The 72,089-nt window shown below is 36.0% G+C and overlaps 6 protein-coding genes across 6 annotated transcripts in view; 5 read left to right on the top strand and 1 right to left on the bottom strand.

Moving 5' to 3' along the window:
- The window catches only part of LOC130230257 (serine/threonine-protein kinase pim-2-like), a 2,534-nt gene extending 935 nt beyond the window's left edge, over nt 1–1,599 (top strand). Inside the window, exons 4-6 of the mRNA XM_056459211.1 lie at nt 612–993; nt 1,077–1,253; nt 1,466–1,599. Of these exons, the coding sequence (XP_056315186.1) occupies nt 612–993; nt 1,077–1,253; nt 1,466–1,599 (693 nt within the window). The remainder of the gene's footprint in view (nt 1–611; nt 994–1,076; nt 1,254–1,465) is intronic.
- A 15,616-nt stretch (nt 1,600–17,215) lies between these two features.
- LOC130230202 (serine/threonine-protein kinase pim-2-like) lies at nt 17,216–19,756 on the top strand. Its single transcript, XM_056459152.1, has 6 exons — nt 17,216–17,621; nt 17,822–17,919; nt 18,020–18,070; nt 18,774–19,155; nt 19,239–19,415; nt 19,628–19,756. Exons 1-6 carry the CDS (start codon nt 17,216–17,218, stop codon nt 19,654–19,656), a joined length of 1,143 nt encoding a protein of 380 aa, XP_056315127.1. The 3' UTR covers nt 19,657–19,756.
- A 13,572-nt stretch (nt 19,757–33,328) lies between these two features.
- On the top strand, nt 33,329–37,362 carry LOC130230201 (serine/threonine-protein kinase pim-2-like). The gene is made up of 6 exons (XM_056459150.1): nt 33,329–33,716; nt 33,917–34,014; nt 34,115–34,165; nt 34,869–35,250; nt 36,840–37,016; nt 37,229–37,362. Exons 1-6 carry the CDS (start codon nt 33,329–33,331, stop codon nt 37,360–37,362), a joined length of 1,230 nt encoding a protein of 409 aa, XP_056315125.1.
- Nucleotides 37,363–45,829: 8,467 nt separating this feature from the next.
- Nucleotides 45,830–49,420, top strand: rplp2 (ribosomal protein, large P2). The gene is made up of 5 exons (XM_056460482.1): nt 45,830–45,934; nt 47,032–47,155; nt 47,600–47,648; nt 47,728–47,826; nt 49,287–49,420. The coding sequence occupies exons 2-5, from the start codon at nt 47,033–47,035 to the stop codon at nt 49,361–49,363; spliced, it is 348 nt and encodes a 115-aa protein (XP_056316457.1). The 5' UTR covers nt 45,830–45,934; nt 47,032; the 3' UTR covers nt 49,364–49,420.
- An 89-nt stretch (nt 49,421–49,509) lies between these two features.
- On the top strand, nt 49,510–61,493 carry LOC130231085 (uncharacterized). Its single transcript, XM_056460483.1, has 7 exons — nt 49,510–51,110; nt 51,529–51,757; nt 52,189–52,193; nt 53,338–53,465; nt 53,574–53,696; nt 56,146–56,248; nt 61,014–61,493. Exons 2-7 carry the CDS (start codon nt 51,556–51,558, stop codon nt 61,107–61,109), a joined length of 657 nt encoding a protein of 218 aa, XP_056316458.1. The 5' UTR covers nt 49,510–51,110; nt 51,529–51,555; the 3' UTR covers nt 61,110–61,493.
- On the bottom strand, nt 58,670–67,653 carry LOC130231083 (uncharacterized). Its single transcript, XM_056460480.1, has 5 exons — nt 67,557–67,653; nt 65,242–66,055; nt 63,401–63,541; nt 61,953–62,023; nt 58,670–60,315 (listed from the first exon to the last, which is right to left on the bottom strand). The coding sequence occupies exons 2-5, from the start codon at nt 66,044–66,046 to the stop codon at nt 59,995–59,997; spliced, it is 1,338 nt and encodes a 445-aa protein (XP_056316455.1). The 5' UTR covers nt 66,047–66,055; nt 67,557–67,653; the 3' UTR covers nt 58,670–59,994.
- Nucleotides 67,654–72,089: the final 4,436 nt, after the last annotated feature.

Raw genomic sequence — 72,089 nt, 5'->3', positions numbered from 1 at the left:
ACTCAAAAGCAGATATGTGGGAAACAAGTAGCCACTGACTTCCACTGTAGAAAAAGAAAACGCTAATGAAGTCAATGCTTACTGGTTTTCAACATTCTTCAAAATGTCTTCTTTTGAGTTCAGCAGAAGAAATAAACCCAGAGAGAAGTTTTGAACACATGAATGTAGGGCTGTGGAATTAATTCAAATTCATTTAACATTAATGGAGATAAAGATGATCATTGCGTCATATCCCGGACCCTTGTAAAGAAGTCTGCATTCATTTCTACACACAGCTCAGTTTCACGTGGAAATCAGTGAAATCATGTAGCGTGACTTTTGCAGCACGGGATGTGCTTGATTTATTAGAGTGTATATGATTGATTCATTGATGTCTTCAATAGTGCTAAAGAGAGCTTGTGCTGTTGTGTGCATGTGCTCAGCCTCAGAGACGGACAGAACACACATGTAGAGTCCTCTTTTAGCTTAAACTGCATGACTAAATGCTCAAATACAAGCAAAAAGGTGTCAAAACATGGAGCTTAGTGATTATTTACTTCATGACAAGTTTTTGTTACTGTACTTTGTGTCATTCTGCTTTGGTAATATCTTTGAAATCTGTTTTTTTCTAGGATGGTCATTCCACACCTGTGCTTGCGGAAGTGGCAATGATGCTTAGGCTGATGAATGCCCCAACTTGTCCCAGCATCATCACATTACACCACTGGATTGAGAATGAGGACGACTTCGTTCTCATTCTGGAGTACCCACAGTCATGCCAGAACTTGGCTCATTACGTCAGACGTACATTGGACATTGATGAAAACCAAGCACGCCGGTTAATGCGTCAGCTGGTACAAGCTGTCAAGTTCTGCGCTGAACATGGAGTTTTCCATGGTGATATACACCCGGGGAACATCCTGGTGACTCAACCCCGATTAGAGCTCAAATTGATTGACTTTGGTTGTGCTCGGCCAATTACCAGCGAGCCTTTCAAAAGCAGCGATTATCGAGGTGAGTTGGCATTTTGTGTTAGTTTCTTTGGTCACAGTATTGTCTTATGAAATGACTGAATTCTGAACCCGTCTCTCTTACAGGAGCCATATTTTACAGACCACCTGAGGTTTTAAGGGATCCCACATTCTTTCCTAACCCGGCATACGTCTGGACATTAGGCATCATCCTGTATGAAATATTGCATGGACAATTGGCCTTTCGCACCACACATTCGATAATCATTGGAGACCTTGAGACAGACCTCACCTTATCGTCAGGTAAGCAGACACCTCTAAACAATCTCAGCCTCAGTGACAGAATAAAGTATGTCAGTCACAAGTAAAAAGGATTAAATATAATGGTTACAGGCACTGTAGATATTAAAGTCATTGAATTGTGGATGTTTTGTAATTTGATGTAGTAAGATTTAAACACCTTCATGAATCTTGAGTATGCAGACATGTTTCACACTCTCTGTGACACTTTTCAGAATGCCTGGACCTGATTTCCCAGTGTTTGATTCGTAATCCAGAGAAGCGACTACAGTTACATCAGGTTGAAGAGCACCGGTGGTTCAATCCAACGAGCCCAAATCCTGTGCAGCAGCTAGACAAGAGGAGGTAGAGGAACACACCGAGCACAACACTACATCTTCATTCTTTCTTTGCTTCATGCTATTCCTGTTGTTTTCTCTTCTGCTCTTTTTAGAGCTACAAGTCTTATTTGACAGCCCTTCATATTCTGCTTTAATAACTTTGTGTTATTTCTGATTGTTTTTCTTCATTTTAGAAAAAACTAAAGAAGCGAGGAAGAGGAGAGCACCATTTGCAGAAATGTCATTAAAGGGACACTTTACCCAGAAATTCAGTTATTAGTTACTCTGTAATTCCAAACCCCCAAGACCTTACTTTCCTTCAGTGTCAGTTCATGACGTGTGTTGATGAGAGCTCTGTCCTGTAAACACGACACACATACAGTGCAGTCCAGTACTTCTGAAGTCATTAGTTTTGTTTGATTATTTTTGTGTTTTTCTTTCTGCATAAAAGAAGTTTCAGTTCAGCTGTAGCTCCAAACCCCTGACACCTTTCTTCATCTTCAGAAAACAAATGAAAATATTTGAGATGAAATCAAATCATGAGAGCTCTGTCCTGCACTGTATGTGTGTCCACTGCTGACGTTTACCTCAGGTGTGCCCACGTTTTGTTTAAATCAGAGGAAGTCGCGCAGACCTCTGGGTTAAACGTCAGCAGTGCGACACATACAGTGCACTGGGCTCTTATGAATGTGTGGTTTGAGGGTCAGAGAGCTCTCAGATTTCATCTAAAATGTTTTAATTTCTCAATATGAACTGAACATGAATATGAACTAAGGACATGAGGTGAGCAATTAATGACAATAATGGTAATTAAATACTGCAGCTCTGCACATGAAGTTTGGTCATAGTAGAAATGGTCGTGCCCAACTGAGCCTGGTTTCTCTCGAGGTTTTTTCCTTCACTTTTGTCAATTGGTGAAGTTTTTGTTGTGCTTGGTTTGGGACTTGTGGAGATGCGCATCAATGGGTTTGAACTGAACTGAACTTCAACTCTGAAAACTGGACTGACACAGTTTCAATGTTCTTCGATGTTAAGCTGCTTTGACACAATCCACATTGTAAAAGCGCTATAGAAATGAAGATGAATTGAACTGAATTAATGATAAAACTCCATTAGGAAATCCTTGTGTTGTCACAGTTGTCTCCTCTAAAGTGTCATCAAAGATCTGCTCAACTATTTTCTACCTCATAAATGAATCTGGTGTTCTGTCATAAGAGAGACTGATTGTTTTATCATTAAGTGTTCATAATTGTTTTGTAATGAATTGTTCTTTGAATTGTTTTGTAATGAATTGCTTTTCTATATTGTTGGCTAATAATTCAAATAAAATCATGTGAATCAAACTGAAGCTCTGATCATCATTTCTGTGAGTTTTCTAAATGACTCCTTACTCAATTAAATAGATAGTTCTCCCTAAACTATTTACTCCAAACCTGCTTATGAGTGTCTTTCTTCTGTTGAACACTAAAGAAGATACTTTAAAGAAATCTGAAAATCTGTACCCATTGATGTCCATAGTAGGAAAACAAATACAATGGAAGTCAATAGTTACAGGTTTCCAGCATTTTTCAAAATCTCTTCTTTTGTGTATAACAGAAGAAACTCATAGTAAGGGCTGAGGAAAAGATGACAGAATATTCATTATTGGGTGAAGAAATGTTTTTAACAAACCAGTAGTGCCATATACTATGTTTAACACAGATTTGTGGAGTCTGTTTAGCCAAATGGAACCACAGAGTAGGTTTTACTATTAGACAATATGTTGTTTTATATTACAATATATACAACAAAGAGTGTACTGGGATAATCTCTGATTTAAAGGGCACATAGGTATTTCTATTTCATAATTAATATAAGTCTTTTGTGTCCCCTGAATGTGTCTGTAAAGTTTCAGCTCAAAACACCCATCAGATTATTTATTATAGCTGTTTGAAGTGTCTATATTATAGCTGAAAAAAAGTTGTTGCTGTTTTTTTGTACTGGCTAGTCCTGGCTAGTCCTCCCCGCCTACCGTTCCCACGTGCCTGTCAGCAATCGCTGCCCTCGGCTGCCTCAGGAAGCAAATCTCTCATGTGTGTGAGAAATACTACAGTAAGAACTTTAACAATCAGTATTTGATGTATTTTTTTGTGGCGTTGCAACAATGAGTTACACACAATGTCCTTACAAAGTTCACACACACACATAGCGCAGACACATACACAAACACACAGTGTAGACACACACACACACACACACACACACACATAGAGAGAGACAGCGCGTTAAGCTTTTGCACGTATATGTGACAGGATACAGGTTAATATCCACTGCTGTATGGATATCTGTTATATTAATGTACAAAATAAACCTGATTTAACATCTACAAACCTGGATTGAAGCGTCTTTCATAATCGTTCTGACATGCGGCTGTGCTGATGAAGTGAATCTGGAGTGAATCGCTGTAATTCATTACACACATGCTCTGTTTTAAAACATTTTTAACTTGTAAAACTCACTCTTGATCACGTTTGATGATGATTGATGATCCTAGCGAACTGAACAGACCTTTTATTCCCGGCTGCTTTGCGCTCGTCCTCTCTTGTTGATATGATTATACACATGACTACCAGGACATGTTAATACCCAGCTGTCAATCAATATTGGTGGGCGGGGGGACCGCACTCCTACATAAAGTTGCTGTCGATCTGAAAACCGCTCCAATTGGTCCATCGTTTTTATGTTGTTAAATTTGAAAAAAAAGGACTGGGTGTGTTTATTTCACCCTAATATGACAGTTTATACACTATACTTACACACATTTCTGTCCAAACAGCTTGTAAAGTAGATTTTTCACCATAGGTGCCCTTTAAACAGCAGAGTTTCACATTGGTTAAACTGTACACTGTTAACCCTTACTGTAGATTATGCAGTAAATAACTGTAAAATAGCCAGTGTTTTGCTGTAATAAAAGGAAGCAATATTTTACTGTAAAATGAACAGGATTTCTATGAAACTGTGTAGTGCGAAGAATAAATTATAGTCATCTACTTTTATGTAGCCATTACAGGTAGTAACTGTGATAATAAATGGTAAATTACTGTTCAACTGTTACTGAGCCATCTACTCTGATGCTTTTAATGTTCTTTATATAGAAAAGTGCGTTTATCTTAATGCAGAAAACAATGATTTAGACATTGACACAAACACATACACAGGATGTCTGTCTTATTCTAAACACAAAACTGTGACAAAACTTTTCAGAATATGTTGGCCCTTTAAGGGAGCCAGGTGTTTGATTTGTTTACTTGTGAGTGCTCCATTCTCTGTTTAGCACTTTAGATGCAGAGTCTGATGTTTTAAGCTGTGGTGTAAAGTAACTCATTACAAATGCTCAAGTTACTCTAATTGAGTAGTTTTTCTCAGAAATTGTAATTTACTAAGTAGTTTTAAAAATGTGTACTTTTACTCTCCATCGAGTACATTTTTAGTGCAGTATTGGTACTTTTACTCCACTACTTTCCTTCAACCTGCAGTCACTACTTTATTTTTTCCTGTCTATGTGGATTAGAAAAATCAGTCCTGTGATTCCTGTCCAATCAGATAAATCACATCACAATGAACTACCTCAAGACATGGGTGATTTATAATTGCAGAAAACTGTTTGGAAGCATTAAAAGTGTCCAAGTAGATGTCTGAAATTTTTACACACATTGACCTAGACTGTTTAGTTGCATGTCACTGATGAGAAGATGATGGATGTTTACTGTATGATGACAGGTAAAAGGTTTGACTCCTGTTGCACCTGTGCAACGTTGTGGGGACGTTGCATTTTGTTTGGAAATGAAAATTGGGTTGACGTCAGAAGTCAACATCAGGGCGACACCAATGTCCACCGTCCAACCTAAAATCAACCAAATATCAATGTCTAATAATGATGTTACAGCTTGACGTTGTGTGGACGTTACCACTATGACGTCTATTAGATGTTGGATTTTGGTTGCCATGCCTGACGAATAAATATCAGTATTTGTCGTCAATATGACGTTGGTTTAAGATGTTGGCTTGACATTGGATTTTGGTGACTTTCTAACACAACCTAAAATCAACGAAATATCAACGTCATTTGACGTCGTTATTTTTACATCAGAATGACGTTTTGTCCTTAGACGCTGGCTAGACTTTGAATTTTGGTCACCTGACGTCACGACCTAAATCTAACCCAATATGAACAGTGTGTGCCTGCTGGGCAATAACTAAATGCACAACAGAATGTTACGTTTACATGCATCCACAAATTACATGTAAATGCATCAGCTTTTTACAACGTAATACTCACTACTCATGAGTACTTTAACAGGGCTACTTTTTACTCATACTTTAAATAATATTTACAACAGATACTTTTACTCTACTTACACTACATTTTTGGGCAAGTGATGGTACTTTTACCTAAGTATGATTTTTCAATACTCTTTCCAGCACTGATTTTAAGCCATAAATAAGAATCTACAACAAGTAAAATGTATTCAAATGTGTTTGAGGGTCTCTAAAGTAAGTCTGTGTATTACGTTATGTTGTTGTATTGAACTGTATTTGAAGGCTACATTGTTAGCTAGTTAGCCTCTCCTCATATAACTTCTCACATTACTTTCAGTATATTTATTCATTGGATATTGCCTATTTCTATAATGTACAGATGCTAACAGTGTCATGTGTCTTTTTGGCAAATGAGCAGATTTTATACACATAAAAACCATTCAATTCCAATCTCCTCAGTTAGGTAGTTAACGTGCACAGGAATCATCACAGGGATTCGCAAACCTCTACTGTCAGGTCCCAGGTTGTGAATTTGTTGCTAAGTATTTCAGAGCTGTGTTTCCAACTATGAATTCATAAGGACAATAGAAACATTTGTTTTCTTGAACTTTTTAATGTAAATAATAATAAGATTGCATTTGGATGCTTTGGATTCTCTGTGATGCCGACTTTATTTATTTATTTATGTTTTATTTTTATAAATATTTTAAACTTTTTTATTGAGAATTGATGTGTGCGGCTGTTTTTTGACAAACATGTTTTTAACCATATCTAGAGTAAGTATGTGTGTGTTCTTTTGATATGCTGTTTTTTTTAATTATTTGAAACTTTTAAAAAAATGTATTAAGTGTTTTTTTTTCTTTTGGTTCTTTTTATGTTTTTAACCTTACATTATTTTAACCTTGTATATCAGGAGTCAAGTAATGCCACATTAGAGTTATTCAAAGGTAAATTAAATTAAGGTCAAATTAAAAAATCTCTCTCTTAAACAGCACTTCCATACATTTTTTGCAGAGGCTCAATGAAGTGGACTGGAAAACCTCAAATGAAGTAAGTAAAAGTGGTATTTGAAGAATAAAGGATTTCTTAAATAAATGCATAAATCAGGTTATTTGTTTTGTTTTTTATTGCTAAAGGTTTGAAACATGAAAATGATTTTTTATTTTTTGCTTTGGATGAAGTTTGTTAATTAATTAATTTACATTATTTTTTATTGGAGATATGATTGTGATAAATGTTGGCAGTTGCTTAAATGTTGTCAAATGTTGTTCCTGGAGGGTTGCAGCCAACAAAGTTTAGTTCCCACCCTGCTTCAACATTACCTGTAGCTTTCTAATGGCTCGTTTCCACTGACTGGTACGGTACGGTTCGGTTTGGTACGGGTCACCTTTATCAGGCTTGCGTTTCCACTAACAAGGGTACCCTTTTGGTGGGCGTGGTGTATGACAGAAAGTTTCAGTCGACGTCATTCTCGCTCGAGGAAATGTCTACAATAAAGCTGTACGGGTCACTTACATATCATTCAGGTTCCTGGGCACCACCATCTCTCAGGATCTGAAGTGGGACATTCATATAGACTCTATTGTGAAGAAAGCCCAGCAGAGACTGTACTTCCTTCGTCAGCTGAGGAAGTTCAACCTGCCACAGGAGCTACTCGTACAGTTCTACTCAGCTGTCATCCAATCCATCCTCTGCACTTCAATCACCGTCTGGTTCGGCTCAGCTGCCAAAACCGACCTCCGTAGACTACAGCGAATAGTCCGGACTGCTGAACGAATCACTGGCACAACCCTTCCTACACTTCAAGAACTGTACTCTTCCAGAGTGAGTAAAAGGGCTCGCAAAATCACTCTGGACCCCTCACACCCAGCACACTACCTGTTCGAACTGTTACCGTCTGGTCGGCGCTTCAGAGCACCAAACACAAAAACAGCCAGACACAGGAGAAGTTTCTTTCCTCAGGCTGTCTACCTCATGAACAGTTAAATATTCCCCTACTGTCCAATAAATATGTGCAATACTTTCTCATACGCACTTGTACACAGCACCTTATATCAATATACAATGCAATACTCTCTACATTCGCACTTGTACACAGCACCTTATAACCTGTATATTTATAACAATCTGTACATACAACTCAACATCCAGGTTTCTTCACTAACCGCATCTGTTTAATGTTCTTCATTTTTTATTATTATTTTATTTTATTTTTTTTTGTTTTGTTATTATTTTGTGTTGTCACTTGTCACTTTATGTACACTGGAAGCTTCCGTAACCAAAACAAATTCCTTGTGTGTGTGAAGCACACTTGGCAATAAAACTGATTCTGATTCTGATTCTGATTCTGATTCTGATATGAGAAGGACTTCTCACAAAACAGATGCTTCATAAACATCAATACTTGTGTAGAAATGTTTATTACTAACTTTTCTATGAACATGAGTTGATTATAACTGCAGAACAATGACAGTGCGAAACAGCCTACTGTAACGTCTGTAATTATATTAAATAACTAAATAAATGAACATATATAAACACATACAGCCCCTTACAGTCTCCGATATGTTACCAACTACAGAAGAACTACACACAGCAGACATTTCGTCCGTATTTAGGTTCAAAACAACACAAAACATAGCCTACAGTCAGTGAAAACCTCTCATCTGTGTCTGTAATCTTCAGCAGCACATGTAGCCTCTGTTAGAGAGTAATTCCGTCATTCCCGGTTCATATTAGTCCAAAAGGTGAAGATAATAAGTTAGTTATACATGGAATTTTGTTCGCGTTTGTTAAAAAAAATAATGTGCTCCTATTTTCCGGCTTCTCCTTTGTTTCTTCACGCTTCACTCTTGCGTTTGTCAGTGTCTGACAGGATCAGGTTTCAAAAGCACGTCAATAATCAAGCGCAGGTTATTATCATCAGCTCAAGAAGTTTGTTATTTCAGATATAATGTTAGATGCACGCGAGCGCTAGCAGGAAAGCGAAACCACTCGCGCCTCAGACTGGCTCGTAAAAAACTACGGGGCACAGGGTAAATCTGCTCTTCTTCTTGGCTTTGTGGCTGTTTATCAAGACGACGACAAGGTTTGTTTGAGCCCAGATCGACCATGGCTCGTTACTATATGTATTTATAATTCCGCTATAATCTCTCGCTGTGTTTTTCAAACATGGCAGGTTTTTTGTTTTCATTCTGGCTTGTTGTGTAAGCAAATGACGTATCTCTGTAAACCAATAGCGTTTTGGTACCCTTTCTCGTGTTTGGTACCCTTTCGAAAGAGTGCCGAAAAAGTGATACGGTACAGTTCGGTTCGGTACGCTTTTTGACAGTGGATACGGCCATAAAAGCGTACCAAACCGAACTGTACCGTACCACTCAGTGGAAACGGGCCATAATGAGCCTTAATTAGTTTGATCAGGTGTGTTTAATTAAACGCTAAACTGTGCAGATCTGTGGCCCTCTGTTATATGTTCAATTCAATTCAACTCACCTTTATTTGTATAGCGCTTATACAATGTAGATTGTGTCAAAGCAGCTTCACATAAAAGGTCACAGTAAATAGGAACAGTGTAGTTCAGTTTGTAGTGTTTAAGTTCAGTTCAGTTTAGCTCAGTTCAGTGTGGTTTAATAATCACTACTGAGAGTCCAAATACTGAAGAGCAAATCCAACAATGCACAGCTCTATAGATCCCGAAACATGCAAGCCAGTGGCGACATTGGAGAGGGAAAAAAAACTTCACTAAAGGCGGAAGTGAAGATAAAAAACCTTGAGAGAAACCAGGCTCAGTTGGGCATGACCATTTTAATTTCTCCGCTGGCCAAACGTCTTGTGCAGAGCTGCAGTCTCAGCGGCAGAGGCTGGAAGCTGGCCTCAGCGAAGACTCGTCTGTCTCTGGAGCGTCACAGGAATCAGTCCCATGTTCTCCACTCCTCCATGACCATCACAGAAGCTGCTCAGGATTCGGCCAGGTCCAGGATATAAAAAACCTTGGGATCATATCGTCGTTGGTCTTGGATCGAATCAGTGACTCTGCATAGTCTGAGGGCCTCGGGAAGAGTATCCCCAGGTGGAAATGGAGAATAAAGAAAATAATTAGCGTAGCTGATGTTCACAGTGTATATCAACAAGATGCATAACCTGTGTGGAAGCCCCCTACGTGGTGCACTAAGTGTATGCTTTACTGAACAGATAGGTCTTTAATCTAGTTTTGAATTAGGAGAGTGTGTCTGAGCCTCGGACGTTATCAGGAAGGCTATTCCAGAGTTTAGGAGCTATAAATGAGAAGGCTCGACCTCCTTTACTCGGCTTTGCTATTCTAGGTACTACCAGAAGCCCTGAGTTTTGAGACCTTAAAGAGCGAGTTGGATTGTAGCGAGACAGAAGATTGGTTAGATAAACAGGAGCTAGATTATTTAAAGCTTTATATGTAAGAAGCAATATTTTAAATTCAATACGAAACTTAACAGGCAGCCAGTGTAAGGAGGATAAAATTGGGGTGATGTGATCAAATTTTCTAGACCTGGTAAGAACTCTGGCAGCTGCATTTTGTACTAGCTGAAGTTTGTTAATAGAGGATGCTGGGCAGCCAGCAAATAGAGCATTACAGTAGTCCAGCCTAGAAGTCATAAAAGCATGGACTAGCTTTTCTGCATCTGAGATGGATAGCATACTTCGTAACTTAGCGATATTTCTCAGATGAAAGAAAGCAGTTTTTGTGACATGGGATATATGATTTTTAAAAGTTAAATTACTGTCTAATATGACACCCAGATCTTTTATAGTAGAGCTAACGCTAACTTTGTATCCCTCTAATTGTAGGTCGAGTTGTGAGATCTGCTGTGTACAGGATTTAGGCCCAATAAGTAATAATTCTGTTTTGTCTGAGTTTAAGAGAAGATAATTGTTGGTCATCCAGTCTTTAACATCTTTAATACACTCAGTTAGCTTGGACAGATTAGACGTCTCGTCAGGTTTAGTTGAAATATATAATTGAGTATCATCTGCATAGCAGTGAAAGCTGATCCCATGTCTTCTAATAATGTCTCCCAGGGGGTAGCATGTATATTGTAAACAGCAAAGGGCCTAAAACTGATCCTTGAGGCACCCCGTATTTTACTGGGCTGATTTGTGAAGGCTGTCCATTAATATTCACAAACTGGTAACGGTCAGATAAGTATGACTTAAACCATTGTAGGGCATGTCCCTGGACACCTGTAGACTTTAAGCGATTAATAAGGTTACCATGGTCAATGGTGTCAAATGCCGCACTAAGATCGAGTAGAACTAATAGCGAGATGCACCCTTGGTCAGCAGCTAAGAGTAAATCGTTGGTTATTTTCACTAATGCAGTTTCTGTACTGTGATGAGCTCTGAAACCTGACTGAAACACTTCAAAAACATTGTTGGTCTGCAGAAAGGAGCATAATTGAGCAGAAACAACTTTTTCTAGTATTTTAGATATAAATGGAAGGTTTGAAATAGGCCTATAATTAGTTGCTGGGGTCCAGTTGTGGTTTCTTAATAATAGGTTTAATAACAGCTAACTTGTAAGGATTTGGAACATGGCCTAAAGATAAAGAAGAGTTGATAATGTTAAGAAGAGGTTTTCCTATAACAGGTAGCAATTCTTTCAGTAACTTTGTTGGAATTGGGTCCAATATACACGTAGCTGATTTAGAGCTATTTATAATTTTGTCTAGCTCTTCATATGTCAGCTCTCATATGTCAGATGAGATTTAAATGTTTGACACCTGTGCTATATACACTCAGTGGTGGAAAGAGTACTGGAAATCATACTTAAGTAAAAGTACCATTACTTGCCTAAAAATTTAGTGCAAGTAGATTAAAAGTATCTGTTGTAAATATTACTCAAAGTATTATGAGTAAAAAGTAGCCCTTTTAAAGTACTCAAGTGTAGTGAGTATTACACTGTAAAAAGCTGACGCATTTACATCTAATTTGTACATGTGTGTGTACACGTAACACTGTAGTTCATCAAGTTATTGCCCAGGAGGCACACATCATCATAAGACGTTAATATTTGCTTAGATTTATGTTGTGATGTCAGGTGACCCACATGCTGTATGCCAGTGCCGTATGAATGCCTGCTGTGCCAGCTTTATGCCAAATCTGGGCCAGAATTCTTTACTACCTGGGCTAATATGCTTTAACTATAAATTTGTTTGTTTGGTTAATGGTGATATTTGCCCTAACCCTAAATACAACACAGTATAATATAGTTTGACGACTGGCTTCATTTTGCTTGTGTATCGCGCCATCTGCTGGACCAAATGAGATTGTAGTCTTTGCTCAACGATAAATCACGTGCTGTCAAATACATTCCAAGAGAAATGTCAGTAACAACAACAAATTGATTTATTGACCCTTTTTATTGACACACCCACGATTAGTTAGCCTACCACATAGCAAAATATATCTGGCCCACACAATCAGCTTTTGCTTGGCCCACACGCCACAGTGAATTACGGTATATGACTGGACCAAGTCTGGCTTCCATACAAGGGCCAAACATCTGGGCCAAGTCTCAGCCAAGTTAATAACCCATAATTGGGCCAGATATGTTGGTGTGACACGAATACAATGAATTTGATAAACCCATGAAACAAACCAATTATTAGAATTTTTCTTTACTCAAAAATAATTTAAAAGGTATTTTTAAAGAGGGTCAAGATAGGCCAAACTAACATGGCCCACATATACATTTTTAACATCTGGGTCAAATACTACATTTGATCTGGCCCATATAATGAGGTCACATTTGGGCCAAGTCCATTTGCTATGTGGGATGCAGGACCGGCCCAGTACATTTGGGGGCCCTAAGCAGAATAATTTTGGGGCCCTACCTATCAATGAAACAGAAAAGTAAAGCCTGATTTCTTCTACCGAACTGTCTGAATGGTTTGTACATTTTAAAACAGCTCTTTTTGTGTCAACTAACAGCTTGAAAAATGAAGAATTAAACAATATTTAATAAAGGAACCAGTGATTCCTACTTTGCGACCTTCTAAAACACATTCCATTAATTTAGCAAACAGATTGAAGATTCTATAATAAGATCGTAGGTAGATTTATTTAATTTTTTTATAAATCCCAAAAGCAAAAACTCTGCAATGAAGCAACACTAAACAATAATTTATTAAATGCAGTATAAAATATACATCCTGAACTCATTAAAAACTCAAAAACAATCACAACAACAACAAAACAATTAACATTAATTCAAAATTGATCCATAATTAATCTATATATCTATATTTATATATTCATTAATTTTCTTTTCAGCTTAGTCCCTTTATTAATCCGGGGTCGTCACAGTGGAATGAACTGCCTATGTATCCACCACATATTTTACGCAGCGGATGCCCTTATAGCTGCAACCCATCCCTGGGAAACATCCATACACACTAATTCACACTCATACACTACGGACAATTTAGCCTACCCAATTCACCTCTACCACATGTCTTTGGACTGTGGGGGAAACCGGAGCAACCAGAGGAAACCCACACGAACGCAGGGAGAACATGCAAACTACACACAGAAACGCAAACTAACCCAGCTGAGGCTCGAACCAGCGACCTACCTACTGCGCCACTGCGTCGCCCATATATATCCTTTTTTACCTGCAGTTTATTTCTCAAAAATGCTAGGGCCCTGAATCTGAAGTGGCTTGAAGCTAAAATATAAATCACACACAACAAACACTTTCACTGGTCACTTTTTTCACTCTTTCAATTGAGACTTGCAGTTTTTATTGAGCAACTCTGTAGTTTTCCATCATTATAATTGTTTTGATATAAACATATATCAAAATCTATTTTTAATAAATCTTTTTTGTTACATGTTAACTTCTATGATTTTTTCATATTAGTCAAACATCGTACAGCAATATACAGTGACAAACCAATGACAAACAAATGACAAATTAAAAACACTCACCTCCTCTTTCTCTACCTATGTGGGACGTGGACAATCTCCTCCAACCTGCAATAAAACAAGAAAACACAGATCAAATATGAAAATAAATTTAAAACAAAGTAAATAAATAAAAGTAAATAAATAAATTAAAATAAATAAATTAAAAAATAAAAGGAAAAATTAGAACAAAACAAAGTGAAAATGAAAAAAGTACAACAAAACAAATGAAATAATCAGAAAACAAGAACGCAAATAAAGACTGATTAAAGAAATTGTGCTCTTTAAAATTAGTCTTTTCTCAGAAATCTCAAGATTCGCACAGAAATGCTCTGCAAAAGTCGCCTCGTCTCTCAAAAAACAGATTGAGATGAGTTGGGTTGTTTTAATATGCAGTTTATTTCATAACACGCTCAACGAACTTGACCGACCAGAGCGCCATCTTGGATCACCCCGCGGCCTGCGCCCCCCTCCTTCTCCCCCACCACTAATGACAAATAAATAGAACGAATAGAATGCCGTGACGTCACAGAACAGCATAGTTCAGAATTCCTCAAAGTGACAAACAAACGAGTACAGTGAACAGTGAGTTAATGACTTTAACGACTTGTTTTGCATCTCAAATAGCGAATAATATGTCAGCTGTGTTTTTTACTCGAGTTAATACGATCACGACTGACTTTGTCAACGATAATAATCAGAGTGACATGATGGCTTCTCCTACACCTCCTACCATGATGAGAAGCCCAACAGGTGAGATGAGAGTTTACAAAAACGGAGTATTCCCACGTATTATTTAATAATACAGTAAATTATTCAGTAAAAAGTAAAATAATAATAATATATTGTCATGTAAGGTTATTAGCGTACAGACTTAAGAGGCAAATATGCAACGTCTCTTCATAGTAATGTGTTTTTTTGTGTTTAGTTATGGTTTTGTATATATTTGTGACTGAGCCCTGCTGTCATTTTATGTATTGACATTCTGGCTTTTAAGTTTTTCTTTTACACTCAACAGAAATTGTGCCTTGTTAACGTTATTTGGCATTTTTGTATTACTTTAATTGAAATCCTATGTGTAGACCTACACAGTAATTTTCTTAGTTTTTGATGGTGTGGAGGAATATTTGTTATACTTTAGCAAACTGAGTGAGAATATTATATTTAAATCTTTATTTGTTTAAGCAGGGATGAATTAATACAATTGAGGTAAAGTTGGTTTTTAATTCACACATTCTGACTTTCTCCTTAATAATATAATAACAGAAAAATATTGTTTTAAATTCTAAATATTAACAGCCAATGACTGTCATCGTACAAGATTGTTTACAGTCACTTAAATAGTGCTAATGTTGATTTGAAGTCCTACTTACATGCGATTTCAGACCCAGTATTTAAATTAGCATGGTCAACATTATATATGGACCGTTAAATGAACAAATGTGCAAATATAAATCCAACTTCACCTCAATATTAATAAATGTCTATAGCTCTGTTTCTGTAACTGAAGTTCTGGAGCAAGACTTCTCTTTTCATTTGGATTTGTAAGACTGATTGTTAAATGTTTCAGGTTATAATTTCTCACATATTTCTTAAGTGAAGATCCAGAGCGAGAGAAATTGTTCACTTTGAGTTTGACGATTGCTAATGGAAAGTTGAAAAAATGTTGATTTATTTTCATTAGTTTTTTTGTGGTGGAGAAGTGGTGCTTGAGGAAGAATGTAGATGTAGCACCCACTGACAAAAAAATAAAAGGCTACATAAATTTGATTAAACATTGTGATGGTGATTGTTAAATAGCTCAAACTATAACTGGTAAAACTCAGAATATTGACTAAAAATGAGTGATTATAATAGTTTGCATTTTGTGTGAGCGGGAGTGAAATGTTTATTTTTGCAAAAGAGTTGCTTTTAGGATTTTTCCTTAAGTCTAATATGGGCTTATGACTTACCGACTATTTGTCAGCTTGTATTTGTCATTTTAAGTAATAGAGATGATTTGCAATTCCATGTAATAAATTTTAGTTTTTAAACATTTTCTATTATAATTGTACATTTATTATTGTTGTTTCTTTTGTGTGATTGTCTTTTATATTTCTAATTTACAAAAGTGTGTTTATTTTAAACCTGTGGTTAAAGAGTTTTCTAATGTTTTCCTGTTCATTTCCATTCTTTTAGCAAACCCAGAGAAAGGAAGGAAAGGGAAAAGAGCCTCTGCTTTCTTTAAGAGAGCATGGAAGGCTGCAAAGCGCCCTTTCCTTTGCTGTGACCGGAACAGAGTGGTCCCCTTTGAATCACAGTCAGATATCGACGATTTCGAGCATCTGCCTGTTCCGGGTCCCTCCAGGACCGTCGCAGCACATGCAGACCTTGAGCCGGTGTGGCAGCCAGGCCAGGTCTGTGAAAATCCTCAGCCGTTGAGTGTTCCGGGCCCCTTCAGCATCAAGCAAACAGCAGATGTGGCAAATGCAGATCCGGCCCGTCCTGAGTCCTCAACGGCCCTCACAGGTCATGTTGAACCTGAGCAGATGCGTCCGCCAGTCCAGGTCTGCGACCGTCTCGAGTCGTTGGCTGTTCCAGGATCATCCAGGATCAAGCCAACGACCATCGCAGATCATGTTGACCCTGAGCAGATGCGTCCGCCAGTCCAGATCTGTGAAGACCCTCAGCTGTTGAGTGTTCCGGGCCCCTCCAGGATCAAGCAAACAGCAGATGTGCAGAATGCAGATCCGGCCCGTCCTGAGTCCTCAACGGCCCTCACAGGTCATGTTGATACTGAGCTGGTGTGTCTCCCAGGCCAGATCTGGGAAGATCCTCAGCCAATCAGTGTCCATGGCCCCTCCAATATTACGAAAATGACGGATGCAGATTCGGCCTGTCCTGAGTCGCCTCCGTCTGTTCAAGACCCCTCGAAAATTGATGGGACTGATGGTGAGTCCTCCTGAATTTGGTTCATTTTAGTTCTGCCATCTGTTATTTTTTATGCTTTGCTGTTTTTAGCTTATAAATCAGACAGTGTCAGTTGTTAAACTATTGGTTGTGTATTAACTAATACAGTGCTACACATATATGAGTACACCCCCCACAAATCTCTCATTTAAATAAATATTTTCTATAGGATGCTTTACAATATTATATTTGTGCGTGTACATTAGTTTAGTCAGTACTGAAGCCAAATCTGGAGCTTATCTAACAAAATAATTACAATAATGGTTCAAAAATTAGTAGCCCAAATTTATATGTTAGGACAAAATATTAAATTTAATTTTCAAAATGAGCAAAACTCTAAGAGAAACTAAAAATATTATTTTAATAAATAAATCTGTTTAATAAATCTGTTTTGTTCAAATGCACCAATATATATTACCCATATTCACAGAGAAATGGATAAAGACATTCATTTTCAAAATGGGGTGTACAGCATATATGAATATGCTGAGCACTGTAGCTGCAGCTCTGTTCATGGAGATGTTTCTGTTTGTTTTCTTCATTTTAGAAAAACCCAAGAAAGGAAGGAAAGGCAAAAGAGTCTCTGCTTTCTTTAAGAGAGTATGGAAGGCTGCAAAGCGCCATTTCCTGTGTTGTGACACAGATATAGTCCAGTATCTTACACCACAGCCTGAGCCCGAGCCCGAGCCAGAACCAGAGCCAGAGTCAGAGTCAGAGTCAGAGCCCGAGCTGGAAGATAAAGCGGACTCTGAGGCAGTGTCAGTTGAAGTTACACCTGAAAACGCAGAACCAGCTGACCCTGAGTCAGTATGTCTGCCAGGCCAGGTTCCTGAGGAGCCTAAAAAGGCTTCTGGGCTCACTTTTGGTAAGTCATCATTTCCTTCTATTTTCAGTAATTCATAATTAATATAAATTAGTAATCAATGTACTCCTGCGATTCTGATGGAAGTTACTGCTTTTAGCTCATTGCATTAGATCCAGATTCAAAGGATAGGAGTCATTTATTTGATCTGTTTCATACCAGACAATCCAAGTAAATCTCCCTGCTCTTTTTCTGTTTTTCAGGATCTGTGGTGGCTCTTTTTGAAGTGAAAGACCTGATTGGAGAAGGAAGTTTTGGCAAGGTGTATCTGGCATCTCACGTATTTAATGAGAGATCAAAGGTAGGGAACTATTTTTGAAATTCAGTCAACATTTTCCTCCTGATTATTAAATATAAATAATTTGTTGGCTTTAATTTCACTTGTTGTTGTTTTTCCGCAGGTTGCCCTGAAGTGGATCAAGAAGCGTAAACAGGACCGTTATCTCGACATTGTAAGTTGAATAATTCACACAACAGTGAAAATGTGCGGACCATTTACTCATCCTTCACTTGTCACGTACCTGTCTGAAGCACTTTAAACTGAACTCAAAAGCAGATATGTTGGAAACAAGTAGCCACTGACTTCCATTGTAGAAAAAGAAAATGCTTATGAAGTCAATGCTTACTGGTTTTCAACATTCTTCAAAACGTCTTCTTTTGTGTTCAGCAGAAGAAATAAACCCAGAGAGAAGTTTTGAACACATGACTGTAGGGCTGTGGAATTAATTCAAATTCATTTAACATTAATGGAGATAAGATGATCATTGCGTCATATCCCGGACCCTTGTAAAGCAGTCTGCATTCATTTCTACACACAGCTCAGTTTCACGTGGAAATCAGTGAAATCATGTAGCGTGACTTTTGCAGCACGGGATGTGCTTGATTTATTAGAGTGTATATGATTGATTCATTGATGTCTTCAATAGTGCTAAAGAGAGCTTGTGCTGTTGTGTGCATGTGCTCAGCCTCAGAGATGGACAGAACACACATGTAGAGTCCTCTTTTAGCTTAAACTGCATGACTAAATGCTCAAATACAAGCAAAAATGTGTCAAAACATGGAGCTTAGTGATTATTTACTTCGTGACAAGTTTTTGTTACTGTACTTTGTGTCATTCTGCTTTGGTAATATCTTTGAAATCTGTTTTTTTTCTAGGATGGTCATTCCACACCTGTGCTTGCGGAAGTGGCAATGATGCTTAGGCTGATGAATGCCCCAACTTGTCCCAGCATCATCACATTACACCACTGGATTGAGAATGAGAACGACTTCGTTCTCATTCTGGAGTACCCACAGTCATGCCAGAACTTGGCTCATTACGTCAGACGTACATTGGACATTGATGAAAACCAAGCACGCCGGTTAATGCGTCAGTTGGTACAAGCTGTCAAGTTCTGCGCTGAGCGTGGAGTTTTCCATGGTGATATACACCCGGGGAACATCCTGGTGACTCAACCCCGATTAGAGCTCAAATTGATTGACTTTGGTTGTGCTCGGCCAATTACCAGCGAGCCTTTCAAAAGCAGCGATTATCGAGGTGAGTTGGCATTTTGTGTTAGTTTCTTTGGTCACAGTATTGTCTTATGAAATGACTGAATTCTGAACCCGTCTCTCTTACAGGAGCCATATTTTACAGACCACCTGAGGTTTTAAGGGATCCCACATTCTTTCCTAACCCGGCATACGTCTGGACATTAGGCATCATCCTGTATGAAATATTGCATGGACAATTGGCCTTTCGCACCACACATTCGATAATCATTGGAGACCTTGAGACAGACCTCACCTTATCTTCAGGTAAGCAGACACCTCTAAACAATCTCAGCCTCAGTGACAGAATAAAATATGTCAGTCACAAGTAAAAAGGATTAAATATAATGGTTACAGGCACTGTAGATATTAAAGTCATTGAATTGTGGATGTTTTGTAATTTGATGTAGTAAGATTTAAACACCTTCATGAATCTTGAGTATGCAGACATGTTTCACACTCTCTGTGACACTTTTCAGAATGCCTGGACCTGATTTCCCAGTGTTGATTCGTAATCCAGAGAAGCGACTACAGTTACATCAGGTTGAAGAGCACCGGTGGTTCAATCCAACGAGCCCAAATCCTGTGCAGCAGCTAGACAAGAGGAGGTAGAGGAACACACCGAGCACAAAACTACATCTTCATTCTTTCTTTGCTTCATGCTATTCCTGTTGTTTTCTCTTCTGCTCTTTTTAGAGCTACAAGTCTTATTTGACAGCCCTTCATATTCTGCTTTAATAACTTTGTGTTATTTCTGATTGTTTTTCTTCATTTTAGAAAAAACTAAAGAAGCGAGGAAGAGGAGAGCACCATTTGCAGAAACTTCATTAAAGGGACACTTTACCCAGAAATTCAGTTATTAGTTACTATGTAATTCCAAACCCACAAGACCTTACTTTCCTTCAGTGTCAGTTCATGACGTGTGTTGATGAGAGCTCTGTCCTGTAAACACGACACACATACAGTGCAGTCCAGTACTTCTCAAGTCATTAGTTTTGTTTGATTATTTTTGGGTTTTTCTTTCTGCATAAAAGAAGTTTCGGTTCAGCTGTAGCTCCAAACCCCTGACACCTTTCTTCATCTTCAGAAAACAAATGAAAATATTTGAGATGAAATCAAATCATCAAACCATGAGAGCTCTGTCCTGCACTGTATGTGTGTCCACTGCTGACGTTTACCTCAGGTGTGCCCACGTTTTGTTTAAATCAGAGGAAGTCGCGCAGGCCTCTGGGTTAAACGTCAGCAGTGCGACACATACAGTGCACTGGGCTCTTATGAACGTGTGGTTTGAGGGTCAGAGAGCTCTCAGATTTCATCTAAAATGTTTTAATTTCTCAATATGAACTAAACATGAATATGAACTAAGGACATGAGGTGAGCAATTAATGACAATAATGGTAATTAAATACTGCAGCTCTGCACAAGAAGTTTGGCCATAGGAGAAATGGTCGTGCCCAACTGAGCCTGGTTTCTCTCGAGGTTTTTTCCTTCACTTTTGTCAATTGGTGAAGTTTTTGTTGTGCTTGGTTTGGGACTTGTGGAGATGCGCATCATTGGGTTTGCTCTTCAGTGTTTGGACTTTGAACTGAACTTCAACTCTGAAAACTGGACTGACACAGTTTCAATGTTCTTCAATGTAAAGCTGCTTTGACACAGTCCACATTGTAAAAGCGCTATAGAAATGAAGATGAATTGAACTGAATTAATGATAAAACTCCATTAGGAAATCCTTGTGTCGTCACAGTTGTCTCCTCTCATCAAAGTGTCATCAAAGATCTGCTCAACTATTTTCTACCTCATAAATGAATCTGGTGTTCTGTCATAAGAGAGACTGATTGTTTTATCATTAAGTGTTCATAATTGTTTTGTAATGAATTGTTCTTTGAATTGTTTTGTAATGAATTGCTTTTCTATATTGTTGGCTAATAATTCAAATAAAATCATGTGAATCAAACTGAAGCTCTGATCATCATTTCTGTGAGTTTTCTAAATGACTCCTTACTCAATTAAATAGATAGTTCTCCCTAAACTATTTACTCCAAACCTGCTTATGAGTGTCTTTCTTCTGTTGAACACTAAAGAAGATACTTTAAAGAAATCTGAAAATCTGTACCCATTGATGTCCATAGTAGGAAAACAAATACAATGGAAGTCAATAGTTACAGGTTTCCAGCATTTTTCAAAATCTCTTCTTTTGTGTATAACAGAAGAAACTCATAGTAAGGGCTGAGGAAAAGATGACAGAATATTCATTATTGGGTGAAGAAATGTTTTTTAACAAACCAGTAGTGCCATAAACTATGTTTAACACAGATTTGTGGAGTCTGTTTAGCCAAATGGAACCACAGAGTAGGTTTTACTATTAGACAATATGTTGTTTTATATTACAATATATACAACAAAGAGTGTACTGGGATAATCTCTGATTTAAAGGGCACATTGGTATTTCTATTTCATATTTAATATAAGTCTTTTGTGTCCCCAGAATGTGTCTGTAAAGTTTCGGCTCAAAACACCCATCAGATTATTTATTATAGCTGTTTGAAGTGTCTATATTATAGCTGAAAAAAAGTTGTTGCTGTTTCTTTGTACCGGGCCTTTAAGGCTAGTCCTCCCTGCCCACCGTTCCCACGTGCCTGTCAGCAATCGCCGCCCTCGGCTGCCTCAGGAAGCAGGTCTCACATGTGTGTGAGAAATACTACAGTAAGAACTTTAACATTCAGTATTTGATGTATTTTTTTGTGGAGTTGCAACAATGAGTTACACACAATGTCATTACAAAGTTCACGCACACACACAGCGAGGACACACACACACACATAGCGCAGACACATACACACACACAGCGTAGACACACACACACATAGAGAGAGAGATAGCGCGTTAAGCTTTGCACTCCTTTTGCACGCATATGTGACAGGAGACAGGTTAATATCCACTGCTGTATGGATATCTGTTATGGTAATGTACAAAATAAACCTGATTTAACGTCTACAAACCACGATTGAAGCGTCATCTTTCATAAATGTTCTGACACGTGGCTGTGCTGATGAAGTGAATAGCTGTAATTCATGACACACGTGCTGTTTTAAAACATTTTAAACTTGTAAAACTCACTCTTGATCACGTTTGATGATGATTGATGATCCTAGCGAACTGAACAGACCTTTTATTCCCGGTTGCTTTGCGCTCGTCCTGTCTTGATTATATGATTAAACACGTGACTACCAGGACATGTTAATTCGCAGCTGTCAATCAATATTGGTGAAAAAAAGGACTGGGTGTGTTTATTTCATCCCAATATGACAGTTTATACACTATACTTACACACATTTCTATCCAAAACAGCTTGTAAAGTAGATTTTTCACCATAGGTGCCCTTTAAACAGCAGAGTTTCACATTGTTAAACTGTACACTGTTAACCCTTACTGTAGATTATGCAGTAAATAACTGTAAAATAGCCAGTGTTTTGCTGTAATAAAAGGAAGCAATATTTTACTGTAAAATGAACAGGATTTCTATGAAACTGTAGTGCGAAGAATAAATGATAGTAATCTACTTTTATGTAGCCATTACAGGTAGTAACTGTGATAATAAATGGTAAATTACTGTTCAACTGTTACTGAGCCATCTACTCTGATGCTTTTAATGTTCTTTATATAGAAAAGTGCGTTTATCTTAATGCAGAAAACAATGATTTAGACATTGACACAAACACATACACAGGATGTCTGTCTTATTCTAAACACAAAACTGTGACAAAACTTTTCAGAATATGTTGGCCCTTTAAGGGAGCCAGGTGTTTGATTTGTTTACTTGTGAGTGCTCCATTCTCTGTTTAGCACTTTAGATGCAGAGTCTGATGTTTTAAGCTGTGGTGTAAAGTAACTCATTACAAATACTCAAGTTACTCTAATTGAGTAGTTTTTCTCAGAAATTGTAATTCACTAAGTAGTTTTAAAAATGTGTACTTTTACTCTCCATCGAGTACATTTTTAGTGCAGTATTGGTACTTTTACTCCACTACTTTCCTTCAACCTGCAGTCACTACTTTATTTTTTCCTGTCTATGTGGATTAGAAAAATCAGTCCTGTGATTCCTGTCCAATCAGATAAATCGCATCATAATGAACTACCTCAAGACATGGGTGATTTATAATTGCAGAAAACAGTTTGGAAGCATTAAAAGTGTCCAAGTAGATGTCTAAAACTTTACACACATTGACCTAGAGACTGTTTAGTTGCATGTCACTGATGAGAAGATGATGGATGTTTACTGTATGATGACAGGTATTAGGTTTGACACCTGTGCAACGTTGTGGGGACATTGCATTTTGTTTGGAAATGAAAATTGGAAGAAGTCAACATCAGGGCGACACCAATGTCCATCGTCCAACCTAAAATCAACCAAATATCAATGTCTAATAATGATGTTACAGCTTGACGTTGTGTGGACGTTACCACTATGACGTCTATTAGATGTTGGATTTTGGTTGCCATGCCTGACGAATAAATATCAGTATTTGTCGTCAATATGACGTTGGTTTAAGATGTTGGCTTGACATTGGATTTTGGTGACTTTCTAACACAACCTAAAATCAACGAAATATCAACGTCATTTTTACATCAGAATGACGTTTTGTCCTTAGACGCTGGCTAGACATTGAATTTTGGTCACCTGATGTCACAACCTAAATCTAACCCAATATGAACAGTGTGTGCCTGCTGGGCAGTAACTAAATGCACTACAGAATGTTACGTTTACATGCATCCACAAATTACATGTAAATGCATCAGCTTTTTACAGTGTAATACTCACTACTCTTGAGTACTTTAAAAGGGCTACTTTTTACTCATACTTTAAATAATATTTACAACAGATACTTTTACTCTACTACATTTTTGGGCAAGTGATGGTACTTTTACCTAAGTATGATTTATCAATACTCTTTCCACCACTGATTTTAAGCCATAAATAAGAATCTACAACAAGTAAAATGTGTTCAAATGTGTTTGAGGGTCTCTAAAGTAAGTCTGTGTATTACGTTATGTTGTTGTATTGAACTGTATTTGAAGGCTAAATTGTTAGCTAGTTTGCCTCTCCTTCTCACATTACTTTCAGTATATTTATTCATTGGATATTGCCTATTTCTATAATGTACAGATGCTAACAGTGTCATGTGTCTTTTTGGCAAATGAGCAGATTTTATACACATAAAAACCATTCAATTCCAATCTCCTCAGTTAGGTAGTTAACGTGCACAGGAATCATCACAGGGATTCGCAAACCTCTACTGTCAGGTCCCAGGTTGTGAATTTGTTGCTAAGTATTTCAGAGCTGTGTTTCCAACTATGAATTCATAAGGACAATAGAAACATTTGTTTTCTTGAACTTTTTAGTGTAAATAATAATAAGATTGCATTTGGATCCTTTGGATTCTCTGTGATGCCGACTTTATTTATTTATTTATGTTTTATTTTTATAATTATTTTAAACCTTTTTATTGAGAATTGATGTGTGCGGCTGTTTTTTGACTACCTTGTTTTAACCATATCTAGAGTAAGTATGTGTGTGTTCTTTTGATATGCTATTATTTTTTTATTATTTGAAACTTTAAAAAAAAGTATTAAGTGTTTTTTTTCTTTTGGTTCTTTTTGTGTTTTTAACCTTACATTATTTTAACCTTGTATATCAGGAGTCAAGTAATGCCACATTAGAGTTATTCAAAGGTAAGTATTATACTGTGCATGAACGACACAGATTTAAAGGTAAAATTAAAAAATCTCTCTCTTAAACAGCACTTCCATACATTTTTTGCAGAGGCTCAATGAAGTGGACTGGAAAACCTCAAATGAAGTAAGTAAAAGTGGTATTTGAAGAATAAAGGATTTCTTAAATAAATGCATAAATCAGGTTATCTGTTTAGTTTTTTATTGCTAAAGGAACAACATGAGGATCAGTGCTGAACGATTTTTTATTTTTTGCTTTGGATGAAGTTTGTTAATTAATAAATTTATATTGTTTTTTATTGGAGATATGATTGTGATAAATGTTGGCAGTTGCTTAAATGTTGTCAAACTCAGTTCCTGGAGGGTTGCAGCCAACAGAGTTTAGTTCCCACCCTGCTTCAACATTAATTCAATTCAACTCACCTTTATTTGTATAGCGCTTATACAATGTAGATTGTGTCAAAGCAGCTTCACATAAAAGGTCACAGTAAATAGGAACAGTGTAGTTCAGTTTGTAGTGTTTAAGTTCAGTTCAGTTGAGCTCAGTTCAATGTGGTTTAATAATCACTACTGAGAGTCCAAATATTGAAGGGCAAATCCAACGATGCGCAGCTCTACTGATCCTGAACCATGCAAGCCAGTGGTGACAGCGGAGAGGGAAAAAAACCTTCACTAAATGGCGGAAGTGAAGAAAAAAAAAAACTTAAGAGAAACCAGGCTCAGTTGGGCACGATCATTTTAATTTCTCCGCTGGCCAAGCGTCTTGTGCAGAGCTGCAGTCTCAGCGGCGGAGGCTGGAAGCTGGCCTCAGCGAAGACTCGTCTGTCTCTGGATCGTCACAGGAATCAGTCTCATGTTCTCCACTCTTCCATGACCATCACAGTAGCTGCTCAGGATATGGAAACCTTGGGATCATCTCGTCGTTGGTCTTGGATCGAATCAGTGACTCTGCATAGTCTGAGGGCCTCGGGAAGAGTATCCCCAGGTGGAAATAGAGAATAAAGAAAATAATTAGCGTAGCTGATGTTCACAGTGTATATCAACAAGATGCATAACCTGTGTGGAAGCCCCCTAAGTGGTGCACTAAGTGTATGCTTTACTGAACAGATAGGTCTTTAATCTAGTTTTGAATTGGGAGAGTGTGTCTGAGCCTCGAACGTTATCAGGAAGGCTATTCCAGAGTTTAGGAGCTATAAATGAGAAGGCTCGACCTCCTTTACTCGACTTTGCTATTCTAGGTACTACCAGAAGCCCCGAGTTTTGAGACCTTAAAGAACGAGTTGGATTGTAGCGAGACAGAAGATTGGTTAGATAAACAGGAGCTAGATTATTTAAAGCTTTATATGTAAGAAGCAATATTTTAAATTCAATACGAAACTTAACAGGCAGCCAGTGTAAGGAGGATAAAATTGGGGTGATGTGATCAAATTTTCTAGACCTGGTAGGAACTCTGGCAGCTGCATTTTGTACTAATTGAAGTTTGTTAATAGAGGATGCTGGGCAGCCAGCAAACAGTGCATTACAGTAGTCCAGCCTAGAAGTCATAAAAGCATGGACTAGCTTTTCTGCATCTGAGATGGATAGAATACTTCGTAACTTAGCGATATTTCTCAGATGAAAGAAAGCAGTTTTTGTGACATGGGATATATGATTTTTAAAAGTTAAATTGCTGTCTAATATGACACCCAGATCTTTTATAGTAGAGCTAACGCTAACTTTGTATCCCTCTAATTGTAGGTCGAGTTGTTAGATCTGTTGTGTACAGGATTTAGGCCCAATAAGTAATAATTCTGTTTTGTCTGAGTTTAAGAGAAGATAATTGTTGGTCATCCAGTCTTTAACATCTTTAATACACTCAGTTAGCTTGGACAGATGAGACGTCTCGTTAGGTTTAGTTGAAATATATAATTGAGTATCATCTGCATAACAGTGAAAGCTGATCCCATGTCTTCTAATAATGTCTCCCAGGGGTAGAATGTATATTGTAAACAGCAAAGGGCCTAAAACTGATCCTTGAGGCACCCCGTATTTTACTGGGCTGATTTGTGAAGGCTGTCCATTAATATTCACAAGCTGGTAACGGTCAGATAAGTATGACTTAAACCATTGTAGGGCCTGTCCCTGGACACCTGTAGACTTTAAGCGATTAATAAGGATACCATGGTCAATGGTGTCAAATGCCGCACTAAGATCGAGTAGAACTAATAGCGAAATGCACCCTTGGTCAGCAGCTAAGAGTAAATCGTTGGTTATTTTCACTAATGCAGTTTCTGTACTGTGATGAGCTCTGAAACCTGACTGAAACACTTCAAAAACATTGTTGGTCTGCAGAAAGGAGCATAATTGAGCAGAAACAACTTTTTCTAGTATTTTAGATATAAATGGAAGGTTTGAAATAGGCCTATAATTAGCTAAGTTGCTGGGGTCCAGTTGTGGTTTCTTAATAATAGGTTTAATAACAGCTAACTTGTAAGGATTTGGAACATGGCCTAAAGATAAAGAAGAGTTGATAACCTGTTAGCTTTCTAATAAGCCTCAATTACTTTAATCAGGTGTGTTCAATTAAACGCTAAACTGTGCAGATCTGTGGCCCTCTGTTATATGTCAGATGAGATTTAAATGTTTGACACCTGTGCTTTATACACTCAGTGGTGGAAAGAGTACTGGAAAATCATACTTAAGTAAAAGTACCTGATTAAAAATATCTGTTGTAAATATTACTCAAAGTATGAGTAAAAAATAGCCCTTTTAAAGTGCTCAAGTGTAGTGAGTATTACACTGTAAAAAGCTGACACATTTACGTCTAATTTGTACATGTGTGTGTACACGTAACACTGTAGTGCATCAAGTTATTACCCAGCAGGCACACATCATCATAAGACGTTAATATTTGCTTAGATTTATGTTGTGATGTCAGGTGACCAAACTTCAATGTCTAGTCAGCCTCTAGGACAACATTATTTTAATGTCCAATAATGACGTAGATATTAGGTCGATTTTAGGTTAGAAAATGACCAAAATCCAACGTCGAGCCAACATAAAGATGGTGCCATCTCTGCCAAACTCGGACCATGTTTGGCCCACATGCTGTATGCCAGTGCCGTATGAATGCCTGCTGTGCCAGCTTTATGCCAAATCTGGGCCAGAATTCTTTGCTACCTGGGCTAATATGCTTTAACTATAAATTTGTTTGTTTGGTTAATTGTGATATTTGCCCTGACCCTAAATACAACACAGTATAATATATTTTGACGACTGGCTTCATTTTGCTTGTGTATCGCGCCATCTGCTGGACCAAATGAGATTGTAGTCTTTGCTCAACGATAAATCACGTGCTGTCAAATACATTCCAAGAGAAATGTCAGTAACAACAACAAATTGATTAATTGACCCTTTTTATTGACACACCCACACCCACGATTAGTTAGTCTACCACATAGCAAAATTTATCTGGCCCACACAATCAGCTTTTGCTTGGCCCACACGCCACAGTGAATTACGGTATATGACTGGACCAAGTCTGGCTTCCATACAAGGGCCAAACATCTGGGCCAAGTCTCAGCCAAGTTAATAACCCATAATTGGGCCAGATATGTTGGTGTGACACAAATGCAATGAATTTGATAAACCCACGAAACAAACCGATTAGTAGAATTTTTCTTTACTCAAAAATAATTTTAAAAGTATTTTTAAAGAGGGTCAAGATAGGCCAAACTAACATGGCCCACATATACATTTTTAACATCTGGGTCAAATACTACATTTGATCTGGCCCATATAATGAGGTCACATTTGGGCCAAGTCCGTTTGCTATGTGGGATGCAGGACCGGCCCAGTACATTTGGGGGCCCTAAGCAGAATAATTTTGGGGCCCTACCTATCAATGAAACAGAAAAGTAAAGCCTGATTTCTTCTACCTAACTGTCTGAATGGTTTGTACATTTTAAAACAGCTCTTTTTGTGTCAACTAACAGCTTGAAAAATGAAGAATTAAACAATATTTAATAAAGGAACCAGTGATTCCTACTTTGCGACCTTCTAAAACACATTCCATTAATTTAGCAAACAGATTGAAGATTCTATAATAAGATCGTAGGTTGATTTATTTAATTTTTTTATAAATCCCAAAAGCAAAAACTCTGCAATGAAGCGACACTAAACAATAATTTATTAAATGTAGTAATAAAATATACATCCTGAACTCATTAAAAACTCAAAAACAACCACAACAACAACAAAACAATTAACATTGATGCAAAATTGATCCATAAATAGTCTATATAACTATATTTATATATTCATTAATTTTCTTTTCGGCTTAGTCCCTTTATTAATCCGGGGTCGCCACAGCGGAATAAACCGCCTATGTATCCACCACATATTTTACGCAGCGGATGCCCTTCTGGCTGCAACCCATTCCTGGGAAACATCCATACACACTAATTCACACTCATACACTACGGACAATTTAGCCTACCCAATTCACCTCTACCACATGTCTTTGGACTGTGGGGGAAACCGGAGCAACCAGAGGAAACCCACACGAACGCAGGGAGAACATGCAAACTCCACACAGAAACGCCAACTGACCCAGCCGAGGCTCGAACCAGCAACCTACCTACTGCGTCACCCATATATATACTTTTTTACCTGCAGTTTATTTCTCAAAAATGCTAGGCCCCTGAATCTGAAGTGGCTTGAAGCTACAATATAAATCACACACAACAAACACTTTCACTGGTCACTTTTTTCACTCTTTCAAATGAGACTTGCAGTTTTTATTGAGCAACTCTGTAGTTTTCCATCATTATAATTGTTTTGATATAAACATATATCAAAATCTATTTTTAATAAATCTTTTATGTTACATGTTAACTTCTATGATTTTTTTATATTAGTCAAACATCGTACAGCAATATACAGTGACAAACCAATGACAAACCAATGACAAATTAAAAACATTCACCTCCTCTTTCTCTACCTATGTGGGACGTGGACAATCTCCTCCAACCTGCAATAAAACAAGAAAACACAGATCAAATATGAAAATAAATTTAAAACAAAGTAAATAAATAAAAGTAAATAAATAAATTAAAATTAGTAAATTAAAAACAAAAGGAAAAATTTGAACAAAACAAAGTGAAAATGAAAAAAGTACAACAAAACAAATGAAATAATCAGAAAACAAGAACGCAAATAAAGACTGATTAAAGAAATTATGCTCTTTAAAATTACTCTTTTCTCAGAAATCTCAAGATTCGCACAGAAATGCTCTGCAAAAGTCGCCTCGTCTCTCAAAAAACAGATTGAGATGAGTTGGGTTGTTTTAATATGCAGTTTATTTCATAACACGCTCAACGAACTTGAACGATCAGAGCGCCATCTTGGATCACCCCGCAGCCTGCGCCCCCCTCCTTCTCCCCCCACCACTAATGACAAATAAATAGAACGAATAGAATGCCGTGACGTCACAGAACAGCATAGTTCAGAATTCCTCAAAGTGACAAACAAACGAGTACAGTGAGTTAATGACTTTAACGACTTGTTTTGCATCTCAAATAGCGAATAATATGTCAGCTGTGTTTTTTACTCGAGTTAATACGATCACGACTGACTTTGTCAACGATAATAATCAGAGTGACATGATGGCTTCTCCTACACCTCCTACCATGATGAGAAGCCCAACAGGTAAGATGAGAGTTTACAAAAACGGTGTATTCCCACGTATTATTTAATAATACAGTAAATTATTCAGTAAAAAGTAAAATAATAATAATATATTGTTATGTAAGGTTATTAGCGTACAGACTTAAGAGGCAAATATGCAACGTCTCTTCATAGTAATGTGTTTTTTTGTGTTTAGTTATGGTTTTGTATATATTTGTGACTGAGCCCTGCTGTCATTTTATGTATTGACATTCTGGCTTTTAAGTTTTTCCTTTACACTCAACAGAAATTGTGCCTTGTTAACGTTATTTGGCATTTTTGTATTACTTTAATTGAAATCCTATGTGTAGACCTACACAGTAATTTTCTTAGTTTTTGATGGTGTGGAGGAATATTTGTTATACTTTAGCAAACTGAGTGAGAATATTATATTTAAATCTTTATTTGTTTAAGCAGGGATGAATGAATACAATTGAGGTAAAGTTGGTTTTAAATTCACACATTCTGACTTTCTCCTTAATAATATAATAACAGAAAAATATTGTTTTAAATTCTAAATATTAACAGCCAATGACTGTCATCGTACAAGATTGTTTTCAGTCACTTAAATAGTGCTAATGTTGATTTGAAGTCATACTTACATGCGGATTCAGACCCAGTATTCAAATTAGCATGGTAAACAATATATATGGACCGTTAAATGAACAAATGTGCAAATATAAATCCAACTTCACCTCAATATTATTAAATGTCTATAGCTCTGTTTCTGTAACTGAAGTTCTGGAGCAAGACTTCTCTTTTCATTTGGATTTCTAAGACTGATTGTTAAATGTTTCAGGTTATAATTTCTCACATATTTCTTAAGTGAAGATCCAGAACGAGAGAAATTGTTCACTTTGAGTTTGACGATTGCTAATGGAAAGTTGAAAAAATGTTGATTTATTTTCATTAGTTTTTTTGTGGTGGAGAAGTGGTGCTTGAGGAAGAATGTAGATGTAGCACCCACTGACAAAAAAATAAAAGGCTACATAAATTTGATTAAACATTGTGATGGTGATTGTTAAATAGCTCAAACTATAACTGGTAAAACTCAGAATATTGACTAAAAATGAGTGATTATAATAGTTTGCATTTTGTGTGAGCGGGAGTGAAATGTTTATTTTTGCAAAAGAGTTGCTTATAGGATTTTTCCTTAAGTCTAATATGGGCTTATGACTTACCGACTATTTGTCAGCTTGTATTTGTCATTTTAAGTAATAGAGATGATTTGCAATTCCATGTAATAAATTTGAGTTTTTAAACATTTTCTATTATAATTGTACATTTATTATTGTTGTTTCTTTTGTGTGATTGTCTTTTATATTTCTAATTTACAAAAGTGTGTTTATTTTAAACCTGTGGTTAAAGAGTTTTCTAATGTTTTCCTGTTCATTTCCATTCTTTTAGCAAACCCAGAGAAAGGAAGGAAAGGGAAAAGAGCCTCTGCTTTCTTTAAGAGAGCATGGAAGGCTGCAAAGCGCCCTTTCCTTTGCTGTGACCGGAACAGAGTGGTCCCCTTTGAATCACAGTCAGATATCGACGATTTCGAGCATCTGCCTGTTCCGGGTCCCTCCAGGACCGTCGCAGCACATGCAGACCTTGAGCCGGTGTGGCAGCCAGGCCAGGTCTGTGAAAATCCTCAGCCGTTGAGTGTTCCGGGCCCCTTCAGCATCAAGCAAACAGCAGATGTGGCAAATGCAGATCCGGCCCGTCCTGAGTCCTCAACGGCCATCACAGGTCATGTTGAACCTGAGCAGATGCGTCCGCCAGTCCAGGTCTGCGACCGTCTCGAGTCGTTGGCTGTTCCAGGATCATCCAGGATCAAGCCAACGACCATCGCAGATCATGTTGACCCTGAGCAGATGCGTCCGCCAGTCCAGATCTGTGAAGACCCTCAGCCGTTGAGTGTTCCGGGCCCCTCCAGGATCAAGCAAACAGCAGATGTGCAGAATGCAGATCCGGCCCGTCCTGAGTCCTCAACGGCCCTCACAGGTCATGTTGATACTGAGCTGGTGTGTCTCCCAGGACAGATCTGGGAAGATCCTCAGCCAATCAGTGTCCATGGCCCCTCCAATAATACGAAAATGACGGATGCAGATTCGGCCTGTCCTGAGTCGCCTCCGTCTGTTCAAGACCCCTCGAAAATTGATGGGACTGATGGTGAGTCCTCCTGAATTTGGTTCATTTTAGTTCTGCCATCTGTTATTTTTTATGCTTTGCTGTTTTTAGCTTATAAATCAGACAGTGTCAGTTGTTAAACTATTGGTTGTGTATTAACTAATACAGTGCTACACATATATGAGTACACCCCCCACTAATCTCTCATTTAAATGAATATTTTCTATAGGATGCTTTACAATATTATATTTGTGCGTGTACATTAGTTTAGTCAGTACTGAGGCCAAATCTGGAGCTTATCTAACAAAATAATTACAATAATGGTTCAAAAATTAGTAGCCCAAATTTATATGTTAGGACAAAATATTAAATTTAATTTTCAAAATGAGCAAAACTCTAAGAGAAACTAAAAATATAGTCAATTTTGTTGAAATGTTGTAGTTTGTAATTTTTTTTGCAATATTTTGCATGAATTTAAATGTATTATCTTTCCATTTTTAAAGATGTTCTGTGACTAAAATATTATTTTAATAAATAAATCTGTTTAATAAATCTGTTTTGTTCAAATGCACCAATATATATTACCCATATTCACAGAGAAATGGATAAAGACATTAATTTTCAAAATGGGGTGTACAGCATATATGAATATGCTGAGCACTGTAGCTGCAGCTCTGTTCATGGAGATGTTTCTGTTTGTTTTCTTCATTTTAGAAAAACCCAAGAAAGGAAGGAAAGGCAAAAGAGTCTCTGCTTTCTTTAAGAGAGTATGGAAGGCTGCAAAGCGCCATTTCCTGTGCTGTGACACAGATATAGTCCAGTATCTTACACCACAGCCTGAGCCAGAGCCCGAGCCAGAGTCAGAGCCCGAGCCCGAGCTGGAAGATAAAGCGGACTCTGAGGCAGTGTCAGTTGAAGTTACACCTGAAAACGCAGAACCAGCTGACCCTGAGTCAGTATGTCTGCCAGGCCAGGTTCCTGAGGAGCCTAAAAAGGCTTCTGGGCTCACTTTTGGTAAGTCATCATTTCCTTCTATTTTCAGTAATTCATAATTAATATAAATTAGTAATCAATGTACTCCTGCGATTCTGATGGAAGTTACTGCTTTTAGCTCATTGCATTAGATCCAGATTCAAAGGATAGGAGTCATTTATTTGATCTGTTTCATACTAGACAATCCAAGTAAATCTCCCTGCTCTTTTTCTGTTTTTCAGGATCTGTGGTGGCTCTTTTTGAAGTGAAAGACCTGATTGGAGAAGGAAGTTTTGGCAAGGTGTATCTGGCATCTCACGTATTTAATGAGAGATCAAAGGTAGGGAACTATTTTTGAAATTCAGTCAACATTTTCCTCCTGATTATTAAATATAGATAATTTGTTGGCTTTAATTTCACTTGTTGTTGTTTTTCCGCAGGTTGCCCTGAAGTGGATCAAGAAGCGTAAACAGGACCGTTATCTCGACATTGTAAGTTGAATAATTCACACAACAGTGAAAATGTGCTGACCATTTACTCATCCTTCACTTGTCACGTACCTGTCTGGAGCACTTTAAACTGAACTCAAAAGCAGATATGTTGGAAACAAGTAGCCACTGACTTCCATTGTAGAAAAAGAAAATGCTTATGAAGTCAATGCTTACTGGTTTTCAACATTCTTCAAAACGTCTTCTTTTGTGTTCAGCAGAAGAAATAAACCCAGAGAGAAGTTTTGAACACATGAATGTAGGGCTGTGGAATTAATTCAAATTCATTTAACATTAATGGAGATAAAGATGATCATTGCGTCATATCGCGGACCCTTGTAAAGAAGTCTGCATTCATTTCTACACACAGCTCAGTTTCACGTGGAAATCAGTGAAATCATGTAGCGTGACTTTTGCAGCACGGGATGTGCTTGATTTATTAGAGTGTATATGATTGATTCATTGATGTCTTCAATAGTGCTAAAGAGAGCTTGTGCTGTTGTGTGCATGTGCTCAGCCTCAGAGACGGACAGAACACACATGTAGAGTCCTCTTTTAGCTTAAACTGCATGACTAAATGCTCAAATACAAGCAAAAAGGTGTCAAAACATGGAGCTTAGTGATTATTTACTTCATGACAAGTTTTTGTTACTGTACTTTGTGTCATTCTGCTTTGGTAATATCTTTGAAATCTGTTTTTTTCTAGGATGGTCATTCCACACCTGTGCTTGCGGAAGTGGCAATGATGCTTAGGCTGATGAATGCCCCAAGTTGTCCCAGCATCATCACATTACACCACTGGATTGAGAATGAGGACGACTTCGTTCTCATTCTGGAGTACCCACAGTCATGCCAGAACTTGGCTCATTACGTCAGACGTACATTGGACATTGATGAAAACCAAGCACGCCGGTTAATGCGTCAGTTGGTACAAGCTGTCAAGTTCTGCGCTGAGCGTGGAGTTTTCCATGGTGATATACACCCGGGGAACATCCTGGTGACTCAACCCAGATTAGAGCTCAAATTGATTGACTTTGGTTGTGCTCGGCCAATTACCAGCGAGCCTTTCAAAAGCAGCGATTATCGAGGTGAGTTGGCATTTTAGGTTTAGGTTTAACAACTTTATTAATCCCACCAGGGGCAATTAGATTAGGGTAACAGCTTTTCATGATTCAACAAACACAGACAAATCGCTTACAAACAGTGTTAAAAAATAAAACAAAAACAATAACAATCCAGCATGCTTCATGTATAATTTCATAAATAGTTAAAAAAAAAAAAAAACCTTGGATAAACACATGTGTTAGAAATGTAAATTTAAAACTTGCTAAAATGTAATGTTGTAAAGCCTTACTGCCTCTGGAACAAATGTAAATTTATATCTGTTGGAAGAGCATTTAATGCTTCTTAACCTTCTTCCAGAGGGCAACAGAACAAAAAAAGGCTTCAGAGGATGGGAGTCATCTCTTATCACACTTTGAGTTTTCCTTAATACTTGCTGTTCATGTAACTCTGCTAGACTCCTCAGAGGTAGACCAATAATCTTGGAGCAAGTCTTGACTAAATTTTGTAGTCGATTTTTCTCTCTAACGGAAAGTGAAGAGAACCAGCATAAAAAGGAAAAGCTTAATAAACTCTCGATATAGGTGGTATAAAAAGTTCTCAGTATGCGTTTTTCTACACAGAAAGAGTTCAGTTTTCTAAGAACATACATTCTCTGGTGCACTTTCTTAGCAACAGCTTCTGAATTCTGCTGGAACTTTAATGTGGTATCAAATATTGTACCAAGATACTTTTATTCCTGTACCCTTTCAACTTGTTTTCCGTTAAAATACACTGGTTTCACTTCTAAGGCATTTTTTCTAAAATCAATCACCATCTCTTTTGTTTTTGTGATATTCAGTTGTAGTTCAGCTTCTTTGCACCACTTAAAAAACGCATTATGATTATCGCTGTCATTACAATCTGTATTTGTTAACAAGGATAAAAAAACTGTGTCGTCAGCATACTTGATTATATGGCAGTTGTTCTTAGTGCTACGACATTCATTTGTGTACAATATAAAAAGTATTGAGGACAGTACACAACCCTGTGGAGATCCTATTGATGTAAAAAGCATGTCTGAAAGCACTCCGTTCAACATGACTCTCTGCTGCCTACATGTCAAAAAGTCTAAAATCCATAAAACCAAACCATGACTCACATCAAATTCATCTACAAGTTTCTTCGCTAAAATAAAAGGATTCACAGTATTAAATGCAGAGGAGAAGTCCACAAATAGCATTCTTGCAAAAGCACCTTTACTCTCTAAATGTTGATGTACGGTATTTAGAAGGAAAAGCTTTGCATCATCTACCCCTCTTTTAGTGCGATATGCAAACTGCAAAGAATCCAACTTATGATTTGTTTCTGTCAGCAGTTGTGACTTAACCTCTCTCTCTAAGGCTTTCATAACTAAGGACGTTAAGGCTATGGGCCGAAAATCATTATGGGAGTTTGATTTCTCTTTCTTTGGAATTGGTATTACGTTAGATGTTTTCCATAAGTGAGGAACCACTGCTTGATTCAGGGAAGCCTGAAACAAGGAATGAAACACTACACTACATTTTGTGTTAGTTTCTTTGGTCACAGTATTGTCTTATGAAATGACTGAATTCTGAACCCGTCTCTCTTACAGGAGCCATATTTTACAGACCACCTGAGGTTTTAAGGGATCCCACATTCTTTCCTAACCCGGCATACGTCTGGACATTAGGCATCATCCTGTATGAAATATTGCATGGACAATTGGCCTTTCGCACCACACATTCGATAATCATTGGAGACCTTGAGACAGACCTCACCTTATCTTCAGGTAAGCAGACACCTCTAAACAATCTCAGCCTCAGTGACAGAATAAAATATGTCAGTCACAAGTAAAAAGGATTAAATATAATGGTTACAGGCACTGTAGATATTAAAGTCATTGAATTGTGGATGTTTTGTAATTTGATGTAGTAAGATTTAAACACCTTCATGAATCTTGAGTATGCAGACATGTTTCACACTCTCTGTGACACTTTTCAGAATGCCTGGACCTGATTTCCCAGTGTTTGATTCGTAATCCAGAGAAGCGACTACAGTTACATCAGGTTGAAGAGCACCGGTGGTTCAATCCAACGAGCCCAAATCCTGTGCAGCAGCTAGACAAGAGGAGGTAGAGGAACACACCGAGCACAAAACTACATCTTCATTCTTTCTTTGCTTCATGCTATTCCTGTTGTTTTCTCTTCTGCTCTTTTTAGAGTTACAAGTCTTATTTGACAGCCCTTCATATTCTGCTTTAATAACTTTGTGTTATTTCTGATTGTTTTTCTTCATTTTAGAAACAACTAAAGAAGCGAGGAAGAGGAGAGCACCATTTGCAGAAACTTCATTAAAGGGACACTTTACCCAGAAATTCAGTTATTAGTTACTATGTAATTCCAAACCCCTAAGACCTTACTTTCCTTCAGTGTCAGTTCATGACGTGTGTTGATGAGAGCTCTGTCCTGTAAACACGACACACACACAGTGCAGTCCAGTACTTCTGAAGTCATTAGTTTTGTTTGATTATTTTTGTGGTTTTCTTTCTGCATAAAAGAAGTTTCAGTTCAGCTGTAGCTCCAAACCCCTGACACCTTTCTTCATCTTCAGAAAACAAATGAAAATATTTGAGATGAAATCAAATCATGAGAGCTCTGTCCTGCACTGTATGTGTGTCCACTGCTGACGTTTACCTCAGGTGTGTCCACGTTTTGTTTAAATCAGAGGAAGTCGCGCAGGCCTCTGGGTTAAACGTCAGCAGTGCGACACATACAGTGCACTGGGCTCTTATGAATGTGTGGTTTGAGGGTCAGAGAGCTCTCAGATTTCATCTAAAATGTTTTAATTTCTCAATATGAACTAAACATGAATATGAACTGAGGACATGAGGTAAGCAATTAATGACAATAATGGTAATTAAATACTGCAGCTCTGCACATGAAGTTTGGCCATAGGAGAAATGGTCGTGCCCAACTGAGCCTGGTTTCTCTCGAGGTTTTTTCCTTCACTTTTGTCAATTGGTGAAGTTTTTGTTGTGCTTGGTTTGGGACTTGTGGAGATGCGCATCAATGGGTTTGAACTGAACTGAACTTCAACTCTGAAAACTGGACTGACACAGTTTCAATGTTCTTCAATGTTAAGCTGCTTTGACACAATCCACATTGTAAAAGCGCTATAGAAATGAAGATGAATTGAACTGAATTAATGATAAAACTCCATTAGGAAATCCTTGTGTTGTCACAGTTGTCTCCTCTAAAGTGTCATCAAAGATCTGCTCAACTATTTTCTACCTCATAAATGAATCTGGTGTTCTGTCATAAGAGAGACTGATTGTTTTAGCATTAAGTGTTCATAATTGTTTTGTAATGAATTGTTCTTTGAATTGTTTTGTAATGAATTGCTTTTCTATATTGTTGGCTAATAATTCAAATAAAATCATGTGAATCAAACTGAAGCTCTGATCATCATTTCTGTGAGTTTTCTAAATGACTCCTTACTCAATTAAATAGATAGTTCTCCCTAAACTATTTACTCCAAACCTGCTTATGAGTGTCTTTCTTCTGTTGAACACTAAAGAAGATACTTTAAAGAAATCTGAAAATCTGTACCCATTGATGTCCATAGTAGGAAAACAAATACAATGGAAGTCAATAGTTACAGGTTTCCAGCATTTTTTCAAAATCTCTTCTTTTGTGTATAACAGAAGAAACTCATAGTAAGGGCTGAGGAAAAGATGACAGAATATTCATTATTGGGTGAAGAAATGTTTTTAACAAACCAGTAGTGCCATATACTATGTTTAACACAGATTTGTGGAGTCTGTTTAGCCAAATGGAACCACAGAGTAGGTTTACTATTAGACAATATGTTGTTTTATATTACAATATATCCAACAAAGAGTGTACTGGGATGATCTCTGATTTAAAGGGCACATAGGTATTTCTATTTCATATTTAATATAAGTCTTTTGTGTCCCCAGAATGTGTCTGTAAAGTTTCAGCTCAAAACACCCATCAGATTATTTATTATAGCTGTTTGAAGTGTCTATATTATAGCTGAAAAAAAGTTGTTGCTGTTTTTTTGTACTGGGTCTTTAAGGCTAGTCCTCCCCGCCCACCGTTCCCACGTGCCTGTCAGCAATCGCCGCCCTCGGCTGCCTCAGGAAGCAGATCTCATGTGTGTGTGAGAAATACTCCAGTAAGAACTTTAACAATCAGTATTTGATGTATTTTTTTTGTGGTGATGTATATATATGACTAGCTCCATTGAGTCTGACATTACATCTCAGAGATATGCTGTCTCAGCTTGCGAATTCAATTCTGCATCCAGATATTATTGGGTTACTCAACTCATTACACTCAACACTGGTATGCTAATAAGTTAAAATAAAGTTTATTTGTATAGCGCTTTTCACAATAATTGTTTTAAAGGAGCTTTACAATATATTCGATTACAATCAGGAAATCGGAAATGTTAAGGTTATTGGTTACCAAAACTAATAACTTTAACCACCCACTCAACAAAATTTCTCTGGCCCACACAATCAGGTTTTGTTGGCCCACATGCCGCATTGATTTACGGTACATGACTGGACCAAGTCTGGCTTCCAGACAAGGGCCAAACATGGACCATGTCTGCGTCAAGTCACACCCAAGTTACGAGCTTAGAACTGGGCCAGATAAGTTGATGTGTCTCGATTGCAATGAAATAGATGAACCCATGAACCCGTACTTATCCTAAAAAAAAAAAACCATTGTAATGTATTTTAAATGTGGGTCATGAAAACAGACCAAACTTATGTGGCCCACTTATTTTTTTTAACATCTGGGCCAAATCTGTGCTGACTTAAAGACGGTGCCACCTCTGCCAAACCTGGGCCATGTTTGGCCCATATGCAGTAAGCCAGTGCTGGAAGAATGCCTACTGTGTCAGCTTTATGCCAAATCTAGGCCAGAATTCTTTGCTGTAGTTGATGTTTTTCTATATAAACAGTTTACCTGCAGTTACATAGTATATAGATAACATGTGTACATGTTTAATGAATTGTTTAAGTTACATGAAGTTTGAATTACAGGTTTGACTCAACATTTGCTATTTTTACCCCCTCCCCTGCTAAAAAAAAAAGCCCATATTAAAATAATATTAAAAAACTAAAGTCATGTTTGGTCAGCATCTCCCAGCCCCATTCCACATCATCTGCCATCTGTTCCTGTAGGATTTTGAGAAGTGCTGAGTGTCACTAAACCCCGGTGATCTCCTTAGCGAGGTGTGAGTTCATCAAATAATCAGCTCGCTTTATTCAGTCCGACACACGGCAGCTCTGACCAGCACAATGGAGAAAAAATAAATCAAATAGCCTCAGTTAATTAGTTCTGTTCACCTAAATAGGCCATCCTTTGTATCTCCTCCGACTTCAGCTATTAAAAAGAGGCTTCAAACTAATTAAGCTGCTGCCAATTCAATTACCAGGCTTTATTGTTCATCCGCGCGCAGGGAAGAGCAACGAAACGTCTTCACAGTTTCATCACAGAAGCAATTTTTAAAGGTTAAGCTCGTGGAGAGAGTTTTTCGGGATGGCAGAAGATGATGGAGCCGCTGAGGAGCAGGAGATGAACGGTGACGAGGAGGCCCTGCTGCATTTCGGCCGATACAGCGAGGCTCGGGCCGCAGTGCCGTGGGATCAGCGCACGCTCAAGGAGAAGCTGCTTTACCATGTGGATCGCATCTTTCTGAGTTTGCTTGTACTCTTTTTGCTGGTGATGTTTGGAGAGTTCCTGTATAAGATCTGCTATGTGACCAGCGGGAGGAAGATCCTGGAGTTTCTTCGGGAAACTGTCTCGTACTTATTTACTCAGGAGAAAGATGAAGAGCTGATAGAACTGTAGTGTTTCTGAAACTCGTGTTCTGAGTTGAATATTGAGAAAGCGCTGAATACAAAATCAGACATTTCAGAAAAACAATCATTATTTTGTATTTGACTAGTCTAGTTTTGGGCTGTTCTTAGATATCCACTGACAGCCCAAATTTAGCCCTGTTTTTACCCAACTGTCTATGTTTAGATGTCTATTAGACATCTATGAGACGTCTTTTAAATGAAATCAAAACTAACCATATGATTTTGTTAGCTCACGTTGCTAGCATGTCATTAAGAAAAGATAAATGGTTTGCCCTTGTAATTTAAAGTTACAATCTGAAAATCCACTTCCTGATTGTTTTCAGTTAAATTCTGAGATTACAAAAAATGCTTACACGTTGTTGTGAAATGTGTAATGATTTGTGCTGATTGTGATCGATGCCTTAAGCGTTGAGTTTTGTTACATTTTAGTTAATTAAAAACATTTGTGTCTGTTCATTTTTGGTCATTTTCCTATTGTTGTTTGAGTAACTTTTGTGCGTTATGGTATTGAAAATGTTTTTACACATTCATATTTTTTTCCATTGGAATTTTTAAAAAAGGTTTGTTAAATCATAGGTCAGAGTTTCAACCACGTTCCTGGAGGACCACCAGCTCTGCACATTTTCCATGTCTCCTTAACCAAAAGCACCTTATTCAGATCTGTAATGGGTGTGACAGACAAAGGAGACATCCAAAATGTTGAGTTGGTGGTCCTCCAGGAACGTGGTTGAGACTGTTCATGAACTATGTTCTCAGACTTAGTTCTGGAGGTCCGGTCACCTTGTGCAGATTTTAGCCCCAACTTGCTTCAAGCAAGACTGCTCTGTTGACAGTGGGAAAGACCAGAAAGAAACACAAAATCAGAGTCGACTAAATAATGCTGCACTACACCACACTAAATGGAGAAGAAACCTGAAACTGAAAAGATGTGTGTAAATGTGATGATTTAGAAGCGTTATGACATTTGAATGTTAGTTTACATTGTTGAAAAAGAAACAACATTTGTGTTGTGTATATATAGTCCGTGAAACATTTTTCAGTGTTTATTAAACTCATATTTTCATTGTGTTTTCTTATTACAATGTAATGACATGAATGAAAATGAAATTACATTGTTATAACATTTTAATTACTATTTCATTAAATTATAACTACTATGTAATAACAATCTAATTATAATGTAATAACAATGTAATTACATTATAATTAGTGCTTGACATTAACTTTTTTGATCACCAGCCACTGTGGCTAGTATTTATTTTTACTAGCCACTCGCCGTTTTCACTAGCCACAGTTTTATTGTGGGGAAAATATATTTTATGCACATAAATAAGACTTTGACTTGCTGAAATTACTTGATTTAGATTTTGCATTATCTTCACATGCCTCCCCATTCATTTCACTTTTTGTGTGTCGTGTATGAGCTCAATAATCATGAGCAAATGGGTCATGGTTTCAAAGGATTACAATTAGTTTTTATTTCACATACTATTCAGAGCTCAAATTGAAGGATTTACCATCTCTGACCGCACCAAACATAAACAATTAATTGTTTCATAGCCACAAATTTTAAATGTGTCAAAACAAGCAAAATATAGCTGTATACTACATTTTTTACTTAACAAAACATATGCACAGTAGGCTATAATCTGTCCTGGTTAAAGGTCCCAGATCACCAGTTAACTTCACATAAATGGGGAGTTAATCTCCCATTAAAGCAATGTTATGGTAAAAAATGATAATTGAACCGTATTAACGCAAAAGAAAGAAGGTAAAAAAAACATACCGTGTGAAAATGAAAGTATGATCACACACACAAGGTTAATTTTAGACCCATAAATAATCTGTTCAAAGGATGGTTAAAGCGAAAGCAACTGGTGCTGTATATAGCTATGGAGAAAATGTCTGACAAGGCAAATTTTTGTGCAAAATTTTTATTTTAAATTTGGGGAAAACATGGTATTAGTTGTTTATAGAATAAACAAAAGTGTATTTTAAGTTAACACAGAACTTTATTTGCTATATTTTCATTTAACCAAAAGGTGCCATGTTCAGTCATGTTTATGTTTATTCTCTCTCTCTCTCTCTCTCTCTCTCTCTCTCTCTCTCAAAAAAAAAAAAAAAAAAAAAAAATTCTACTAATGTTTTGCTTCTTAGACTTTTACACACCTGAAACTTGTCTATAGCACTTGTTCACTGCTGCTCTTATAGTTGTGTAAATTGCTTCCTTGTCCTCATTTGTAAGTCGCTTTGGATAAAAGCGTCTGCTAAATGACTAAATGTAAATGTAAATGTAAATGTATACTATATATATATATATATATATATATATATATATATATATATATATATATATATATATATATATATATATATATATATATATATATATATATATATATATTGCAATAAGAATTATTAGCCCTCCTGAATTATTAGCCCCGTTTATTTTTTTCTCAATTTCCGTTAAACAGGAGAAGATTTTTCTCAACACATTTCTAAACATAATAGTTTTAATAACTCATTTCTAATAACTGATTTATTTTATCTTTGCCATGATGACAGTAAATAATATTTGACTAGATATTTTTCAAGACACTTCTATACAGCTTAAAGTTACATTTAAAGGCTTAACTAGGTTAGGCAGTTTAGGGTAATTAGGCACATTATTGTATAACGATGGTTTGTTCTGTATAGACTATCTAAAAGAAATATAAAGCTTTAAGAGACTAATAACACTGACCTTTAAATCATTTTAAAAAATTAAAAACTTATTTTGTTCTAGCCAAAATAAAACAAAGAAGACTTTCTCCAGAAGAAAAAAATATTATCAGACATACTGTGCACATTTACTTGCTCTGTTAAACATAATTTGGAAAATATTTAAAAAAGAAAAAAATTCAAAGGGGGGTTGATAATTCTCTTTGCAACTATATATATTTTTATTTATTATTATTATTTTTTTTTTTTTATCAACACAAAATCACTGTTTATACCAGAAGCTTTAAGAAAAATATTTTGCTGGAAGAACCCGAGAACCCTGGCACTTGATTTGGTCCATGATTTATTTTATTTAAGTTTTTTTTTTTTTTTTTAGTAAAATCATGCTAATTTCCATAAGAGTAATAAAAAAATGAAGGTCTGATGCAATGAAATGAACAGAAGTTGCTGTTCATCAAGTCAAATCTTCTGCTGCCTGATTTAGCTTTCTAAGCCTGATATTTCTTAAATTTTTAAGATATTTTAACATTAAATGAACCTAGTTATTCACTTAATGAGGTGTCATAGCGAACAAAACTAATTAAAAACACTAAAATAAGAGGGATGCTAATTTTAATTTAAACTAGTATGCTAAAGAGAAAACACATTCATATGATTAAAAATGCTTAATTTGACTTCTATTAAAGACTAATTCTTCATTTACACTATTTTTTATGCAAGAAAGAACAATTACAAAGACACATATGAACAAAGAGACAAAAAGGTTATAAAAATCCCAGCAAATTATACAAGTTTTAAATTTGGGCAAAATGGTTATAGAATAATCAGTAGTTTATAGAATAAAACACATTGTTTTAAGTGAACAGCTTTATTTACTATATTTCATTTAACTAAAAGGTACCATGTTCAGTTATGTGGATTCATTTTTTTATCAACACAAAATCGATGGTTATAAATATTTTTGGTGGAAGAACCAGGAAAGGCTAATTTAATTAAATTTCTTTTGGTTTTCTTTATTAAAACCATGGCTAAGTCCCATTAGAGTTATAAAAAGAGATCTGATGCATTAAATTAAACATTAGAAATTGCTGTTCATCAAAGTCAGAAATTAAAAACCATCAGAATGGCCATTAAATGTCACCAAAAACCCAAATAACAGAATTTTTGCCACCTGATTTAGATTTCTGAGCTGATATTTCTTAAATTTCCAAGATATATTTACATTGAATGTTAGTTATTCACTTAATGAAGTGTTTTATAGAGCTAAACTGATTAAAAACATTAAAATAGGAGGGAAAACAGTACTTTTTCATTTATTGAATAAACAAGTGTAACATAAAAGAATGCTAATCTGCAAGAGAAAACGCATTCATATGATTCAACCTGCTTAATTTCACATCCATTTAAGACAAATTCTTCATTTACACTATTTTCATGCAAGAATGAACAATTACAAAGACACAATATGAACAAAGAGACAAAAAGGGTTATATAAATCCCAGCAAATATACAAGTTTAAAAGATTTCCACCAAGAAAGAGTTTTACCTGCAATATAATTGATAGTCGATAGTCGATAGTTAGATAATTGATAGTTTTTTTTTTAGGTTTTTCAATGGACTATTTTACTATGTTATTTTCCTTTTTTTATTTTTTGTTTAATTCTTAAATTTTTTTTATTATAAGCTTTGAAACCATAGACTGTAAAATATATTACATAACATAATAGTACAACATTCAGATATATGCTATGTCCGGGAACATTACAGGAATTGCAAAAACACAAACGGAAATGATAACAACAACAACAAAAAAAATTACAGAATACTTATATCATATAAACAAAAGTAATACCTTAGGATACATTGATAGAGTCATTTAAGGTTATCTGAATCAAGCACTGACGTGACGTCATGACCATGAGCGCGAAAGAAAATAGCGGCCAATCACCGCATCCCGTTTAGTCAGGGCGCGTGGTGCAGCCAATCAGATCATCGCATACTGCAACATCCCTTAGCTATTTTTCTCCACTCGTCCTCTCTTTCCGGAAACTGCAGCGTGACCGACGTTTCGTGTCTTTCGCAGACTTAAAGTATGTTTTTATCGACATTTAGCCATTACGTCTCAATCTGACAAATACTATATTTATTGTTTCATATAAGTATTTAATTGTGCTTAGGTAGAGCGTTTGAAACAGTTTCTGTGTTTAAAATTTAGCCGTATTTCCATGCACACGCTTGTCAAGTGAGAGCCGTACTCCATTTTGTTTCCTCGAACTAGAGTTGTGAAATATGTCAATGCGTTTATAATTAATATCACAAAGTCATGAATAATTGTGTGTTTGTCAACTGAATTAGGTTTTATAGGTAAAATGTGTCACCAGCTTTAACCCAAGCAAGTAAAACACGCTTTATAAACACAAGTCAGCAGTTTGACAGGTCACCTCATGTTTAGCTCTTGTAATGTCTTTATGTGCCACGGTATAATTTCTGTTCACCGCTTATGTAAATTTCATATTTTAGTTTTAAGTATGTTTTTAAGACATTGTTTTATTTAATTTCATGTTTCCAAATTTGTAGTACTAAGGATTCCAGTCGTATTTTAGCAAAGCTTAATTAGTTTTTTATATCCTTGAGGATAGTTAGGTTATTTTTTTTAATAATATATATTTTTTGTTTATGAAAACAGCATACATTTTGGAGTTAAAGGGCATATTTATACTGAAATTGTAATATTTCATCCTTAGTTCATTAATCTGTTTTACACTATTGAAACAAAAATAATTCCTCTAGACCTTCAATACAAAACTATTTCAATCAAAACCCATTGAAACTTTATTTAATTGCAGTGCTGTTTAAGCAAGGCCTACTTTTAAAGAGCTTGAAATTGATATAAAAAAAATTGGAATATATTGTCACCTCAGTTTTCAATAGTGGAGAAAATAATTTATTTTATTTATTTTTTACTTTTAAGCACTGCATTGTTATTCTCAAAGCTGATGCTGATAAAGTGTGTGAAAGTGAATTTTGTGAGTTTTATTGACAGATCTTGTTGTTCTCTGTGTACCTATCTGTAACTTTTTTTTTAAACTCATGCACTAGATTTAAAATGAGATTATTTAATATTTAATTAAAAGTGAATATATTACAAATTAATAAATTACAATATTATGTGTAACCTGTCTTTTAGAATGCGTTACGTGGCCGCTTACTTGTTGGCTGTGCTGGGAGGAAACGCCAATCCCTCCGCCAAAGACATCAAGAACATCCTGGGGAGTGTCGGGATCGAGGCTGATGATGAGCGTCTTAACAAGGTGTGTCCTGATTCTAATGAATGAACAGTTTCTTAAAATCGTTAGTTCACTCAAAAATAAATGTTCTCATAGTGGCTATTGAAGTCCTGCAAAATTATTTCAAGCTAAAACCGTTTAATTATGCAATGCTTAACAGCGGCCTGTTTTTTCATTCTTCATACGCCGTTGAAATTCAGCATTTTAGTGAGTGAAAGTGAGGAATCTTTATATTTGGTTCAGGGTGGGAACCTTGGATTAAATTTTGTTAGACTTCTCCACTTCTTGCCTCTTTGTATTAAATAAATCTTTTGGGTATTTTCTGGTGTTATTAGTGTTATTGTAAGGCGTTGAACACAATTCTGGTTATTTTTCTACATACAGCTCGATTTTCCTTTCTTTTTTTTTCAGTTATAGCAACTAAATCCTCAAATGAGTCAATGCTTTGTTTTTGTTGTTCCTCAACAGGTCGTCAGTGAACTGAATGGCAAAGACATCAACGAAGTCATGAATGCCGGTAAGACTGTCGTTTGATGTATGCAATATTACGGTCATGTGTGTGATGGATGCTGACTTTTGTGTTTATTTTCTTCCAGGCCTCTCTAAGTTAGCCTCCGTTCCAGCAGGTGGCGCAGTGGCGGTCTCTGCAGCTGCTGCTGGTGGCGGTGGAGGAGCTCCTGCTGAAGCGCCTGCGGGTGAGTACATTACTAAACCTACATCAAGATTTTTTTTAGTTGAAGGGGTTATGAAAATTCTGTAATTTACTGTCATTTACTCTAGTTAATACGCTGTAAAAATGTTTGGTGGAGTTTTGAACATGAAGGAATTAAGTTAGCTCATTAGTTTTTACTTATAAAAGTGGATTGAACATAAAACTATTAAGTTGTCCCAAAAAATCTTTGTTTTTGAACAAACAGCAAACAATCTTTTTGAGTGTATCATGTGACGTAAAACCAATAATTATAGATATGTAATAAAAACAAACAAACAAAAAAACAATAATGATAAATTAATAAAGCTTTAAAATAAGTCTCTAAAACTAAACTGCTTGGTAATGAAGAGTTTGTTCATGTAAATCAAAATTAAGTCCAATTTATGGTTATTGTAGTAAATTTTTAATTCTTAAAATTAACTTCAAAGATATGAAAAATAATTATTTATATATAGATTATATATATATATATATATATATATATATATATATATATATATATATATATATATATATATATAGATAGATAGATAGATAGATAGGGCTGCACGATATTGGAGAAATCTGACATTGCGTTATTTAGTTTTTCTGCTATTTATGTATTGTGATATACTGTATCTGTTACTCTGTAACTCCAGCAAATGATTGAATGGCACTATTTGGAAAGACTTTGGTCACTTTATTTTAAGCTTCAATTCTCACTCTTACAAACCATTATGATTTTTGCTTTGATAAATTCCTAATTAATGTAGTTATTATTGTAGTTTAGATTTGGGTTGGATTAGGGATGTAGAATAAGATCATACAGATTATATGCTTTATAAGTACTAATGAGCAGCCACTATCTCAATAATATGCTTGCTAATAAGCAACTAGTTATAAGTAAAAATTTGTTCTTGAAGTTAATAATATTTACTTTAATTTGTTATGAATTAAATAGGAAATTAATAGATTTATTAAAACTAATTTGCTGTATAAACTATAACGTAAAATCTTAATGTAAAAAATAAGTAATTGAAATGTGAGTAAAAGCTGTAGTGTCTCAGTGCTAAAATTATGTTTGTCTGCCTAGTATTTTGAGGGTTTATGGTTTTGATACAGACTGTCCTGCATAAAACAGTTCTAGATATATTTCTTCATTGTCATAGTTTACCTTTTTCCCCTAGTGCATTGCTTTACATGTTATCAAATGTTCCTCTTACAAGTTTTTCAGATCTGTTTCCTGGTGTGAATTAGCTGATTTTCATTGTCATTTGTTAGATACTAGTTTGGTTGTTATAGATTTAGCCCAATAGGGGCAATTCCCAAACCTTACTACAGAACTGCAACAGTGCTGTAATTATCGGCAGGATGATCTGCTCTATGATAAAATACCTTGTGTCTGAGGTCAGAAATGTCTCGGCATTACATGTCATTTTATAATTGCATGGTTTTACATTTCAGCGGAAGAGAAAAAGGAAGAGAAGAAAGAAGAATCTGAAGAGTCTGATGAAGACATGGGCTTTGGCCTCTTTGATTAATCTTTCTTTTGTACCTGTGAAAATACAATAAAAAAAGAAAACATTTGTGTTTAAAAATGCCTGTGGGTATTTTGCTTGTGCAAATGTCAGTAGTTTTTGGGATTTACAGATTTGTTGAATAGATCTTGCAAATTAGTCTTGCATCCAACTTTTGAGCACAACAGTGAAGTTCGAGAAGTGAAACTCCACTTATAAATTGATACATCTTTAAAGATATGATTGCTTTAAGCTTGTTAATCTCAAATTAAAATTGTCATCATTTACTTTACCCTTGACTTGTTCCAAACCAGTTTGAGTTCATTTTGGAAGCATGTTAGAAACTTATATTCCAATGACATTCATAGAAGAAAACCAAATGCTAAGTTCAATGGTTACAGTTTTCCAGTAATCTTCATAATATCCTATGTTGTGTTTAACTGGGTTGGAACATATCAAGGGTGAATAAATGACAGAATTTTCAATTTTAATAGCTGAATTTGGGGAGCAAAAACTACATTACCCATAATGCTGTATAATTATTTCACCAATAAGAGAGATGGCGTTAACCCCACCCACTTCATGAAATTCCACAGTTTGTGTCTTCATCTGCTCCAAAATAATGAAGTATTTTTATGAATATTTGGCAATATTTAAATATATTTCTTCTGCAGATCCAATCATGAACACATTTTTGTGATTCACAATGCTGCGTGGGAATGTAGTTAAATGTACAGGCACAGATTTGAACCTATGTCTTTTTGTCAAAATTATAATGTGAATTTCATAGCAAACAGTTCAAAGATGTAAATAATTGAGTGAAAAACACTTAGATTTTTAAAACACTTTGATTTAAAAACAAACAAATAATGTGAGCACTAAAGTGCAGTAGTCTTTATCTCTTGAAGGAGCACGGAAAACTGCTAAATGGGTTTCCATCTCAAAGTAGTTCAATGTATTATCAAATAATAATAATAAGTGTCACCATTAACACTGAATAAAGCACATAATCAGTACCTGAGGTGATCATTGTCAGTATTTTTATGCTGTTGTTGTTGACTAAATTACATTTAGTCATTTAGCAGACACTTTTTCCCAAGTAGACTCTTGTCCTGAACTTGTTTTACAAAATTGGGCTAAAATTTAATCTGCATGCCCGAACAACCAAAGGAAACAACATCTCACCAAGCAATTGTGTGATTAATAGACGCCTAAACATGGAGGTCTTGCCTAAACTAGGCTAAATTTGCGTTGCCAGTGAAAGACATCAATTAGCCCAAAGCTAGACTATAATCTAATAGACAGGAATGTCTGACTTCATGTATAGTCATTCATTCTTGTCTATTTGATGACTAGTCTAGTTTTGGCCTTTTGTTTAACATCTGTTAGCTTTTCACAGAAAGCCTCGTTTGTATGTCTATTAGACGTCTTTTTCTTAATGCTTGCTGGATTGCAGCTGTCTCTGCACACTGTACTGATATAATAATAAAGTACACAACCACTGCAAATCTCCCTTTGGAAGAAGGTGAATCTAAAAGAAGACCTGAAAATCATAATGAATCCCTGGCAGATGTCTCAGCATGTGTTAGTCAGATGTGCTATTGTGGTCATCAAACAATCACCTGTTGTGTATAAAAATAGGTCATATATTGGCAGTGCCTTGTCATACTGACTGACCACAGTAAGCTTAATTCACTACTGTAAATCGGGGTTTCAGCAGAATGAAGTAACTTAAGCTGCTATATTTTTCTCTGAGGATCTGAAATGTCATGTAAGTAGCCTAAGATTTCAGAAATGTTGGCTCTTTCTCAGCTCTTTAAAGGTGAGCAGAGATTAACTGATGGTTTATGGGAGTATACTGTTTTGCTTAAGGATGCTGTATTGTCCAGTTTTAATAGATGCTGATTAAAAAGAAACCGATTGTGTATTAGTTTTTGTGGGTTTCAGTAAAGAGGGCACCTAAGAAATTTGTTTAATTTACTTTGCATTGTGTTTTAGATCTTGTAATATAGCACAATCCACTAAACTGAAGAAGAAAAAATAGCTGGTTTGTTTGGAACACTTCATTTTGAAGTTACAAATAAATGGCAAGGCACACATTAAACTGTACATGAAACTTTGAAGTAGAATGACTGGAATATGATTATCTTGTACACTTTCTGTCCTTTTTCGACGTTTTTTTGTTGCAGCATAGGCATTTACTTGCTAATGTGAAGATGAAGAGGACAAAAGAAATCAGAGAAAATGAGATGAACGAAGAACAGGAGGAACATAGTGGTAAGGAAGATAGTTCTAAAGAGATTAAAACAAATGCTGAGTTACCCGAGGAGTATTATCATGGTCTCGAGGATTTACCCTGGAACCTGAACTCACTGGAGGAGTTACTGTATATCAGCCTCCCTGCATGCATACAAAGAGGTGAATAGCTAAATATAAGAGTAAAAAACGAGACCAAAATTAATAGAAATATTCATTTTATGTGTTGTAATGCAGCGTTGAGACTTCAAACCAATTACGTACGTTTCTGTTGAGCTTTAGAACGTAACAGCCAATCAGGTCAATTCAGATTAGTCACCGCTATTAAACGAGGATTTGTTTGTTGGTCGCACGCGTGCTCGATGTCATTAATTTATTTTAGGCTTTCAAATTCTGTCTCACTTGGATAGTCAATTGGTTATAATATTTAAAAAAAGTTTTTAACTACTGTTAGTTTACTGAATTCCGATCAGTTACGCCATACAAAAAATAACCATGAAATTTTTCACGAACAAACACGGCAAGTAAACATACTTTTTAACGACATAATTTGCACTAAAACTGTGGTTGTAGAAATGGTAATCAAATTAAAGTGTTAGTTCACCAAAAATGGAAATTCTGCCATCATTTGCTCAGCCAGGGAGCTCCACTTGTTTCAAACCTGCTTGAGTTCTTTTCTCTGTTGAACACAAAACAAGATATTTTGAAGAATGTTGACTTTCATTGTATGTTTTTTTTTTTTTACCTTTACCAAAGATGTCACTGGCTGCTGGTGAAATATATGATGAAAACATGTTATATAAACAAATTAATATATACACTCACTGGCCACTTTATTAGGTACACCTGTCCAACTACTGGTGTAATGGTGTGGGGGATATTTTCTTGGCACACTTTGGGCTTATTTGTACCAATTGAGCATCGTGTCAACGTCACAGCCTACCTGAGTATTGTTGCTGACCATGTCCATCCCTTAATGACCACAATGTACCCATCTTCTGATGGCTTCTTCCTGCAGGATAACGCACCATGTCATAAAGCGCAAATCATCTCAGACTGGTTTCTTGAACATGACAATGTGTTCACTGTACTCAAATGGCCTCCACAGTCACCAGAGCTCACTCCAATAGAGCACCTTTGGGATTTGCTGGAACGTAAGATTTGCATTCATGGATGTGCAGCCGACAAATCTGCAGCAACTGTGTGATGCTCTCATGTCAATATGGACCAAAACCAAACCAAAATCTTTGCCACGAAGGATTAAGGCAGTTCTGAAGGCAAAAGGAAGTTCAAACTGGTACTAGTAAGTGAACGTAATAAATTGGCCATTGAGTGTATATATTCAAAAGCAATAAAAATACATTTGCATAATTGTTTTATTTAATCTCTTGAAAGCAAGGACCTTTTCATCTCTTCACTCACCTTGCCTTGTAAAATCTTTATTTGAAAATGGCAAAAAAGGTCAGAAATGTTTCAGAGGAAAGCTTCATCAGCATTTGCTTGCAGAGTTCTACTTATTTTGACCAAACAACATTCAGGCATATCAAATTCTGCTCTAATATCTGAATCTTGGTTCAGCTCTGGATACATTATATCCAGTTAACTGTAGAGCGATAACCATTTGAAAAATGTTTTAGACATTACTCATTTTATACACACTATCAGAATTATACATGTTTTTATGTCTGCATTGTATTGTAAATGGAAAATGCACATACTGGAATTAAAATCTCCCTTTTCAGCTTTGTAATTTAGCCGAGCAGTTTGGTGTCTGGACGTTTCACAATAACTTCTTGCCATGTCGTCTCATATCCTACGCGTTACTGCCATATACCCTGCCTGCTACAGCTCTCATCTCATTCATCTACAGGTCAGATCTGCTCTCTTAATCTATTGCTTCAGGTTTTTTTAGGTTTGTATGCACCTATCTGTACACTTCTCCTGTTGTTTTGTGTGTTTGTGGACGGATGTGAAACAGATTTTTGTGCTGGTTGAAGACATTTCTCCAGCAGGCTCTGAACGCAGGCAAGGAATTGAAACAGGAAGTGATGGTTAATCTGCGATTCGCTCTCACAAACATGGGAAGACTTTTGCTGAACAGGTAAAACTTGTACCGAAGGTTTTTCATACATGATTGACGAGCATGATAGTACACGAGTGATCCATTTTACTTCCTTAATGTGAAATTATTTGTGAATGTTTGTCAGCACTGCTAATACTCACACTCTGTTCTATTTTTTTACTCTGCTTTCTAATCACTTTCACTTTTTAATCTATATTTTTTAATTCATATTTATTAAATGGTGCTGTATGTCTGTTTTTGACTCCTCTAAAGCATAAAAACAGTATATGTTTGCTGATATTTAAGGGAGCTTTCACACTAGCACTTTTGGTTCGCATTCAGGTTCGTTTGACGTCAGAGTACTGTACGTTTAGCTAGTGTGAATGTTGTCTTCTGAAATCTGGTGCGCACTCGTGAACTGTACCCACATCCACCTGAAAGGGTGCTTTCACATCTGTGATTCGGTTTATTTGGTCCAGACCAAGGACAACAAATGATACATTGTAGCATTTTCTGCCGTTTTTGGGTCCTTTTCACACCACACTGATTGCTTTGGTCCTAACTAGTTGAAAAGAACCAAAAGGCAGTCATGTGACAAAATCCACATCACTCATTGGCCAGATGTTATTGAACGTATTTCCTAAACTGCTTTTCGATTGGTCAGAATTTACGTGCGGGAAAATGTCAGTGGAACTCCTGCAAGTAAACAAAGCGGCAGACACAAAATGTTGCTTTTTACTATGGATAGACGACTACGCTGGCTGAAGGTGTCCCTGGTCACAGTATACTATATAGTTTGTATACATCACTTTAGACAAACTATACATTTCGAGACTGAAGCACGGCTGCGGCTGGAAAACAATGTCACTTCAGGAGGAGGCGTCAATTAATTTAGCTAAACTGTGACATGGTCATCTTCCAGAAATATTACCAACGACCCATCAGGTCATGTTTCTCTCTCTCTCTCTCTCTCTCTCTCTCTCTCTCTCTCAGCACATCAGACTATGGCAGCTGTTTTAGTTTGGATCATGTTCTCGCCACAAACTAACCACTCCAGGGTTAGTTTGAAAGCGTACCAAGACCACCTCTTCAAAGACGTCTCTTTACACTTTTTTTGCAATTGTACCAAATAATGGAATTGAACCGCCAACTGTACAACAACAACCTTTAGTTTTCATAACATTCATTCGTGTGTGTGTTTGTCTGTGTATCACCTACTTTGTCGACAAGCGGGACTGACCAGGTGCTAATGTCTGCTTGTCTCCACCAAAAACAAATGTAGACATCGCGTGATGTTCTGAACTATTTAAATATTTTTTGCGGCAGATAGATGCAAGTCGCTCTCTGTGTTTTGGTTTTGATAACAAAATCAAATGATTCAGTAAAAGCAGAATGACCGTGAGATGTGGACGTCTCCATTTTGGTGCTTTGCGTTTGTGACCGTCACCTAGCAACAGCTGTACACAAAACAGCAACGGGATGATGCAAGCGTACCGGGGTTCAGAAGGAAAATAGCCGGTGTGAACACAAACCAGCCGAGGGGGGACTATCGTACTTCGGTTCGGACCAGGCATTCGGACCAGTGTGAAAACACCCTAAGAAACATGCTAAGTGAACACACTTGTTTATCTGAAAAACAAGGTTAAATTTCAGTTATTCTCCTGTGCATATGTGTGTTCCGTGCTGGAATGTCTGTTTTCGGTTTAGTCTTTATAACCAGCCCACTGCCTGTTTACCCAACCATATTTCAGCTTACTTTATTTATTCATTCATTCATTCATTCATTTTCCTTTAGCTTTCCTTCCTGATTTATTTGAGGTCACCACAGCGAAATGAACCACCAACTATTTCAGCATATGTTTTTCACAGCATATGGCCTTGGAGCCGCAATCCAGTACTGGGAGGTCTAAGAGATCACATTTTCGAATAACCAGATATATATAATAAGCTGGGCGGCACGGTGGCTCAGTGTTTAGCACTGTCACCTCACAGCAAAAAGGCCACTGGTTCAAGTCCCGGCATTTCTGTGTGGGTATCCTCTAAGTGCTCCGTTTTCCCCCACAATCCAAAGACATGCGGTATAAGTGAATTGGATTAACTAAATTGGCCGTAGTGTATAAGTGTGAATGAGTGTGTATGGGTGTTTCCCTGTATTGGGTTGCTGCTGGAAGGACATCCGCTGTGTAAAATATATGCTGGAATAGTTGGCGGTTCATTCCACTTTGGTGGCCCCTGATACATAAGGGACTAAGCCGAAGGAAAATGAATGAATGACTACCAAGAAATCAAATTAGTTTTGGATAAATGTGTCTTTGTGTATTCAAATCTCAATATCATGCTTAGATCTTCCTGAATTTTCCAGATTCCTGCTTTTGGTCCCTGCACTTGTATCTTGGTTCTGTCTACCAACTCTTTCTTTGACCTCCCTTGCCTGTTTTGCTTCGCTTTGCTTATTCTGTCATGCCGTCTCGCCACATCTTCCTCAAAGACGCAGCCGGAGCACAGGAGCCAAAACCAGCCCGTCTGCCTTAGCTTCCAGCTCAGTGGATCCGGCGCTTTCTGCAGAAACACAGCATCACTACAAAAACAAGGTATTCAGCCTTCCTCATGCTGCTCAATGTAGAGTTAGAAATGGTCAAAAAAACAGAAACACCGCAGCTTCAGAAGAACATGTATGATCATGAGAGAAGATTATTACAGGACTGGAGAAATGAAGATGTGAATGTCTCTTGTCCTTTTATCTCCTGCATGGATGTGCAAGAGTCAAGGAAAGTGTGTTAAACATGGACCGCAAAGTGTACGTTTGTAGAATATTTGGCATATATGGCAAGGTATACATGCGTAAAATGTGTTTGCATCTAGTGAAATTCACAATAGAGATTATAAAATCATAGAAATCATGCAAGTGTCTGTTTCAGATAACTTTAGTGACGCAAAAATGTCAAAATTTGGATAAATAATCTTCCATCATCATTCAGCCTAAAATATTTTTTTATTTATGTAAAAAGAAAACATTCAAGTATATAAAATCATAATTAATCATACTTAATTTGATATCAATTAATACAAATGTGAGTGATGGTGGCAAAGATGTGAAATATCAATTAATTAGTCGTTATAGGCTCCGCTGTGATTATAAATAATATAAAAAGTGATAGTAAATTGTATATTTTTTTTATGTGTGTGTGTGTGTGTGTGTGTGTGTGTGTGTGTGTGTGTGTGTGTGTGTGTGTGTGTGTGTGTGTTTTAAATATTTAGGTCTAATTTTAGATTCACAGTTGACATTCCAAAAGCATGCCAAGAAGGTCACTAAAATTGTTCAATTTAATCTGGCCAACTTCAGCCATATACGACCTTACTTGACTAATGAAGCAGCAAAACTTTTTATGCACTCCATGATTTTTTCTCATATTAAATATTGTCTTACTAGTTGGTCACACGCTAGTAAAACAGTATTAAAATCACTTTATAAACAGATTTAAATTATTTGATCAGAAGACTTTTAGGTATCATCATTGTAATATAATACAAAAACATTATTTATTGAGCTTTGATAATATGAAAAATTTGGCTGATGCTTGTATGATTTTTAAATATTTAAATGGATATGCTCCACCTCCATTATGTGAGTTTGTGACTCACAAGATTAATAATGGTCAAGCAACACGATCTGTTACCAGGGGAGACTGTGCTGTGCAGTATAGGCGTACAACTTTTGCACGATCAGTTTTCTTAGTTAGAGCCAGTCATTTCTGGAACACACTTCCTATGGATTTAAGGGGTGTTACAAATTATTCAACATTTAAATACAAGTTAATGAAATGGCTAAAAGCAAATCAAGTTTGTAATCATGTGTAATTCTTTTGTCTAACATTTTAAGAAATTCTTATTACATATTTAATCCCTTTGTCATAGAGCCAGACGGAATCTGCGGACAGTTTTTGCTATTTCTGCTGAAAATTTTGGTAAAAATCTGCGGATTTCTGCGGAATTATTCTGGGAGTATCATAACTAAAACCTTAATATGTGAAATAAAAAATAATCTTTTTAACATCTATTTAATGTTTAAAATGCAAATCCAATTAGATTCACTTTATTTGGTAAACAAAGCAAGTCTCTCATATAATATCTCTACTAAAAGACAGAAAATATTACTGTACAAACTGCATTGTACATAAATCACATGAACATTTTCATATTAGTCAATAATATTACTGAAATTAATTTAAAAACTGAATAAATATAAATTTACACACATTTACTCAAGTAAATAAACAGAATTCATGATGGTCTAAAAATCTGCGGAATTCTGTGCGTGCAGATTCCGTGTGGGCCTATGACATTATTATTTGTATGTGTGATGTGTTTTTTTGATTTTAGGTTGCCTCTTAAAATCTGGCAGGGGGCAACAGATGAAAATAAGCCCTTGTGGCTAACTCTTGGTTATTTACAGTTCTACTGTTTATTAATGAGCATTGTCCCTGTTAAATAAAATAAAATTCAAATAATGTGTATATATATATATATATATATATATATATATATATATATATATATATATATATATATATATATATATATATATATATATATATATATGTATGTATGTATATATATATATATATATATATATATATATATATATATATATATATATATATATATATATATATATATATATATTGGTTATTAATAAACAAAGCACTTAAAAATATAACTAACTACATGATTATTTATATGAACTAGTAAGAATTAAAAAATAAATAAACCTAACCATTAATGGATCTAATAAGAACCGTATAATAATAAATGACTCACAAAGATAGATTTGACTTTAAATAAAATATGGATAAATATAGCCATGAGCAAAAAGTTGCACAAATATTAACAGAAAGTAATCATTTAAATGGATGTTTACTTCATACATAATATGGATGAAAATAAAAGAAATCACAGACAACACTTTACAAAACTCATTTTATTTAATATACTTCATCTTCATGATGTACACATTCTGCATATGCCCGCATACACAGTTACAATATAGCTAAAATACACATATATATACTTAGTGAACAAAACATACAATTATGAGGTATAGTGTTTAGATAAAATGACATTATATAATAAAAATAACAAATGCAAGCTGTGCAAATTTGTCAGTTGTTAAATTCACATTAGATTTATCTAGCTTACGTAAAGTTTTTAAGACAAAATTACACAAACAAGTCATTCTATATTAATATTTATTATGTGCAAATGAAGAGCTCATCTTAAGTGCTGGTTTCTAAAAAAAATATTATTCACAAATATTAAATATTTACATATTCTCTCACAGACTTCACAATCCTGAGCGTTAACACAATATTTGTGTTACAGTGCAAAATATATATTTTAAAATCTTTCTTATCCTTTATGATGCTACTTTCCCATAAAGAAATCTGATATATGGAAATATATGCAAATGACATACAAGTTCAGATTTAATATTTCAAAATATTGCAAAAATAGCCATTTAATTATTTTTCTTTAATATAATTTCAAATATGTACATATATGTTCTTATATATAAGATATAATTATACATGAGCACATATATAACATAATAGCTAACATATTTGAACATATGCATTACCTGTAGTCCCAATAATTGAAAACAAATTGAATGAACGGCCATTTTTGCGGCCACAGCGGAATGAACCGCCAACTATTCCAGCACATGTTTTATGCAGCAGATGCCCTTCCAGCTGCAACCCAGTACTGGGAAACATCCATACAGTCTTGCATTCTCACACACACACATACACACACACTAACTATGGCCAATTTGGCTTACTCAATTCACCTATAGTGCATGTCTTTGGACTTTAAAGGAAATCAGAGCACCTGGAAGAAACCAATGCTAACACGGGGAGAACATGCAAACTCCACACAGAAATGTCAACTGGCTCAGCCTTGGCTTGAACCAGTGAGCTTCTTGCTGGGAGGCGACAGTGCTAACCACTGAGCCACCGTGCCACCATTTTTGCAATATCAAATAAAATTGTATAAATCACATACACATTCATACATCGTACAATATAAAAAAAGCAGATAATAAATAAGAAATAAAATGACGGAATAAAATAAGAAATAAAATATAGCAAAACGTTAGCTATAGTTTCATATTTCAAAATATATGTTGCATATATGACATGCATTTTATATATGCAAACTCCAAATACGAACTTGTATGTCATACGTGTCATTTGCATATTTTTCCATATATCCGATGTCTATGAGGATTTCAAATGTAATCCAGCAGTGAAACTTCACACTTCTACAAGCTAATGTATTGTTACTCCAGGTTGAGCGTTCTCCGGTCTCCTGCTTTAACGTCAGCGAGATGCGGATGGCTCTCGCTCATGTGAGTGAAGCGATCCTGGAGATACTGGTTCCCGAAGCCCATGATCTGGCCTGTGGATTGGCTGTGTAGATTAGCTACTCTAGCGGTGAAGTCCAGAGTAAAGGCGAACTTCACCAGCTCTGGTGCCACCACAGACTGACGGGTGTTCTTATTGGGAACTTCCGACTGCACATATTGATCGGCCATTTGCTGGAAAGATCTGTAGGAGAAGCCAGAATCCAGATACGCACATACACTGGGGTTTTCTTTTAGCTACAGGGGAGACAAGAGAAGAGAACACATTAATTCTGGGTTTCACTCCACCTTTAGGATGCTTTCACACCTAGTAGATTGTTTCTGAATCTGCTGCGTTTTCCCCCTTCGTTTGGGCATATGTAAACTGTGCAATCGCGATCTGATCCGTGCCAAAACAATTGGTTCGAGATTGCCTGAAGGAGGTGGTCTCGGCTCAATTGAAACAAACTCTGAAGCGGTTCAGTTGTAGTAAGAAAGCAAAACAACCCAACAAACTAACGAACCAGGCTATATCACAGCTATAATGCTGTGTTCACACCAAATGCGGCACGCCCTAATAATATAAATATGGAATATGAAAAATGTGCGCAAATAGATACGTGAACATTTTGAGTTTACTCGCTACATTCGCGCGTCAAATTCACTTCACAATAGAAGCGGATTTGCACCATGGGCAGGCCTTCAGTCTGTCCGGTGACTCTAGCTTCGTTGCTAAATGGCTAACGTGGGATATATTGAGAGAATAGCTGTGTTTATGTGCTTTAGGAAGGCTAATAAGCAGCATAGATTCCTTTGGAGACATGTCTGAGTTCACTAGATCCATTCAGAGATGCACCCAGCTCCTCCTGAAACTATACCTGGATGATGGAGGCTTTCAGCGGTGCTTCAGACTGAACCGAGCCCAGTTTTGATGAACTATTGTCCTGTGTTGGCAGGAGGATTTCCCCCAGGACACCAACAGCCAGAACTACATCATAATCACGCCTCTACAAGAGAAAGCTCCTGATTGGTTAACACACATTTTCTGGTAGGAATGATATCTCTACTCCTCATTCTCTCTTCTTATGCTGTGTTCGCACCAGATGTGGATGAAGCGTCAAGTGCGAGTGATTTACATGTTAAGTTAATGCAAAGACGTGAATAGACATCCTGCGATGAGCACTAGTGAAGAGCTCTGCAGGTAAACCTCACTCTTCTGACCTCTAAAAGGTGCTCTACCGACAGATGCTAGAGGCCATGGTCTTTAGCCTCCTTGTTAGAGCAACTCCCATGCGGAGAGTAGCCAGTTCAATCTTAGCTCGAAGCAGGTTGGGTGGTGTAGGACCGGCAGGGTTACAAAAGCATCCTGTCTGGATTATTAAAAAAATATGTAGTATTAACTTTTTGGTTAACTCGACTTCTGATATAGAATCAATATATATATTAAACACTTGACAATTGAAATGAAGCTATGTATGAGAAATTCCTACCTCTGATTTATATTTGGTGATGACTGTATCTCTAGGTGTTATCATTCAAAATTAATGTGCACCTTTCCCCTAATATTGTCTCTTTTCTCATCGTCATAAATTAAAATAATGACGTATGACAGCTGAGCTGAATCCCGGAAAATAATGCAAACTCTGACCAATGTGAGGAGAGTTTACTCGAACGTGACTTGTTTGAACTATTTTTGTCTGTTTAGTAACTTTGCCATTTCAATCCCTGTTTCTGAACAAAAAACGATGGATCTACAGGTTGTGAAAGCACCCTTAGAATCAAAATTGGACTGAAATGCAGCCTCAGGGCGTATTCCCCTGAAAAAACACACTTTAGCATTTCAAACATTGGAAACTGTGCCAGAGATTGGTCTCAGGAGGGAAAAAGATGCTTACCGTGTCATTTATTTTGTCTCCTTGCTGCTTTATCAGTTCTATGATTCGCCTGATAACCTCTTCTTGTGAGACTAGTTGGAAAATTATGAAAAAATGTATTAAAATCAGTAAACAATCCAAAATCTATACTTTATTTTTTAACTCCCTGCATTCACTTGTTTCACACTGTTTTACTATACAGTAACAGGATGGGATGTCAATATCTGCCAAATTCCAAAGGACAAAAACCATAAAACCTTTTATGATTGTGTTTTCTTGATGTTTGAGGCATGTGTGTGAATGGAGGAAGAACACAATTAAATGACAGTACTTCAGAAGTTACAGACTTTTATTTGGAAATGTATAGTTATTGCTTTGCCTTACATGGTCACTATGAACTGTTAAAGTTGTGAAATGTTAAATTCTCCCTTGTGTCTATTAGGAAATATCAGTATATGGTTTCAAACAACAAATAATTTATAGTAGAATGCATTTAATTTGCAGCTTTACTGCTTAAAGTGCTAGTTCACCCAAAAATGAGTTTCTAACACAACTTGTAACTAATGAATGCATTTATTTTTAGGTGAACTGTCCCTTTAAGTGGTAACCTATTAGTTTAACAACAGTATATTTTTGTCATTCTGATTTTGTTGTTCTAAATATCTAAACGTTAAACAAATACTTTCTTGGATGGAACACAAAAGTTTATTAAACCAAAAAGTTGCAGTAGCCACTGACTGTTCTGTCCCGAGGCTAAAGAGGTTCATTGGGTGCAGACAAACTATCATTTCTGAAAAATATCTTTTTTGTCTGCTGTGTAGAAGAAACAAACAACATAGCTTGGAACCACTTTAAGGTGAGTAAAATGTCATTTTTGGTGATCTTTTAACAATACCTTGTTTTTAAAGGAATAGTTTACCCCAAAATAAAACATTAATCACCATTTAATCTCTCTCAAGTGGTTTCAAACTTTTAGGAGTTTCTTTTTTTCTGTTCCGATTTTCTAGACAATGTTGCAAATCAGCAGCCACTGACATCCATAGTAGAAAAAAAGATACTACAGAAGTCAATGGCTACAGATTTCTGACATTCTTTAAAATATCATATTTTGTGTTCAAACGAAGAAAAACAGGTCAGAACAAGGTTTAGGTGAACTGTCCCTTTAAGGAACATTCTTGTTCCACATTTCTATCCTTCAGACAAATCAATCTTCTTTCATTGTAGCACATATTGAAGATACTTTGAAGTACGTTAGTTACAGATAGAAAAAAAACTTTTTTGGTCCACCTGAAGTAAAGGAGTGTTTCGGTTTAATTTTTGAGGGTGAACAATACCTTTAAACTCATTTATGTTCAGTTGTTTTACTTTAGAAACAACGGCCCTATACTAGTGTGTGGCTTTCGGTCTACCTAATATTTAACCCATCTCCTTTGCATGATTCAAATACAGTCTACCATAATAACACTAACCTTCTGCGCAGGCATTCTGGGATGTTGGTGGAGAGGTGGGATTGTCATCTGTTGGACTGTCTTTCACTTCATGCACAATTTTCTCCAGTTCCTCTGACATTTTCTCATAGTATGAATTGCTGTGTTCCACCATCTCCACAGCTGCGAAAAGCCAAACTCTATTAGAACATTTATTCCAACTGGGGCTGTATATATATATATATATATATATATATATATATATATATATATATATATATATATATATATATATATATATATATATATATATATATATATATATATATATATATATATATATATATATATATATATATATATTAGGGCTGCACAATATATTGTTTTTAGCATTGATAATGCAATATGCGCATCCACAATAGTCACATCACAAAGATATGCAATGTTGAGTCTGAGTTATAGTTGAGCAGGAGCTACAGAATTGTATTTAATCACTGTATTTATAACGGTATTTATGTAATTTATGCAAATTGTTTTAATTTATGTCTTGTTTCTAGACCAAATATCTACATTTCAAAGCAGAAACAAGATTATTTTCCTTACCCAACTAGCAGATAATTTTGCTTGTTTTAGGGAAAAACTCTTAATTTGACTTATTTCTTCTGACGGTGAAAACAAAACTATATTTTTACTTGCTCTAAGAATTTTTTCATATTTGGACTAGAAACAAGACAAAACTAAGTAATAAAAACATTTTTGCATTGTGATTATTCAATTTCTGTACCTGAATACTCTTTGACTTCCTAGAAAACTGTCAAATAGTGCTATTCAATCTATTTTGTGTATTAATATTGCAATATTTATCATATAAAATATGTATATAATTACAAATTTACCTTTATCATTTATTCCATGGTGTCTCAAAATATATTGTGGTAATACTTTTCCATAATTTATATGAGCTCAATATTACACGACATTACAAAAACAGAAACATAGTGGCAGTATAGCCAAAAGTGGCAATATCAACTGTACAATGTTAACCTTTTGCATTTAAAAAGTCAAGTGCTATTTTGGGGTTTCCACCTGGATTTTGTCTACCCAAATTTAAAAGCTTCCCAAATCCAGATTCAGAGGTGTAAATGCAAAAGTTTGGTATCATTTTAAAGAAAACCCTTTGAGTTTCCAATAAAACACTGTTGAAAGTGATTTAAATAATTATATATGTTGTCTGTTATAATAAACCCCTCAAAAAAGAGGCACTTTTTTTTTGTAAACTCAAATTAGAAAGTTGCTGTAATTCATTTTGGTGGTTCCTGCACATGTCAGTAATCATAGGAGAAAAAATGTCTCTATCGTAATCTATGGAAAAGTTATTCTATTCCAACTGATGAGAGAACGGAACCACTTATGAGGTTATTGGGCCAGCCCTGTACGGACCTTTAAAATTTAAATAAGGAAGTAAAAGAAGTCACGGACCTGGTACTAGGTCACAGATTTTAGGAGGTTAATTTGGTATTATTTTAAGTCAGGAGTGTAATCATTAGTTTTGGAAAAGTGTTTAATATTTCAATGTTATATTTTATATTTCTCCATTCCTAATTAAACATTTACCCTGAAGTTTGAAATATATTGAGAAAATTATTCACATATAAATAAGCAGATCTTTCGAATATATACTTTTTAATGTAAAAAAAAAGGAAAAAAATGTATATATATATATATATATATATATATATATATATATATATACATACACTAATAAATGATTGAATTTACAGAATATCATGGTGTATATCGTTATCAGGATATTCAGTTTTTATCATATTGCCATGCCCTTATTCCAGCTTCAAATAAACAAATAAAGTCTATCAGATACATACATTTTGCAGCTGACATATCTCCACTTCGCCTCCATTTGAATGATTTTTTCTTTTTCAAAGATTTCGAACGACGTACGTTGTTGTCAGTTTTGGACAAGACATCGGCTAAAGGCAAGCAGGAGATCTGAGGTGAAGAGGGTTTGGAAAGTGGAACATCTTCTTCAGTTCTCTGATGTTCTTGTTCCTTCTCAGTGTTTTCTTTGGTGAACCAACTCAAGAAACTCTTCCACACTGTGGATTTCTTTGCCTTCTTGTCCTTCTTTTCCACTGTAATCTGCTCTACATTTTCTAGCATCTTAGCATTATTATCTCCAGCAGTAAATGTACTTGTTTGAGTGGGTAAAGCATCACTGATTTGACCACCTTCCTCCTTGCCCTTATCCAAACGTTGAAACCACTTTTTAGATTTGCCATTAGACTTCTGAGACGCATTAGATCCATCATTGCGCCGCAAACTCTCCTTAACTCCCCGCTTTTTGGATTTCTTCCCAGACGGCATGTCCTTTTTGTCCAATGGCGTTTCAGCAATGGAATCAAATCTAATGTCTTCATCAGAGATTGAAGCTTTTGAAGTTAAGTTCAGAGATGTATCGCTGGAATGTCTGCGAACTCTTGTCTTTTGCTCAACGATGGGAACCCATTTGTGTGATCTGTGCTCCTTTCTGGGAGTACACTGTGTTCCATCGTTAAGGCTGAGACTTCGCTTAACATACACCTCTAGAAGACGTTTCTTTTCCTTTTCTCCGACTGACAGCAGCTGAGGAACGGGCTGTGTATTATTCTGGTCGTTCAACATGGTTGCCATGCTGAGATACTGTGAAGAAATGAACATTTGTGTTAGTGGTTGAATAGCATGAGTGTTTTTTTAAATAACCAACAATGATAATATCCATCAAGAGGGTTAATGTAAATTTAAAAGGGCATATACACCTTATTTTTTTACCTCAAGATAGCTAATAATTTGAGTAAGTTAGCATTCTCGTGTTATTCACTTCCAATTAATAATAATAGCCACACAAAAACAATCCAGTATAATTGGGTGTTTATCATTTTAATGCAATTCACCACCATGCTGGATTGGAACACATGTAGTTTTGTTACTTTTCTAGTTATCTGAGTTAACTGAAAATAACTTAAAACTGAATAAGTGCATTACCTGGTACAAGCTAATTACCAATGCTGACAATCTAAATATCTTTTGATTAATCGCTGCATATATTATTACACATTACAACTGACTTGTACTGTATTTAATCTCTTGTGACCTTTATGGTAAATATGTTATTACAAGATAAGTAAATGAAGACAATATTATTGTTTGCTAATTAACATTTTAAGAACAAAAATCTGACAGCTCATTCAACTTGTAGCTTTGTTTGTATGATTATTAGGGGCAGATTTAACCAATAAGCAAGGTATGCGGACGCAGATATCAGGGGGCCCCAATAAATATCTAGAAGTATAAACTATACCTATAAACTATATATAACATTGTTTTCTATCATATTTTGTATGAGAGGCAAACAAATAAAATTATTACGTAATTAAATATTATTTAATATATAATAAAATATATTATTATTATAATAATGTAATGTTATGTAATAATATTATTAAAAATATCCAAATTCATAAAAATATATATTATTATTATTTTTAGTTGTAAATTCATTTTAAGAAATCTAATTATTTAAAATGTAAAGCTTACATTTAGTTAAAACGTGTAAAATAAGATTGAGTAATATAAAAAAACAGCAAATTAAATAAAAAATTAAAAGTAGAAAGGGTGCATTTCAGGACTTTGGGCCCCATGGCCCAGTTGCTTAGGGCCCCTAAATCACTATTCCACCCCTGATGATTATAGTATATACTACAAACTGCAATGCAATGAACTGAAATATTGTTTATTGAATAAATTAAAATATTATTCGTTAAATCTAGTTGAACTCTGCTGTTCTGAAATCTGTAAGACTGTCTTTGGAAGAAAACAAAAGTAAATATTCTGAAGAGCTAAAAATGGAGGAAGTGATCTATCCACTACAGTACACGGGGGTTACCATTTACTGTTGTTATCAAAACTTCTTTTGAGATATTCACACGAAAGAGAAGCATATTATTTTACATGTTTTTCCTAACATGTGAATAATTATGAAGACAAATAATACATTCATATTTTTGTGTTAACTGTCCCTTTAAGAAGGGAATCCACGAAAACTCCCCGCGTATATTCAGCTAGCAGAGAACAACAAATTCAATACGATAATACACAACATGAACGTTACTGTAATTCATCGAATAACATGATTTTGTCTTACTGTTTCTCTCACTCGTTGATGTTAGTCCAATCTCCAGTGGTGACCGGCTGTTAGTGCAGACTTTTGAGGAACCATGGACGTGTGTAGGCAACGTTTGAGTGACGCCCATTTTGTAAGACACCAACCAGAAGGCGCTAAAGTCTCAGGTAATGGGTCTGTCAGGTGATGTTTACAGTTTCTGTCGACAGTATTCTGTTCGTGTGCGAATAGGGAAATGGTGGTAGAAAATAATTTAAAATGAAACCTAAAACATCGTAAATATGAGTCATATCAATTATTTTCATTAAATATTAATTACGCCCTCCCTCTCCTAGTTTTGAGTTTAGCTTAAAGGGAAAGTTTTCACAAAAATATAAATTTCTCTCTCACTTTAGTTGTTCCAGAACTGTCTGTCTTTACTTCTGTTGAACACTAAAGAAGATATTCTGAAGAAAGCTGAAATCCTGTAACCATTTATCTGCCTGGCATTTGTTTCTACAGAAGTCAGTGGTTACAGGTTTTCAGCTTTTTTCAAAAAATATTCTCTAGTGTTCAACAGAAGAAAGTTACTCAAAAAGGCTTGGAACCAGCAGAGAGTGAGAGAGTGAATAACATTTACACTTTTAGGCGAACTATCTCTTTTAAATGTATTATTAGACACAAGCCTTGACATACAGAAGAAATTGCATCATTCTGCAGCTTAGTTAGTCATTGCCAGTAGGTTATGTACGGTGGCATGTACAAACGTAGCACTTTATGAGGGTAACAAATTCCTGAACTCCTTTTTTTGTGTGTGTGCAGACCTAAGATAAGACTTGGAAAGTCTGACTCATAATGAAAATGAAGGCAAGAAATTAAATGTAGGTTTGAAAAAATCCAAAAGTTGACATATAAAAAAAGTTGGAATATTAATTACAATTCATTATGCCTCTAATACATTGTGCAGTTAATATTTGCATTATTAAATTCCAAAGTTGTGCTAGTCAAGATTAATATTTATTTTATTATAGTTATACATTCTAACTATTATACTTTATTTTCATTTACTAGCATTATCAACCATGGACAAATTCTGTAATAAATGTATTGTTTATTCATTGTTCATGTTGGTAAATAGTAAGTAAAATAAACTAATGGATCCATATTGCATATATTATCAAAAAAAAACAATGTTTGGGGAATGACTTTTAAGGTTTTGTGGAAAGTATAATGAAATACAAATATTTTAAGCAGACAAAATCATTTAAATATCAGTCCAATTAGCATGAAAAAATATATACAATAAATGACTTAAATATAATCTGACTAGACATATTTGGCCATTAAGTTGACTTAATGCATTATGTCACATGTTTTTTATTGAACACAAGAAAGGGAAAATCCATTTAAAGTCAAACCAGTTTGCCCTCCTTTTGTTTGTGTGAAGTTTTTCCAAATAAGGGCACTCATTCGTACTTTCACTATTCACTCTTTCATTATTATAGACTGAAGTAATAAAGGAGTGTTTGTATAGTCAGGTGATGTTGATTCATTTGATCATAATCGTAGTCGCGTTGAATGCATAAATGCACATATAAAGTGACCAACCACTTGCATATTACATTTACTTATTTTCTTCAGTTCAAAACATGAACTGCACGACCCTATATTGTGTTTGTGATGATTATAGTGAGTTGATTTTTACCATGTATACAGTATCAATACTGACAGTGTTGGTGTACATTACAGCAGCATCCTGAAAATGATGACAGATACACTTTTTCACAGCATATCATATACTACAGCTCTTCCTGTATAACTTGCATATGCCATATTCTGCAGTGATACTATTCCATTGTTTGTTGTTTTATATCTCTGCATACCACTACATCTATTTTCATATTAAGATGAATGAACTGAATGCATCTCCTGTGTATTTTGCTTGTGGCACATTCACACTTTACAGTTCAATATTATGGCCACTAGAGGTCATCTAAAGGATGTGTGGGGGCAGATTTGTCTTCCTGGTTTCTCGGAAGGCAGACTTCTCACCTTTGCTCAGATTTATTTTTAACACACACACACACCTGTAAAGCCGTTCAATATTGGAAATGGTGATTACACAATTGACATAAATCATGGGATTGCCGTTTTAATTCTGAGAAGCACAGTAATTATGATATGAACAATCAGCAAACCAGATCTGTCTTTTGAGTGATGTGGTTTATGGGAAATAAATATGCAAATGAGGCAACTTAAGGAAGTTCCTGTTTGTTTCTGTTATATGGAGAGATTTTAAATTGATGGAGATGTTCAACCCATTGTTAAATGTGATTTTGATGATGACTAACTGCTTTGTACTTTCTTTTAGGACAAATATGCAGAACATATGCAACTGCATAATCGATTGCGTATTTAGAGCTTTACTTCCTTTATGCTCTTATTCATCATTTTCAGTCATCTATCAAAAATTAAATAAATAAAATATACATATACACAGTCCTGTCCGACTGTTTGTTAACACAAATTTCTAATCAACTAATTACATGGCAGCAGCTTAATGTATTTAGGCATGTAGACATGGTCAAGACGATCTGCTGCAGCATCAGAATGGGGGAACAAAGGTGATTTAAGTGACTTTGAACATGGCATGGTTGTTGGTACCAGACGAGCTGCTCTGAGTATTTCAGAAACTGCTGATCTACTGGGAGTTTCAACCATCTCTTGGGTTTACAGAGAATGGTCTGAAAAAGAGAAAATATCCTGTGAGTGGCAGTTCTGTGAGCGCAAATGCCTTGTTGATGCCAGAGGTCAGAGGAGAATGACCAGACTGGTTTGAGCTGATAGAAAGGCAACAAGAACTCAAATATCGACTCATAAACTCGAAAACTGAGGGTACGATTCGCACAGGCTCACCAAAATTGTACAATAGAAGATTGGAAGAACGTTGCCTGGTCTGATGAGTCTCGATTTCTGCTGTGACATTTGGATGATGGGGTCAGAATTTGGCATCAACAACATGAAAGCATGGATCCATCCTGCCTTGTATTAACAGTTCAGGCTGGTGGTGGTGGTGTAATGGTGTAGGGGATATATTCTTGGCACAATTTGGGCCCATTAGTACCAGTTGAGCATTGTGTCAACGCCACTGCCTACCCGAGTATTGTTGCTGACCATGTTCATCCCTTTATGACCACAGTGTACCCATCTTCTGATGGCTACTTCCAGCAGGATAACACACCATGTCATAAAGCGCAAATCATCTCAGGTGGTTTCTGAACATGACAATGAGTTCACTGTACTCAAATGGCCTCCACAGTCACCAGAGCTCAATCCAATAGAGTACTTTTTGGGATATGGTGGAATGGGAGATCACCCAAAATGGAAATTATGTTATTAATTACTCCCATGTCATTTCAAACTAGAAATAAAAACATAAAACTAGAAAAATATCAAACAAACATCCTCAGATGAGACCATATTTCTTCAGTGGTTCAATCAGACAATTATCTAGCAATGAGAATACTTTTGTCCACATGTAAAACAAAAATAATAACTTTATTCAGTGTCAGTATAGGGTACGCCGAGGTAAAACAACAATATGGGTAAACTATTAGAGTCAGTAACCTTGTTGTATATGGATGATGCTCTCAGACATCATCTAAAATATATTAACTTGTTTATTAAAAAGGTCTCAGGTGTGTGGAACAAAACAAGGAGTAATAATTAATAACATAACTGGCATTTTTTGTTGAACTATTGGCACGATGGCTCAGTGGTTAGCAATGTCGTCTCACTGCAGGAAGGCCGCTAGTTAGAGTCCTGGCTGGGCTAGTTGGCATTTCTGTCTGGAGTTTGCACGTTCTCCCCGTGTATGTGTGGGTTTCCTCTGGGTGCTCCGGTTTCCCCCACAGTTCAAAGACATGCGCTATAGGTGAATTGAATGAAATAAATTGTCTGTAGTGTATGAGTGTGTGTGTGTGTGTGTGTGTGTGTGTGTATGTGAATGAGTGTGTGTATGGGTGTTTCCCAATACTGGGTTGCGGCTGGAAGGGCATCCGCTGCGTAAAACATATGCTGGAATAGTTGGCGGTTTATTCCGCTGTGGTCACCCCTGAAATACTAAGCCGAAGGAAATGAATAAATGAACAATTTAAGACCTCAATATGTAATCAGTATCCACATGTAAATTAATTTATTTCTGCAAATGTTTTTAATTCTGGAAGTGCTGGTAACTGTTGACTTGACTTTTTTTATACAGACTTTGGCACTAATACTAATAGACATGGCCAAACTGCTGGTCAGCAAAGAAAAACCTGACTTCCATATACACTCAGAAAATTATGTTTGCTGTTTATGCAAACTACTTATTTAAAATGAGCTGAAACAACACAATTCTTGATACTTTTTTTTGCAACTCAATTGTTTCTTGTTCAATCCACTTTAATTAGTAAAAATCGATAAGTTAACGTAATTTCTTCATGTTGTCCCAACACAAATCAATTGTGTGTAAGCCAGCATTTTTTTTACAGTGTATATGAAGGCAGAACATGAGAACTGTTGTCAGACTGACCT

The sequence above is a fragment of the Danio aesculapii genome, chromosome 6 (genome assembly GCF_903798145.1).
Source record: "Danio aesculapii chromosome 6, fDanAes4.1, whole genome shotgun sequence".
Classification (NCBI taxonomy): domain Eukaryota; kingdom Metazoa; phylum Chordata; class Actinopteri; order Cypriniformes; family Danionidae; genus Danio; species Danio aesculapii.
This window is presented reverse-complemented; position numbering and strand designations above follow the sequence as displayed.

Excerpts from the sequence above, each read along its gene's own strand:
- LOC130230202 (XM_056459152.1), top strand. The coding sequence starts at position 17,216 with ATGGGGTGTACAGCATATATGAATATGCTGAGCACTGTAGCTGCAGCT. Across the intron at positions 17,622-17,821 it reads GGCTTCTGGGCTCACTTTTG|GATCTGTGGTGGCTCTTTTT; the intron begins GTAAGTCATCAT and ends TCTGTTTTTCAG. Across the intron at positions 17,920-18,019 it reads TATTTAATGAGAGATCAAAG|GTTGCCCTGAAGTGGATCAA; the intron begins GTAGGGAACTAT and ends GTTTTTCCGCAG.
- LOC130230201 (XM_056459150.1), top strand. The coding sequence starts at position 33,329 with ATGGGGTGTACAGCATATATGAATATGCTGAGCACTGTAGCTGCAGCT. Across the intron at positions 34,166-34,868 it reads AGGACCGTTATCTCGACATT|GATGGTCATTCCACACCTGT; the intron begins GTAAGTTGAATA and ends GTTTTTTTCTAG. Across the intron at positions 37,017-37,228 it reads AGACCTCACCTTATCTTCAG|AATGCCTGGACCTGATTTCC; the intron begins GTAAGCAGACAC and ends GACACTTTTCAG.
- rplp2 (XM_056460482.1), top strand. The coding sequence starts at position 47,033 with ATGCGTTACGTGGCCGCTTACTTGTTGGCTGTGCTGGGAGGAAACGCC. Across the intron at positions 47,156-47,599 it reads ATGATGAGCGTCTTAACAAG|GTCGTCAGTGAACTGAATGG; the intron begins GTGTGTCCTGAT and ends GTTCCTCAACAG. Across the intron at positions 47,827-49,286 it reads TCCTGCTGAAGCGCCTGCGG|CGGAAGAGAAAAAGGAAGAG; the intron begins GTGAGTACATTA and ends TTTACATTTCAG.
- LOC130231085 (XM_056460483.1), top strand. The coding sequence starts at position 51,556 with ATGAAGAGGACAAAAGAAATCAGAGAAAATGAGATGAACGAAGAACAG. Across the intron at positions 53,697-56,145 it reads GGAAGACTTTTGCTGAACAG|ACGCAGCCGGAGCACAGGAG; the intron begins GTAAAACTTGTA and ends TCTTCCTCAAAG. Across the intron at positions 56,249-61,013 it reads AGCATCACTACAAAAACAAG|GAGGATTTCCCCCAGGACAC; the intron begins GTATTCAGCCTT and ends CTGTGTTGGCAG.
- LOC130231083 (XM_056460480.1), bottom strand. The coding sequence starts at position 66,046 with ATGGCAACCATGTTGAACGACCAGAATAATACACAGCCCGTTCCTCAG. Across the intron at positions 63,542-65,241 it reads AGATATGTCAGCTGCAAAAT|CTGTGGAGATGGTGGAACAC; the intron begins GTATGTATCTGA and ends GGCTTTTCGCAG. Across the intron at positions 62,024-63,400 it reads CCAGAATGCCTGCGCAGAAG|TCTCACAAGAAGAGGTTATC; the intron begins GTTAGTGTTATT and ends TTTTCCAACTAG.